Genomic DNA, 72,089 nt, shown 5'->3' with positions numbered 1-72,089 from the left:
TACCTGCATTGAACTTCTACCTCCACAGGTCTGGTCTGGTCCCCTCACCATTATGCTCATTCTGTGGCGAAGCGGAGACAATCGACCATTTCTTGTTGTCTTGCAGACGTTTTTCTATTATAAGAAAACGACTACTCGAAATCCCGCTTCGCTCTATTGGTCTAACTTTATCAGTGCCTGTGATCCTATCTTTTGGAGCCTCCATTGTTGGGTTCAGCCACAGAAATGTTTGCTTGGCAATCCAAAATTACCTCATTGAAACCAATCGATTTCCATGTTAGATTGATCGTTCTCCCTCCCAACCATAGCTTTCTTTTATTTCTTATCTATTATTAAGTATTATTGTTATTAATATTATTATTATTATTATCTTATACCCGGTTTTCATATGATTATTTCCTTTTTTCTCCAAACACAAAACGTTTATTTTTAAACTCACACGCCCAAATTGTTAACTCCCTTGTTATCATTATTATTTTTAGGCACCTAATTAAACCGCACGATTCTTGGCCAATCCCACACTGTGGGTATGTGCCACGGCCACTCAGGACAACAACAACAACAACAACAGCGTGTTGTTGGTGGTCAGCCATCTTAACTATTCTGACTCATCCTGTATATATATTGTAAATATAATTTTTCTATACTCGCAACATCCCCGTAACATATTGGTGAGAGGTGCGGGGTACCACGGCTGGAAACGGAGCTCCGCAGTGGACGTCGCATCACCGTCCGCACCATGAATGACGGTGAGCACGCGGTATCAACGTCATTGCCGCCTCCAATGTCACCGTCGCCAGCTACGTCGCTGTCACCTTCGGTTGTCGTTGTGCAACCCAAGGATCCTGGAACTTTCTGCGGGACCGATGGCGCCGATGTTGAAGAGTGGGTGGCCATGTACGAACGCGTGAGTGGAATCAACAGATGGGGCCCTACGCTTATACTAGCTAACCTGTTGTTCTACCTGAGAGGCACGGCAAATGTGTGGTACGAAAACCACGAAGAGGAGCTAACCAACTGGGACCAATGCAAAGAGAAATTGATAGAGTTGTTTGGCAAACCAGCCAGTCATAAAATCGCCGCAAAGCAGGAACTGGCCTCCCGTGCCCAATCCCCCACGAAGTCCTATGTCTCGTACATCCAGGACATGCTGACACTTTGTCGTAACGCTGATCGCGACATGACAGAAGCTGAGGTCGGGCACGTGCTTAAGGGCATTGCTGACGACGCGTTTAATCTGCTCACGTGCAAGAGCTGCTCTACAGTTGACGCAATAATTAAAGAGTGCCGAAAATTCAAGCAGGCCAAAAGCTGACGCGTCTTGCAACCATTCGCCAGGCTTCCCAATACTGCAACATCGACGTGTGAAGATCAACCCGCACAGCAGCATGCGTCGCCATCAGAGGACGTGGTGCGAATCGTTGGACATGAACTGGATGCGATGGCACCCGCAGCTTTCTGTTCGCATAGCCCTGATACTACCAAATTTTCAGTTCCCCTCGTACAAGCCATCGTTCGCCAGGAACTTGAAAACATTGGTTTACAGTCTGTGTGTGCTGTCGCCAATCCCAGAGCTAACGAACGCCCTTCTACTATTTTCGCTCCACCCCGACGCTTCTCTCCATGTTATCGCAACCCGACTGCGTGGAGAACTGCGGACGACCAGCCGATGTTTCACCTGTCGCCGCATTGGTCATGTCGCCCGATACTGTCGCAACTCATGGCCCTCAACACCTCGCATGCCGACCAACCTGAGCCATTTTGATGTAAATGCCCGCAATGTTTCGCCCACCGCCAAGTCTAACAGCGCCACCAACTCTGCTCAGAACACGTGGTACAGCCGCTCACCATCGCCGCGCGGACACCAGTCTCGTTCACCGCAAACACGTCGCACATCTTCCCATTCACCGCAGCCACGTCGCATTTCGTCCCCTGTGGCTTTTGGCCACAGCCTTTCGGAAAACTAGGAAATGCAGTCCTCGTAGGTGGTGCTGCATTGCCGACTACAGCAGCAAATCCTCTCTCTGTGCCCACAAGGAGAAGTGTAACTGACGTTAAAGTAGACGGCGTACCTGTCCAAGCACTCGTCGACACTGGAGCCCACGTATCTGTGATGAGTGCTAGCCTGCGTAGACGTTTAAAGAAGGTCCTAACCCCAGCAGCTGCCCGAGTGCTTCGTGTGGCCGACGGCGGCATACTGGTTGTTCTTGGAATGTGTACTGCGCGTTTAATTATATTCGGCCGCCCTACTTCTGTTCTCTTTGCTGTGATCGACAACTGCCCTCACGACGTTATCCTCGGATTATACTTTTTATCCGCCCATTCTGCTCTCATCGACTGCGCGACCGGCGTTCTTCAGTTAGAACTGCCTCAACTCACCGATGCTCCGAGAACTGCCCCACCGCGCTTGTGTTCGCTTCACGATGTTCGTCTGTCACCCGAGGCAGTTATTTACGTCACTTTTACCGCCCAGCCACAGGTTCCTGACGGTGAATATGTGCTTCGCCCCATCATCGACGTGCTTTTGAACCGGAACGTTGCTGTTCCGCATACGTTGGTCACGGTTACTAATAAAGACGTCGTTCTGCCGCTTCTGAATTTCAGCCTGTGCCCTCAAGTGCTTCCGGCCGGCATGTACTTGGCCAGCGTTTGACAGGTTGCTAATTTGACATTCAGAGTCGTAATTCCGAGAGTGGCTTATTAGCGCCAATTGCAGCTGACAGCTCTGGTGCCCTAACGGATGACTTCGCGAAAATGATTGCACCTGACCTCACCTCTGCACAGGCCACAGACATACGACACCTGCTTGAATCGTACAGTGACATCTTTGATTTTGGCGACAGGCCTTTAGGCCAAACATCTGTTGCTCCCCACCGTATAAACCCTGGAGATACGAATCCTATTCGTCGGCGTCTCTATCGTGTATCGCATGCTGAACGTCGAGTCATCCAATCAGAAGTGGACAAAATGCTCCGCAAAGGGGTCATCGAGCCATCAACCAGCCCTTGGGCTTCACCGGTCGTCCTTGTGAAAAAGAAAGATGGTACCCGTCGTTTTTGCATCGATTATTGCCACTTAAACAAGATCACGCGAAAAGACGTCTACCCACTACCACGCATCGATGACGCCTTGGACTGCTTGCACGGAGCTAAATACTTCTCGTCCATTGATCTTCGATCCGGCTACTGGCCGATTTCAGTTGATGAAATGGACCGCGAAAAGACGGCCTTCATCACGCCGGATGGCTTATATCAGTTCAAAATCGTGCCCTTTGGCCTATGCAATGCTCCTGCGACATTTGAACGTATGATGGACTCTCTTCTGCGGGGCTACAAAGGGACCACCTGTCTTTGTTCCTTGACGACGTTATTACTTTTTCTCCCACGTTCGGCAGCCACCTTACCCGACTCGCTGCAACTATGCGACTCTTGCGGTCTTCCGAAAAGCCGGCCTTCAACTGAACTCCACGAAGTGTCAATTCGGGCGCCGTCAGATCACCGTGTTGGGACACCTCGTTGACGTATTCGGTGTCCAACCAGATCCGGAAAAAGTTCGCGCCGCACGCAGTTCCCCTGTGCCACGTTCTACCTCTGACGTGCGCTGCTTCGTCGGCCTGTGTTCTTACTTTCGCCGTTTCGTCCAAAACTTCGCCGTCGTTGCTCGGCCTTTGATAGATCTGCTAAAGAACACGCCATTCTCATGGGGCCCGGAGCAGGCTCACGCGTTCGCCGCTCCCATCGGGTTTCCGACCACCCCTCCCATACTTGCCCACTTTAATCCGTCTGCACCGACCGAAGTCCACACTGACGCAAGCGGCTATGGCATCGGTGCTGTTCTCGCCCAGCACCAGAATGCATGGTACCGAGTGCGTGATAGCTTACGCCAGCCACCTGCTGTCGCCTGCCGAGAGAAATTACTCCATCACCGAGCCGAGCGGGAGGGCTTGGCTTTAGTTTGGGCTGTCGCCAAGTTCCGGCCATATTTGTACGACCGTACGTTTTCGGTCGTCACAGACCATCACGTACTCTGCTGGCTGTCTTCCCTACGGGACCTGACTGGACAGCTTGGTCGCTGGGCTTTGCGGCTCCAGGAATTTTCATTTAGTGTCCATTACAAGACTGGACGCCTCCACAAGGACGCTGACTGCCTCTCGCGTCACCCCGTGGATCCTCCCGATCCTGTTGCACATGATCCGGTGACCTGCGTGATGGCTTTGACTGACATGACCGACATGCGCGCCGAACAACAACGCGACGCATCCTTACAGTCCATCATCGCCGGAGTGCAATCTGGCATCACCGACGGCACGTGCTGCATGTTCGTGCTGCATGACGGCATCCTCTACCGCCGCAACATCAACCCTGACGGCCCTGAGCTGCTCCTTGTCCTTCCTCGTCATCTGCGACCCGTCGTTCTCGAACAACTTCACGATGCACCGACGGCAGGACACCTTGGAGTTTTGCGTACATACGACCGCATACGACGCCGGTTCTTCTGGCCGGGTCTCTATAGCCGCTCTGTGCGTCGTTACGTCGCAACTTGCGAAATGTGTCAGCGCCAGAAGAAACCTCCCCTGGCACCTCTCGGACGACTCCATCCCATTGAAGTTCCCTCTGAAGCGTTCTTTCGCGTAGGCCTTGACCTGCTTGGCCCGAGGATTAGAGGGAACAAGTGGATCGTCGTCGCTACTGATTACGCGACACGCTACGCGATGGCAAAGGCGTTGCCTACTAGTTGCGCAACTGACATCGCCGATTCTCTCCTCCACGACGTCATTCTCCACCATGGTGCACATCGACAGTTACTCACAGACCGCGGCCGCTCGTTCTTATCTCGAGTTGTCGACGACCTCCTCCGCTCTTGTGCCACTGAGAACTTGCTGTCCACCGCCTTCTTCCTATCTTTCCTATCACGCACAATGAACGGTCTTACGGAACGTCTCAACCGAACAATCACAGAGATGATGTCAATGTACGACTCCAACGATCACCGCGACTGGGACGCCACGCTGGCTTACGTGCCGTTCGCGTATAACTCGTCCCGACATGACACCGCAGGATATTCACCCTTTTATCTCTTGTATGGTTGCGACCCAACACTGCCGTTTGACACCATCCTCCCTTCTGTGCCACGTGTTGCAACTGAGTACGCTTGTGAAGTCATCGATCGCGCTCACATGGCACGTCAAGTCGCCCGATCTCGTCTATTAGCCTCGCAGCTTATACAAAAATTGCGTTCCAACCGCTGCCACCGCGATGTTAAGTTCGCACCAGGTGCTTGAGTGCTCCTCTGGTCACCATATCGTCGGGTTGGCCTCTCCCAGAAGCTTTTCTCTCGCTACACAGGGCCTTATGAAGTCCTTCGCCAAGTTACTGACGTAAATTATGAGATTTTGCCACTACACTTTGACGCATCCTCAAGTCGGACGCCTGTCGACGTCATGCACGTTTCGCGGCTGAAGCCATACTTCGCTCGCAATTCTTTGCCTGCCATGCGCCAAGACGGCGCTTCGCCACCCGGGGGTCCTTTTACGGAAGGATGAAAGAGAGAAGAAGATCGGAGACGCTGGCTGCTGCGTGTTGTTGATGGTCAGCCATCTTAACTATTCTGACTCATCCTGTATATATATTGTAAATATAGTTTTTTCTATACTCGCAACATTCCCGTAACAATATGATAAAAATTTGGAAGCGTCTTATATTTATTTCTCGTTTCCAAGGTAGCGAATAGCTTCCTTTGGCTCTTCTGGACGTTTTCATGGTAGGTTGTCGTGTTCCGAAAGGAAAACGTTCGTTCGCTTTCTCTCTCGCTCTCTCTCTTCGCTTTTTACAGCGGGGCTGTCTTAAGCTAGTTTCCAGCGTTGATGGTGGCCTCTATATAGTTAAAATAGCTTAAGCATAAGGAAAAATCGTGTCAACGTATGTGTGCCAGCTGCGCTTGAGGCCAGATGTGTCGAAACGGGTGATGGATGATGGTTTGATGCGTTGCGATCTACGCAAACAACGACAGCGCGGCCGTTGTGCCTACATGCCTTACTGACGACGGGCGAAAGCCTTGCCGTGGAATGTGCCGACGTGTGCGCCGTACAGATTGGGGACGGAATCGTTGTCGCCATCGTATACGTTCATCCCGGAACGTCAAAGAGGGACTTTGAAGACATTATGATGGACACATTTGGGTGGATCCTCCCGAGGACCCAAATCCAATCGTCATTGTGGGTGACTTTAACGTCAATGTGTCTCGTCCCGACGGAAAGTGGTTCTTGGCGTTTCTCTTGCAAAGGTTCGGCCTTCAATGTTACAACAAGGCCCATAGGCGCCGACTAAGGGGGAGGGGGTATGCTCCGAGGCCCTCCCCCCTTCCCCCACCCCAGACACACCTAAAGTTTACCAGTTTCGTCACCCACATCATCTACTTGCCTCGACCTTTTCACTTAAAATTTTATTGTGGCTAATAGCTTGCTGCATCATTGTTGGCACGGACGTGCACGGCTTTTAATTCATAGTTTCGCTTTAATTCTGCAAATCCTGACAATAGGAGGACAAGCGCATTAGAAGCACCAATGGCGGTTGCCTCATCCATATTTTCTCACTTCAAGATTGTTTTAAATTTCCACTGTAAACACCATGCACATACACAATATATTTAAATATATACACAGGACAAATTTTATATTCTTGAAAGCGAAGGAGGTAGCCAATTACGAATTATTTCTAAATGTATGGGTAGCCTATGCCTAGAGAATGGATATGTTGCGATATGTTCACCTCGCTTCTAATTGCTTTGCGTGCTTAAACCTATAGACTTCAGCGACCCCTTCAGCAGAGTCTTTTATCAACGCCGTGTGAAATGCACGTAAGTGATGTGTATCTCAGTATTGCTTCTCTTTCCAGTAAGCAATGCTAACGACTCATGAAAAAAAAACACTTCTAATAATTTACAACATTTATTGGGAATGGAAACATCGTCATTTGCATGCAGAGGTTATAAACATGTACAGGGTATCCCAGTTAACTATCACGCATCAAGGTTTAAAAGAAGAGCAATGCGTTACTCGAAGAAAACCTAGTGCATACTGTTTACAGTAACGGGAGTAGCTGCCAGTAATTTTTTTCGTTAGTGAAATGCAATTAGGTAATTGTATTAGGTAATTAGGCAACTCGAGACGTACTATCCTATATATCCTATCCTAAAGTGTTAATGAGGAATTTGTAGGCACATCCAAGGGACATCTAACTGCGGTATTGTTTTCCGACTGATAAATAAACCCCGCAAAATATGGAAAATACCACGTTACTTCGCTCTCACCGATGGATGGATGGATGTTATGAGCATCCTTTTTGGAACGCCCCGTTCCAAAGAGGCGAAGCTTAAACATTGAACGGCCAAAGGCGAAGCTTAAGCGTCCTCCAATTTTTTTTCGTTCTTCTTGCCACGGGCCGCAGCGTCCGATTTGCTGCTGGCCGTTGATGACTTTATGACTGTTTATTATTTCGTGTTATTACTGTAAATAATGTAAATAAACCTTCAGTTCTGAAAATCCTCCTCAACGTCGGTGAACTCCCGCACTCAATGGCAAGATCTAATAAGGGGCTTTTGTTATCAATGTGATCAGTCGGCCTTGAGAGACGGATAATAAGTGTGACGTAGAAATGAGAGGAAGGATTAGCCGCGAAACCGGCTGTTGGTGCTCCTTCCGTACCATTATCAAGGTGCTGCGCTGTCTCTTCGGATTTTCGACAGGAAAGCATGCAGTTGCTTTCAATCAGCTTGAGAGCACCGCTATATGATGTGGATGGGAGTGCAGTCACGTGGTATTTTTCATATTTCGTGGGGTTTCTTTACCAGTCAGAAAAAATTAGTACGCCGCTGAAAACACCGCAGTTAGATCTTATATTTGAGTGTGCCTACATATAAAAGCCGCATTGACATTTTCATAATTAGGATAGTACTTCTAGAGTTAGATAAGTAAAATTAACTCATTAAATCTCAGTAACGAAAATTACTGGCTGCTACTCCATTGTATCGGAAATATGCACTAGGTTTTCTTCGAGCAACGTAATTGCTCATTTTCTTTTTTTTAATTTTAGTGCATGATTATTTCGGACACTCTGTACAATTCACCGAAATGAGGCCAAGCCGCATTCACTCGAAACCAGAATCAATAGCAGTATAGCAGTCAAGCGCAGCAGCGCTCGGACTCACAGAAAAAGGGGGGGGAAAGGAAAAGAGAGAGTGAGAGGCTACAATTTCGCCAGAAAGGGGAAGCTGTATAAGTGAAAGCGAAGTATACGACAATTATACGAACGAACATTATACCACCGAGAGACGCCAGATTCTTCACTCTTTAAAAAAATTACACCCTTTGGGGCTTATCTTGTCCCACAACAATCATCTAGCTGTCTTGCCGGCATTTCCTTTCTTTAACGCCGCGATTCCGGTACTTCCAAGTCATGAACGGCATGCGCGTTATCAGCATATGACAGCATTCTCGACAGGAAAGTAGCAAGCGCAGCGTTTTCAAAGCCCGTTTTCGCCAACCAAAATGCGGTGGTAGCGCGTGGATATGGTGGGGCTTCAGGCTATCTCTCTCGCTCTTTCGTTCGCTCGCTCGTGCATTCGTTCCGGCCATTCGCTTGGCAATCATCGTGGATGGTTCCTGCACATTTTTTTTTATTATGAGACTTTCACGACTCTCCCCATATGCCAATGAACCATCGTCATTTAGTTCATTCTTCTTCTTCTGCCATCTCTGAAATGTCTGCAAGTGCAAGTCACAGTGCAAGTGCTTGCGCGTGCTTTGGCATTGGAGCGACGTAGCTAGGACAGTGAGCTGCAATCGGAAAGCTTTCATCGATCGATGAATCGCCAGTCGAACGACGCTAACCCGCGCACATCAACACCGAAGGTTGACGCCATCAGCAAGTCCCAAGTATGTAAACTGCAACGTCTCTTTGAGCGAAGGTTCGCAACGAGTGCAAACTCGAGTAGTAGCCATGAAACCACTTCGGCACCCAACGGGCCCAAGTTTGCCTTTTCTACCTCACAGGCGGGCATCGAGCCTTGCGATTGTGGGTACGACACCCTGAATTTATCGATGGAAATAATGAACATTAAAAGCGATGAAGACAAAGTACTGCATGACGGAGTGCATCTGCAGGTGATGGAAGACAGCCTGGAAGGGAGCGTCATGCCATCACTGCCTTCCCCAGGAGTGCAGCCACCTGCCCAAGACATTGTTTCACAACTCGACTCCAACTTGTCAAACGAAGAAGCAGTACTTCTTGAAACAGCCCCGGTCCCACTTTGCAACAGCAAGGACAATTCTTACCCCAGTGAGGCTGAAGCACAAGATGCTCCAAGCAGAAGCTGCAAGTGTACATCCCATGAAGGACTACAAGCCTGCATGCATTGAAGCGTTTCTCTCTAAATGTGCTTTTACATGCATATAATAAAGTTTAACTTTTCATTGGCTTCAAATAGTCAGAATGACCATCTTGCAATGGTATGTGCGTTGGCTGCCCTTGGTAGCTCTAGCTACCCCCCCTCCCCCACCTCCCTCTCACAAAACTCATTTATGGACTAAATTCATACCCCTGGCATGGAGTGATCTGGGGAACATACAACATTCAGTGTGCCTCATATTCTGCTTTTATTTTTTCATCCTTTGCACATTAATCCAGAAATTGAGTATTGTCATAGCTTCGTCTGTCTGGCGCATGTTCTCCAGAACAAAACTTTGAAGAGCCAGTTGTCTTCTGGGAAGCCAGCTGCCAACGGTTCAGGGCTCAAAATCACAGCGAGAAATGGAAACAATTAGCTTACGATGGTCAGCTGGCACTCCTACTTTATTGTGCTTGCTGTTGTCGTCGTCATTGGTGGATGTTGATGGAGAGGGCACAGCTTTACAGGGCACCCATCTTTGGCTGGCCTCTATGTTGCCCACAGGGCCATGGAGACCGAGCCTGACTTCAAGAAAATGTGCCCTTAACACTAGACTTCCAAGCTGTCATCCAGCTGGACTACACACTGTCAACTGCTCTGCCAGGCACAAAGTCATGACAGAAATGGACAAAAATATTGAGTTGGTGATGGCCCATATACATATCCTTTACAAGCAGTAGGTGAAATGAACCTGCACGAGTTTGAAGCTTGCAGGTACAAGCTGTTTTGAATAACTTATTTCTGGTTTTATGGCAGGCTGCAAAGATAATCTATGCTAAGTATTTTTTTTTTGCTTTATTCTTACACCGAAGCTGGTAACCTCTTGGTCGGCATTTTCCGTGTTTGTCCGTGAACAAAAATTCTTGTCTGCAATGGCTCATACCCCCCTAAGCAAGCAAAAATGCAAGGTTCATCTCCCCCTCGTAATGTAGAGGCTACAAGCGCTCAGCAAAGTGAAGCAAACAGTGCGTACATTCATTGAAATCACCCATGCAACACACAAAACAGCATACATTTCAATAGACAACAAGCTCAAAACAAGCATCTCAACAATCAATAAAGCATTGCATACTCCCTCAGCAGTTGTAGTGGTGGTTTTGCAAAAGCTTCGCTGGACATCCATCCACTTTCACAGGGTCAGGATGGCGAGTCAATTTTTTTATGAATATGCAAGCTTAAAAAAGTTCATATATTTAGAGTTTAAATCTGTCCTCGACTTATCAACCAGGTGGGAAAATATTAGAGAAAAAGCTGGTGCTACAAGCTCCCATACGTCTACTCTACTGCTCATTGGCATTGGAAAAATACCTCCTACATTAATCTCTCTCTCCACACACCTTGCGTCATTCTGGCGATATCATGACTGGAACATTATCATAAACCATTGCTCTTGCAATTTTCTTCCACTCATTCCTTTGATTTCTTTGCTTCCATGCTTCTCCATTCCATTCACCCTTTCCTTACTGTAATATAGTGTATAATGCCAAGGTGTGTAACTGCTTCAACTTGAAGGAGGATTCCTTGATAGAAGTATATACATACAATGGGTCCTAGCAAAAAGATACTAAAGTAGTACATCTGTTTACATTTGGAGGCAGTTTAGCACCACCTAAGCATTCCCTCAAGGGTGTCCATATATATATACACAAACACACACACTTATGACTCTTAAGGAGTTTGGATATGCCTCAGTACAAGGAAACAATGCAACATCTGCGTAAACGTAAGTGCTGATATCACACTGCTTTGGAATGAAGATAAAGGAAAACATTAAACAAAACAAGAAATAGTACAGTACTTTGAGGTACATCTCGAGCACATACGTACCTGTCAGAATTTACCCAAAGGAACCTCCCTTCAAAGCAATAAATCCCATAAAAATCCTGAAACCTGAACAATTCTGTGATTCCCATTATCACAGGCTTGAGAAATGTTTAAGGTTACTAAGGCCTCAAGCTGAGCATGAGCCTACCATTTTACAGATGCTCAACAAATGGCTTGTGGACACAAATTCAATAGTACAGGCATGCAGCACCCTTTCTATCACAATATTTAATGTTGGCCTGATCTTACATCACTGTCCTGAAAATACAATTAAGCAATGGCAAGTGTGGGTTGGACCACCACAGGTGTCATGTGTAATAGCTTCAATATTCATAACGATCTCCAAACAGTTCAGTCATTTTGAATGTAAAGATTGAACGATATTGTACGCAGGCATATTACTGCTTTCCTTCACCACATCCCATTGCCTGAAGTCATTGAGAAAATAGGGCCCATCATGTGGCCACTGGCAGTTCAACAATGTGAAGTGGAGCATAAACCATTACAGTTATGAATTCCTTTGCACAGGAACTGAACCAGAATTAAATCTCTCTTTAGACCTGCATCCAAACTTCGATACACTGACGTGGACTAACTGAAAAGCTACTTTGACATTATTTGGGACCAAACAGGATCCTCCGACATACAAGGATCCTAGACTACAAGGTTGCGCTGGGCGGTATTACACAATTACGTCATTGCGTGCATCCTGAAGTCGTCTGCGTGGTGCATCTCAAACCATGCTGCACACACTAACGAACTTTGGGAGCTTACTTTCTTGTTGCTGTATTTCTCTTTACTATATGTGCTTTTGTTTTTGCACTTTTCTGTTATTCACAACATCGGGACAGTGTTTTAAGAGGGGGACATCGATACATGTACTTGTTTATCCTCTTTCTGGGGACCACATTATACCCGCTAACAGATTAAAGTTATCTCAGCGCTAGAGCACCTGCACAATTTGGAATCTACTCGAGTGTTATCGATTCTATTAGTTGTCTATGTTCTTGCCAGACTGAGTAGTCAGATTGCAGGTGCACTGTGAATAGTGTTGTACTTTCTGGAAGGTATGTAAGCATCAGCAATTATGCAGGAACCTTTGACAAGTTAAGAACTGAGGTTAAACAGCGCAAAAGAGACGAGGACACAAGGAAACAAATACCACAGACATTTTGTTTCCTTGTGTCCTCGTCTCTTTCGCGCTGTTTAACCTCAGTTCCAAGTATGAACCAACTAGCCCTCATCAAGATCTTACTTTGACAAGTCATGTATATAAGCTGATGCACTTGACCCAAATATTTAGACAACTGATGAGTGTGCTTGCACTATCATCATGCTCCTTGTTTTACTGGGCACAGGTTCGCCAAATAAAGTTAGTTTAGTCACTTCTGTTGTGCCATTGTGGTCGTTAACTGTCACTACAGCCGACATCTGACATGCGACACCTGACATATCTTGCAGGTAACCAAAGAGTGGCTACTTTTTGTAACATAATCAACTGGACACTACGACGAAACATTGAAACTGAAAAATATGAGGTCCAGCATCAAGCATGAGTGGCCAAGAAAGACATTTTGTTTCCTTGTGTCCTCGTCTCTTTCGCGCTGTTTAACCTCAGTTCCAAGTATGAACCAACTAGCCTTCATCAAGATCTTACTTTGACAAGTCATGTATAAAAGCTGATGCACTTGACCCAAAGATTTAGACAACTGATGAGTGTGCTTGCACTATCATCATGCTCCTTGTTTTACTGGGCACAAGTTCGCCAAATAAAGTTAGTTTTGTCACTTCTGTTGTGCCATTGTGGTCGTTAACTGTCACTACCAGCCGACACCTGACATGCGACACCTGACATATCTTGCAGGTAACCAAAGAGTGGCTACTTTTTGTAACATAATCAACTGGACACTACGACGAAACATTGAAACCGAAAAATATGAGGTCCAGCATCAAGGATGAGTGGCCAAGAATAAACGGGATAGGTCCTGAATTCACACAAAGACTATTAAAACTGACCCATTCTCAAAGGCCGATCACACTGATCAGTCCCCATAATGCCATTCGGTGCATGATATGATTAAAATACTTTAAGATAATCTTTTTCTTGCAGTTTGTCCTTAGTTCAGATGATCTGTCTCACAAAGTCCCTCAAGGAAAATAAAGATTAACATTACCAAAAGGGCAACAACCAGAAAGATCAAACTCCAATGCCAATAGATTGATTTATTGAATTCAAATACGATACAGAAGATGGCAACAAACATATAGAGAGTTCCCACAATGAAGCACTGCACCTCTTGTTGTAATGGCTCTTAAAACATTAATAACAGCTTAATAAAGTGGTAATTTACATAATTATAGTTAGGAGCACAAGAAAGTTAATTGAGAAAAGCATGAGGAACAGTGAAATATAGAAATGGACCACAATACAAAATTTAAGACATAAATTACGAGATATGTATTTTTAGGAATCGTTTTAAACTTGTTAGGCATGTGGATTAGAAGTTTTGGTGTGAAATGGTGAGTCATTAAAATTTTATGGCTGAGAATAGCATTGTTTATTCTGCTTACCACACTTTGTACAAATAATTGGAATATTATTTTGGCTGGTAAATCTAGATGCATTAAAATTAATCATCTGTACAGTGTCTATGACTAAAATGTTGGGACTGTGAATTAGGCAGTCAGCCATACTGCCTAGATTAAGTATGTAGGGTTAGTAACCTGCAAAACTATCTTTCTGAAAATAAAGGAGGCAAGTGAATAGTATGAACAGTGAGCAAACAAACTGCCTGATGTTAGATGTGTTACAATGGCACCAGGAGGAAGTTCACAAGAATTCTGAGGGCACCACCTATGGAGCAGGAGAATTGTGAAGCTTTAAATTTTTTCAGGAAAGGCTGGTCTGTATGATGGCCAAATTTCAAGTAAATCAATCATCTGGAAAAGTAATAAGCATGTTTAGAAACTTTCAACTTCGTTTTTCTCTTTTTTCAATCTTGTGCCGTTTCCACTGCTTGCACACAAAATTCTTGCATTTCATTTAACTCAATCTCAGCCAAATTTTGCACAAGAGTATGTAGACTGAAAGTATCCAGGTCCTATTGTAATTTGCAGCAATCTTGGTCATGTGCATTTAAGGAAACTAATCATCAATGTTCTCGATAGCTATAGTCCAGATTAAAAATGTTTTATTTAAATAATAAAGCTAAAGAAAATACTTTTTGAGCTTACTTGCAACTACAGTCGAACCCACTTATAACAATATTCAAATGCCACGAAAATTCCATTGTTATAGCTGATAATTGTTAAAATCGGGTTGCATGAAAAAATCAAAATAGGGGGATCGCAGAGCTTATCTTAGCAAATTATAACGGCGGGGAGGCCAGTGCCCCTCCCCACTATATCCCCACCACCTTCCTCCATCCGGTTGCTGATTATGCTCACTTGTTAAACTGCTTCCTGGGCGCTCCGATCACGTGTGACAAGCCGCGGCTGTCAGTGTTAAGGAATGGCACTGCTATAACTGCAAAGAGGGGTCACAGGTGGTAAGCGATATGCGAGCACCGCCGAGGCAGCACTTTGGTGGGCCCAAAAGGGGCTTTTTAAAAATGCGAGGAAGTTGCCACGGCAGCCTGTCAGCTTTCAAAATCTAGAAGAAACGCTGAGGCGAGACCGCCACAAGCACCTCGCTATGTATGTACGACACACTGCATCGTACGAGAAAGCCCTATGTCTGTGAGCCTTGCTGACATCCTTCTCCAAGGTATCCAGGTGCTCCACGTAGTGCAGTGGAAGGTTCCTCGCAAAAACAAAGTCCCGGAGGGACTGAATCATCTGCCGGGCCTCCTGTGAGGATAACATTGAGGCAGCCTGCCCTACTGCGTCATCGCTGCCGTCGTCATTGCTATCCGATGCAAGCACGTTTGCGACCATCAGCTAGAAGTACTTAGTTTCCAAATCTATAGCAGTGCGCTTTCTTTTCACCGACCACCTCGTGCATTGCCGATTATCAGCGGGCGGGTCAGTCATCTTCCGTTTTGGCAGCGAGTCAAAAGAGGCTGAGAAACCACGTGGCCAGGAACGATTTCGACACAAAAGACAAACACGGAGCTGTTTGCAGAACTGCGCTGAATGAGGAGCCAGCGAGCAAGATGCGAGCAGCGCAGTTGGCACGGTCCATTCGTGTCTCGGAGAGTGGCGTGGCGTAGAGATATGGGCGTAGCCCATTCGTGTTCGGAGGGGTGGAAGGGCGACGGGAGAGAGGCGCGCAGAGAAGGCTGGAAAATGAGCACGTGGCGGCCGTTCGAGCAGTGGGCCATCGTGCAGCGGCTCGAATTTCTCATTTTCATTTTCTCTTTTCAAGGATTTCGCATTTCACTACCTTTCGGCTCGGACACCGAGCAGCCAGACTTCGTTATAACTGATAATGCGGCATCGGGCATTGTAGTAAACGGGTTATTCCCCATGCAAAACATACAAAAGTTGACGGTGCAGCAGCTTCTCATTGTTATAACCGATGCATTGTTAAAACCGGTATCGTTATAAGTGGGTTTGACTGTATTTGTTTTTATAAAACCATATAGGTTATCTTATAACATTTTCCTAGGCTTGGCACGAAGCCCAAAACCTTACACAAAAGGCACTACTTTTCCTACTTCCAGGTGCTACAGAAAAATAATGAGAGAGAATATTGAGTAAATATAATCATATCCAAAAACTCTATATTCTGCATCAATTCCATCCAATTAGCTTTATTATTAACGAAATTGGTTCTCTAAGGTGCATCTCCCCTTAAATACAAGAAGACATGAGCGACCACACTGAAAATCTGGATGAATATGCACCAACTATAGTGGCAAAATTTAATGGATTTCGCAGCGGTACAATCTAGCCATTGTATTAGAGAGTCTAATGTGTAGGAATGTTGACTGAAGCAGTCAAACATTGATTCTATAATTTGCTGTTGAAAGGCATATTTGTACAATCAAGTGAGCATAATGAAAATAGATGAGTATGGCCCTAACAGCTTGAGAAGGGACTATAGCCGTGCTGCACTATAATGTGAGAAATTGTAACAGCGGATGAGCAGCAAAATAATTCAGAGGGTAAATTTCAGTGACTAACAGGTAAAAAATTAGTGGCAAACACTGAAAATTATATCAGAAGACTTCCAAACAAGCAATGGTATTATGGTAATAAGGAAGGTATAATACAAAGAGAAAAACAAGATCCACTGTAAAGGGAAGAGAAAGCCTGTGCACAAAGCTGGCGGAATAAATAAATTAAATAGGCACTTAAAGCTAGATGCAATGAATCGAAAAAGCAGAGAAACACAAAACAGGCTCGACTGCTGCAGGAACAAATAGGTTAAAAGTAAGAGATATTGCTACGGAACAGCCGCCACAGTGTGGCTGCACTGAGGAGAAGGAAGACGACGTGGCCACCGCTTGATATAGCGTCGCCATCATTGCCACCGCTTGTCTACGTGTAAATATATTGTAGACTCGTACGTCAGCTACACGTAACAATATATCAGCAAAGAAATTGGAGGAGCAGATTCTTCTCCAGCCAAAAAAATTACTGCTAGTGAATGATGGGTGACGGATGTAATAAAAAAAGTAAGCCGACTGGGGTCAAAGCAATGACACACATTGAAGCAGCTACGAAGAAGTCATTGGTATAGATAGACAAGATTCTAAGCCTGTAGACATAATGCAATAAAAGCATTCAGAGAGGATGATGGATTTATACTGAAAAAATAAAAAAAGAAGGTCCCTAAGCATGCAGCAACTGGATAAGATGAAATTCCTATTAGAATAGAAAGAAGCAGGGTGACAAAAGCAAGTTTTGCCCATACATTAGACAACAACATAATCACTGAACAGATTTAAGGTAGATGACGTAGCAGAATGAACTTTATATACAATAGCAAAAAAAGATAAGCATTAGGTCATACAGGAACCTTACTAAAATGTCTGTAATTGTAGTAAAAAGGCAATACTAAAACAGCAAACAGAAAGCCAAGAAATATTTGCGCATGGTTAAAGAACGAGGAAGCTGGAATGTGGCAGCCAGATGTGGAAGCTTGTGATCTTTCTGATGCAAGACTGTCTGAGCTAGTGCTGCCAGGCTAGCCAGGGCGCATAGATGGCCGATGCTATCAGACCAGCCGGGATGAGCTTGCGGTGTTCCTGGGGCGAGCCAGATGAACGGGTCTGGCACAACTGGGCTGCTAAGGGCATGGCCAAGGTGCTGCTCCACCTGCTGACAGCGTGTGGGCTATTCCTACTGATGCACAGGCAGTCTGCTTGTGCGCTGCCCTACCTGCACAACTTCGGCATACAAGGAGCGCTTCATCGCTGTAAACACCAATGCAACCGGAGATTGCAACCGACAGGTACTGTGAGTGACAACCACCTCAGGGACGTCAAAGACTGACAGTACAGTCTGAAGCGCTTTGCTATAATTAACTCTTATGTGATATAGACTGTGTAAAGGGTGAAGAGAAGTTGTACTTGTAACATGTAGTCCTTGCAGTTAACTTGTGTCCTGTACAAATCTTTCTCCTGTCTGTACCTCTTATGTCTGTATCTGAGGGCACACAAACCACCAAAATTGGCGAGCCTGCCAGGATAGTTTAGTAACATCTTGAGCTGTCTTATATACGGGGCCAAGGCATGGACAAGAAAAATACTTTTCACGCTTGGCCGACAAGTAGGGCTTGAAAAGGTTGAGCTCAGAGAATGGGCAGACAGAAAGAGCAACCAAGCTTACAATGAACATGCTAGTGAATGTGAGGGCGCAAAAGAAAACATGGAGAACCACAGAGGCTTTTGTAGCAACAACAGAAACATAAGAAGCAAGAATTGAAGATCCAAGAGCTGAAGGTTTGGCTTCAGGAAAATGCAAGCAAGGCGAGTCTGTTGAAGCTAATGATCCAGGAGGATCTAAGATCTCAGAGCACTAGAGCCACATTGGATGTCTGTGGTCCTCACAAACTGATACTGCCCTTCAATGAACCACAAGATGATCTCGATGTGCATCTTCAGCATTTAGAACGAGTGGCAATGTGTCATGGGTGGCCCCACGAGAAGTGGGCACATTCAATGAGCCTATGGATTGCCAGTGAAGCCTTAACTGTGATCTGCCATCTAGATCTGACAGCTGCTTTGAATTATGATCAGCTCAGGATGGCATTGCTACTACGGTTTCATTATACCGATGAAGGCTATCGTGGGAAATTTTGCAGAGTCCAACAAAAAAGACAGCAAGGCCAGCCTACAGTATGCTGCAAGACTTTGCAGCTACTTTGACCATTGGCTGGAAATAGGCCAAGACAAAGAAAAGCTACTCTAGCTTGAGAGAACTGCTTGAGAGAAGCAGTTCATGAAAGGCTGTTCTTCGGCACTCAGAATCTTTCTCAAGGAAAAAACTGCAAGTCACTTGAGTTTGCTGTGCAAGACTGCTGATAGCTTTGTGGAAGCGCAGGCGCTTCAAACTTAAGTTAACAACGGCTTCACAAGGAAACAGCCTTGCAAATGTTCAAGTTGGAGACTACGAACTAAACAGATGGACACATAAATTGTTTTCTTTTAAACAAGATGGAACACCGGGCACCTGACTGCTGGTCACACAACCAAGGGAATTTTCGTAGATGTGGAATGGGTTACAGGAGTGGCGACTGCAGTGACAGCTGCCCTATCAGGAAATTGCACAAGGGCCAAGCATTGTGTGTGCTGTATAGAAACACAAAAGCTTGACTTCTCAGCATCGGCGGTGTTAGGAACGGCCTGCAGAGGTGCCAACATGCAAAGTTTTCTCAGCCAGCTGAAGCTGCGAGCGTGGCGAGCTTCCCCTAAGAGACCATGGAAGCTTTCACCACGTGCCACGGTGACTCGTTTCGTACGGACGACGATGTGCCGCATCAACACCCCCTCGGCGCTGCTATGACTAAACGCGATCAGCGGACCAACTATTGTTAGTGAAATCACCAATGCCTTCATGGTTCGACTGAAGTAGGGGGAACTCCTGGAAGGAGATGCTTTGCGGTGCCTTCTCAGGAGCCTTTGAAGACGCCAGACAATGGACAGCCAAGGCGGTTGCTGTACGATGTCAGCTCAGGGATTAAGAGGCGCCTGCTCGAGTCAAGCATCATTACCACGAGAACCCACTCTCCTCGACATGGTCAGTAAAACCTGTGTGGAAGTGTGTGCAACCTTCCCCCTAAAAAGCAGGTCGACTGCGATGACGTTGGACGCTACAAATCGGCGGTGAACTGCCGTTTTCCCCTCACCTAGGGATCTAGGGAGGACAGTGTGTTTATAAGCAGTTTGTTGCTAGAGTGTGCTCGTGTACTGTGTGCTTCGTGGTAGGAGCTTCGTGCTCCTTTTTTCAGTCATGCTAGACTGTTTAAATGTATCCCTTGTTCTAATGTAAATATGTAAATAAATCCTGTACGCCTAGTTCTCGATGAGAGCAAGTTCCTCCCTACAACCACGTCCCAAGCGTGGGTGAGTTGGACGACAGCATGGGCCACCTACCACATAGTTCATGCTACGTCTAATCCCTACAACCCCGACCACAAACCTTACAACTGGATGACAGCGGTGAGATCGTCCTACAAATCTGATAGTGGACATGTCACTTTGCAAGATGGCGAAACAATCCCAATAGTCAACATGACATCAAGTCAGCCAGTGGCGACAGTTGGGGTTGGGGATGTGCCCATTGTCAAAAGATTCCTTGAGAATAGATTGGTTAACATACTCAGAGACACTGGCTGCAACACGGTCATCTTGTGGTAAGCCCTGGTCCCAAAGGAGAAACTGACTGGGTCTGCAAATCCAGTGTGTTTGTAAGATTGCAATGTGCGATACCTGTCGCAAGCCGAAGTCTTTTGCAGAGCCCGTTTTTTTGTCGTTGAGGTCCACCTTGAATGTGTGACGGACCTGCTGTATGATGTAATTTTAGGAAATACCAAGGGTGCAGTATTACCTGATAAGCTATCTCTGAACGAGTCAGAAATTCAACCTAAATGTGATGCTTGCATTACGACTGAGCAAAGGCAGAGCACCAACTGTATCAAAGAGAGACCGGACAGTCATACCAAGAAAATATTCAGTGACATGGCCACGTCGCAAGTAAAACTAAGGAATGGATGGATCGAGTTGCCATGGGGCCACACCTTGGAAATAATCCCCAGCTCAGAAAATGCACTGGTTGTGGGAGCTAGTCAAACGAAGTCAGTGGGCGACGCACTGTTGCCTGTTATGTCATTCCTCGGCATAAATGTAGAGTGCAAGACACTCCAGAAGTATCAAACGAATTATGAAATGCTGAGACATTGTTTTGAGGCAGTCGGCAAGAGAATCTTGTCACGCAATCACAAGACAGAATTCTTTATTTGGGACGGGATCTAATTCTGCAAGCAGAAACTGCCTCGCAAGTAACTGGAGCAACTTGCGTTGCCAAGACTACTTCAAGAGACAGCACCAAAATCAGCATATGCGAGGCATTTCAGCTGGTCATCAGGGCGTCACAAAAAATGTAAAGAGAGTAACTGGATACTTTTACTTGTCCAGCATATTGTCAGACACAAAACGGTTCATGAAGGCTTGCACGTCGACAGAGAGATCCTCGTAATCTGGTGGGACAAGCTCCCTTGGGGACTATACCTATCATTGAGACTGTTCATGAGAGCTGGGATTGACATTGCTGGTCCAATGTCCCCAATCTCTGTTAAAGGCAAATTGCTATATACAGTCACTGACCAATAATTCGGACACAACGGAGACCGCCAAAACATCTGAATAATTGAGTCTGAAATACCAGATTCGCTAAAAAATAAGTGACTTCATTCCAAAAGTGGCCAAAAATGTGCCGTATTCTCGAATCATCACTTTAGGGGATACCTTCAATTTCTTGCGTGACTATAATACTGCACGACTATAGCACGAGGCACATCTATGTCTAGGAGTGCCAGCATTCTTGGCACAGTGCCATGAACGCCCTCTTATATCTGTGCGGAAACGCTGCTGTTTGTCGACGCGTCCGGTGTTAGTCAAGCGAAATATCACAAAATTAAAGAATTTTTCTGAAAGTGATCGTTCATGAATACGGCCCAAGTTTGTCAACATGTGTTGCTGCACATACATTTGCCCTTGGCCTAAGCATTTTGTGGCTGCAATTCTCTAGCCATGCTATTCCTTTTCATACTTCATGAGTGGTCAGAGTGACGCTCCACAAGTTATCAATGGGATCAGCTGGCCATGAACAGAGGATAAGAGTGGCATAGAATCTAGTGGAAGGTGTCACTACAATATCGCGGCCCATCTCTTGGCCATTGTCATGCTGTCGCGACAGATAGCTAAAAGTATAGTCAATGCATGCATTGAATTCTCATTGGCGAATACTAGATCGACTAGGCTTCACTAGTTACAGTTTCGTGAAGCACTAATGACATGACTGAAGACCATGCCAGGAACATCTCAAAACGGAAATACTGCTAATTCTCATGCTAATTCAGCTAGACTAAGTGGCACGATCATGAATCGTCTGAATTATCGCACGGTGTCCTGTAAGGTGTCCAAAACTTCAGTCGTCATTACATTTAAGTCTATGGGGCTAGTGGTGATGCGGCGGGACTGTCTTAATAATCAAGCATGTTAGAATTATTGTCTGAATAATCAGTCGTTAACTGTAGTGACAATGGTAGACTTTGTGACGTTATATCTGCATGCAGTTACACTATTCTCAATTGACTTGAAGCAAGTTGTGAAGGTCTTGCTGAAAATGTTTTTCCATATTGGCAGACCAAGAGAGATCCTTAATTATTGTGACTCCTGCTTTATGTTGAAATTAAATGCGTGACAGAAAAACAGTCGTAGGGCCAACGCGTAAGAAACATAGTTCTTGTAGCTAATTCGATTTAGTGGAGCAAGAGGGGAAGTGGACAGTCTTCGCAACACCATGTATCCATCTTTTTTACTAACTTTAGATGTGTGGTGAACAATTTTTTTTTTCATGGTCCTCAGTGATTTACACTTGCTCTTCACACATAATCGCGTTAACAGAAATGTGGCTTTCGAATAATATTAATGATTCTGAAATCTTTGAGGATGCCAATCACTTTGCAATCTATAGCAGGATCGTGCTGCGAGTCATGAGGCGGCATACTACTCACCATTTCTGAAGACATTCCTTTTTCGTGAACTTGTGTTATTACTGACCTAGAAATCGTCTGGGCTTCATTTAACATTCATCACCAGAAGGCAATTGTTAGCATATGCTACCGATCTCCCTTTTCCTCACTCACATTTGTTAGCAAATTGCATGATGTAATTAATAAAGTATCATCACGCTTTCTATCATCGCCCCTTTATTTATTAGGCAATTCTAACCTTCCAAACATTAGATGGAACATTCAACCTCCTCCATTACCGCCATTTTCATCACAGGCCAAAGAATCTTTAGATTTATGTTCCACTGTTTCTTTTTCGAAATTTGTGATGCAACCTACTAGGGATTCCGCTAGTGTCTCAAACACTCTCGACCTAGTACTTACTACTGAACGCAAACTCCTAACATTACCTTCCTTCCACTGTTAAGTGACAATTCTGCAATGCATTTTACCATTAGTGCAAACCATCATAAAAATATCAGGAAAATAAAACTGTGCCCAACTATAGGAGACCAAATTTTGAGGCTATCAATAGCGAGTTATGTACATTTCTTGACACATTTCCGACTAACCTTGCTGACCGTTCTGTTCAAACTATGTGGGATATGTTTACTCATAAAGTTACTCATAAAGTAAATGAACTAATGAACAAATACGTTTCCAGCTGTACCCAAACTTCTAACCCAGAAGCCTCCTGGTATAACGCTCACATTAAATGACTTTCCAACCGTAATAAGTGCGTCTACCGCACAGCTAAGTTGTCCTCAAGTGCTTCTCATTGAACGGCATACAAGGCTGCTTCTAATGAATACATTCAAGCGTTAAAATTAGCAAAACATACTTCTCTTACCGGTACTCTTCCATCTGCTATAAAAACTAGCATAAAAAAATTTTTGGAAGATACCGTATTTACTCGAATCTAACGCGCACCTTTTTTCCGGTAAAATGGGTTGAAAAATTGCATGCACGTTAAAATCGAGTACGACCCTAAATCCGCGTTACCATATCACCATCAGCATTCGAAAAATGGCCACCTCGTATGTGCTTCTAACCTAGCTGCCGTAGCTTCCTCCATGTGCATACCTCCATGTTGTACGTGTAACCAGGCGCTGGTGTAACCTAGTCAACCGCCTGTGTCTTCCTGTTTTCTGCATTTATTCCATCAGCATGGAAGCGCCAATTGCGAAGACACGCCGAATCCACCATGATGCCGCATTTAAAAGAAAAATTATCATGTGCACGGAGTTGCCAGATGCCGCCGAGCAAACAAGCAAATAACCACCCCCAAAACAAGCCCCCCCCCCTCTCCTCCCCTAAAAAAAGTGGCGCGACTTTTGCTAGGAAGCCCAAAGGAAGTGGAAGATAACAAATTTTCTCATTCTTGAAAATCATTTAATTGTAGCATAAAAAAAATCGCACAAATATGAAGGGAAGGTGAACAAATCACTTTAATTATTTTGAACAGCGACAATATACACAAGAATGAGCGAAAACACTCATGTACTTTTTAACTTTGTCCCCAGGGTAGTCTGCACCCGGTTCATTGCGCGTTTGCCAGTACATGAATGAAGTTACTTGCTGACTCCTCCAACGTATGTTTGATTTCACGGCTCAACTACGCACAGTCATAGTCGGATGTGTTCTACTCATCAGGAAAATCCTCAGGGTCCACTTCGGAACTATACATGTTTTTAGAGTTGAACAGCTGCAACATTTTAAATGTCGGTTGAAAGTCCCGGCAACGAACACCTTGAAACTTTAGACCATAACGTACGTGCAGGATGCCGCTCAACATAGGGTTCTTCATTCTGTTTCGGTGGCGCGACTTCACCAGGTTCATGTGCAGGAACACGCGCTCGACACCGGCATTGCTAAGGGGCATAACCAACAACGACGGAGCGAACTCTGCTATTTCCTTGAAACAAATTTCACCGCTTGCATCCTTGAAATCTAGCACTTCTAGCCAGAAAAAAATTACGTCCTTGTTGTTTACATTTTTCCAAGGAAGGAGGCACAGCCGTCTATACTGAGTGCCCAGGAGTCCTACATCTCCCTTGGAACAGTTTGAGGAGAGGCGCACCCTGAAGGGGCAGTTTTACATGGCTCAGTACATTCTTGGGCGAGAATGATTTCATGGAATTCCAAAGCTGAATGTTGGGAGGAAGCCTAAGCTGCACTTGCTTTGCAGCCTCAAAACTGAAATCCCGGCATCTCAATTTAACGTCTCTTTCTTGCTCAGCATTAAGTTTGGATGCTGCCACTTTGGTGTTGAATAGCACTCCAGAGTCCACAGCAGAAAGTGGGTCGCACTGTCCTCCAGGTTGACTTTCAAAAGTCTTTCTCCGGCAGCTGGGATGCAAATCAATGACCGGAAAAGGTTCTGAAGGCAATCAACCAGTTTCAGCGGATTTCCAGTTTTAAGTTGGAACAGCTTATTGATTCTTGAGAATTCTTGCAGCAACGGGTTCAGGAACACTAGGTACAGCTTGTTGACAGGATCCCGATACATTTCGGACTGAATCTCAGCGTCATAGCAATGGTACTTGTCCTTGCAGATGGTGAAGTGAAGCTTGAGTTTCTCCCACTGTTCCAGGATACGTTTACAGCAGCTGGAGATGGACAGCCACCGCATTCCCAACAGCTGAACCAACTTTAATGGTTCTGTGCCGTTGTTCATCAGTCTGTAAATTTTGCCATACTCCTGAAGCCGCAGTGAACTGTGCAAAAACCAACTGTATGAAGGGCCAACCAGGAATTCTAGGCTCCAGGGCAGCACTTCTACTGCCTTGCTTGCACATAGTTGAGTCGAGTGACACACGCACTTGACTAGCACGAGGTCCTAATTTTTTTCGGCGCAAGTGTGCGTACACAGAATTGTTCCTCCCAACCATAACATTGCAGCCGTCGATTCCAATTTTGATACCACCTTATGAAATCCGTACTAACACTGGTCAAGAATTATAGGAGTCCTTGTGCAATCTGTTGGGCGCTTGAACCCTCGAGCGTGAACAGTCCCAGGAGCGTGGACCCCAATTTTTTAGTGAGGTGCTGAAATAGCGAACCACAACAGTGACTTGCTTTTCATTTGCTACGTCAGTGCTTTCATCAATCAATAATGAGTACTGCAAGGCACCTATATCCTTCACTAGGTCCTCAAGCAGGCAACGGGCAAGAACTTTTTTTAGTGCAGCACATTTTGTTCAGTGCAGCTTTACCTCGCATGCCGTGGACGACTGTAACAGCTTGCCGAGATGATCCACAGAGTTGATAGTGGCATGACATGCCGAGTAACATGTCAGCTTGAGCTCCAATTCTGGTGTTGTCTTTTGAGGCGATGATTTCGTGAAGCCCATGGTTGTCAAATGTGCACTGGAAAGTGGCCGGGAGTTCTTCGTGTGTTTTTCTGTTGCCATGTGCTGAACGAGGTCGACATGATGAGCGCGGATTTCACACTTGCAATACTTGCATGCTGCTTTTTTATCGTCTCCGGTGATTGGGCGTAACCAGTCCTTGAGCCGCGTTTCCTTTTCCCATTCTTTACAATACCGTTTCCCACACTTCATCCACTTCGAAGCCATTTTGCACAAAGAACACCGGCAACACATTACGACATAGACGACCACGAGTGCTGGCAAGGTGTCAAAACATGGATGATTGGATAGGGACAGTTTCATGTACTTTGTGACAACTGCTACTATTTCGTATATTTAACAGCAAACGCATATGACGGGCATTAAAATAACAATATTTGCAGGAAAAGCGCGAGTAAGCCGAAGAAAACGCGACAAGCGACTGTAAAAATTTACAAGCGACTCGGTGAAAAATGAAGCCCACATTCGCTTATACAATGCCTCCTTTATAGTAAAGGAGGCATTGGCTTATATTAAGCAGAACTGGCAACCCTGGCGGAGATGGACGGAAATCGAGCCCCCCCCCCCCCCCCCATCACAGGTATTCAGAGTTCCCAAAACTTGCATGCGGGACTGGCGCAAACAGAAAGAGAATATTTTCGCCAGCAAAGCAACAACGAAGGGTTTCGGTGGACCGAAGCAGGGCCGCTTTGCCAAAATAGAAGAGCTGCTCGCAGAATACGTGCAAGAGCAGCGAGCGGCACAGCGGCCTGTGATGACCGATCGGCTCAAAGTATGGGCAATGCAGTTAGCCCTACAGAATGGGCTATGAAAAGAAAAGGCTTCTCTCTTCGAAGGCGGACACGGATATGCGAAAAATTGCCCGAAGAATATGAAGAGAAATTGCACAGTTTTCAGCAGTACATTTTGCAGTTGTGCCATAGAAACGGCTACCACTTCAGACAGATTGGAAATGCTAATCAGATGCCGCTCTACTTTGACATGCCTGCCACCACAACATGCCACAACTTTTGAAAAGAAGGGGGCGAAGCAAGTGCGCATTTTGTCTTCCGGCCACAAAAGACTAGAGTCACTGCAATGCTTTGTTGCACTGTGGATAGGCACAAGCTGCCCCCGTATCTTATCTTCAGACGGAAGACGCTCCCGAAAGGAATTGGGTTTCCGAGTGGCGTGATTGAGCATGCAAATGAAAATGACCACAGACTTGGTCGCTGACCGGATTGATAACACTTGGCGGAAGAGACCCGGCAGCAGTTTGGGTCTGAATGGGATGCTTGCGCTCGACGTGTTCAGGTGCCACCTTGACCAGCGCATCAAGGACAAGCTGGCTGCATGCAACACCGGCCTTGTCGTGATACCCTGCGGCATGGCATCGCAGCTCCAGCCGCTCGATGTTTGAACAAGCCAGTGAAAGATAGAATTCGGGTGCTCTACACCAAATGGCTTGTCAGTGGCTGCCACAAATTCACGCCGCCAATAAAATGAAGCATGCCTCACCGCAGGACTTTGCTGGATGGGTGAAAGATGCATGGTGCATGATCCTGTTTGCCATGGTCAACAAGGCTTTTAAAAAGTGTGGGATTTCGAATGCCATGGACGGCACTGAGGATGAAATGCTTTGGTCTGTTGATAGCGATAAGGAGTTGTCTGATAGCGATGACGAGTGATATCTATTGCCCCACACGACTCGTACCAGCACAGTGAAAATCTTGGTGGCAAGGTACGCCGCTTCCATTTGTGTTTTTATTCATCGCAACTTTAGTGTATTGTTTTCTCCAAGTGAGAGAAAATAGTATTTCTATATGGAAGCACGAGATACATGGTATTGTACTTTTTTTTTTTTTTTGTCACGAGAAACGGTTACGCGTTACAATCGAGGTTATCATTTTTAAAATTTTTTGGTCACGGAAAACGGGTGCACATTACAATCGAGGGTGCGTTAGAATCTAGCAAATACGGTAATTAGACCTATTTCTGATAACTTAATTTTATTAGACGACTACTGGGCAGCCTGTTCCTAAAAATGAATCTTCTTCTCGCCTTAATGAAGCCTTTATCAAAAATTTTTCGGGAACTCTTAACAAGCAACTTACTGAGTTACATAGCAATGATTATCCAGTCATGTTCCTAGTGATAGTTGATCCATCTGGTGTTGCTAAACTTACTGACAAACTCTACTAGAATTCTTCACCTGGCTTCGACTCAATTAACACTAAGTTCTTAAAAAACACTTCTGTGTACAGTTCTATTATCCTAACCAAACATTTTCAACAGTCACTCTACACAGGTGCGTTACCTCATCAGCGGAAAGTTGGGAAGCTGGTTCCACTCCACAAATCTGGTGACAATAACTTGGCAACTATTGCCCCATCTCACCAATTTGCATCACGTGCTGCAAACTGCTAGAACACATTGTATTCAAAAGCCTCGTCAACTTTCTTGGAGACATTTTTTTCACCTGCACAACATGGCTTTAGGAAATCATACTCATGCGAGACTTAACTCGTACCTTTCACTGAACAGTTGCATCGAACTTTTGATCACTCATCATGTGCTGACTGCATTTTTTAGACTTCTCAAAAGCATTCGATAAAGTCTGTCACGAGCTTCTGATGCACAAACTAACCCATTTGAATACTGATGCTAATATTTTAAAATGACTCAAATGTTTTGTTAATTGCTCACACTATGTTACTGCTAATGGCTATAATTCACTGATGTGCTCTGTTGCCTCCGGTGTGCCCCAAGGATCGGTTCTCGGTCCCTTGTTGTTCTTCATCTATATTAACAACCTTCCTTCAAAGGTTACTTTTAACATTAATCTCTTCGCTGACGATTGTGTTATTTTTAGAGAAATTACTAGAGATTGTGATACTAAACGTCTTCAATTCGACCTGGATATAATATCTAACTGGTGCAGTATATGGCTAATGGAATTAAATGTTAAGTACTATAAAGCTATGCATGTATGTATCTAGGACACCTAACTCCTCTCAGGTATACTGTTTAAATAAGCTTCCTTTAGAACAGGTAAGCTCTAAGTACTTGTGAATTCATATTACATTCAACCTTACCTGGGCAACCCACATTAATAATGTAGTGAACAATGCTTATCGCACTCTTGGTGACTTAAGGCAAAACTTTTTTAAGGTTCTAGACTCTGAAATTATTGCTTTATAAAACATTAATATGCCCGAAATTAGAATATGATACAGCACTCTGGGACCCTAATAACAAACTTAACACATTAGAATTAGTTCAGAATAACACTGCTCGTTTTATTCTGTTGAATTATAACAGAACTGCCAGCGTAACCACGAAAACTAGCCTTTCTCTTGCATCTCGACATTAAATTTTCCCGTTTATCATTATTTGACAAAACCTTTCACCATACAACACTGCATGATATATTCATTCATACTCCACACTACGTATCCCATTGCATCGATCATTCTTACAAGGTTCAAGTTCCTTCTTGCAGCACAATTACATTTTCCCAGTCATTCATACCTCGGACGTCACTAGAGTGGAACCGCCTTCCCGCAAACATTGTATCCATCAGCAATAATTCCTTGTTTTGTGATGCCTTAGACAACATTACTTACTAAAATAGTTTCACGTACTTGTATATCTTGTATTTTTTGTAATAGCTTCTTTTTTTCCCTACTTATTGTATTCCTATCAAATTATTTATCAAATAATCAAATTGTACTTTTTATGCTGTATTGTTTTTCTCATGTAACTGCTGATATTAGCTGTAACCCACTCCCCTCTGTAAAGCCTCGACAGGCCTTGAGGATATAATAAATGAAATGTCTGCAGTCATGAAGGACTTTAGTCAACTGCTTCCTTTGAAGTAGCTGCCTATTATGCCCGATCATCCCAGGACTAATGGTGTGGTTAGTCATGGGTTTTTGGAGCGCATGGTAGCGCGCATGTGTCAAAAGCACCCAAAAAACTGGGACCACTTCCTTGGACTGCGAGGGGTTCTTCGATTTTTAGAGTTCTCACAGCCCACCAGCAGCCTGCCAGCAGCCAGCTAGTTCCGGTCCTGATAGGAAGTCACATGCCCTGGGATACCAAGACAACCCAAAGCCACCCGAGGTTTGCAAAATCAAATGCCGGGACAGGTGGCTGCAGGATAAACATAAACATGGTTAACATGTTTATGGCATTAGGCAGGCATTAGCAGGCATTAGTCTACGAAAGGTGCAATAAATGCCCTTGTGATTTTTTTGCACTACTGTGTTGTCGTTCCTTTGTCCCAAGAGCATGGGTGAGAACCCCACAGATACCAAGACGCCAAATTGCGCTTAAGTGATCGTATCTATGAAAGCGATCACTCAAGGATGCCTGCTCACAGCGATCACGTTTAGCCCACTGGCGACATTGATAAGTTTGCATTTTCTCATCATTCGACAAGACACGGAAAAGCACGATATCGGGTCCATTGTATATACATAAAATTTCATGCCAACCTGGTTGGGCTTCTATTTCAGAAAGTTTGTTTCGATTGGCTGATGGTGTTTCTCTTCAGCCCTATGCTGAAGGAGCTGGGGCAGTGGCTGGCTCATGAAAACGTATGCCGCCGGTGACTAGCGAAAAGTTTCTCACGGAAAACAGTATTGGTTGATCATGAGAGCAATAAGCTAATGTACGTGTGGCCATTACTCAACCAGTGCATTCTTTTAACATCAACGGCCTGGTTAGAATACATCAGTTATAAGCTGCCACCCAAACATACAATGGAGAGATGGAGCAAACACTGGCTAGATGCAATGCCTTGACTAACAGCAGAAAAAGGAGATATCACTGCATATATGCTACAGGTGTGAAAAGGGATACCACACAAAAAAGATGAACCAAAAAGGCACTGCAATGTGTGGGAATGAGTGTCGATAACTTGCGCGGAACACAATGCAGATAGCATGCATGCATGAGAGCGTGGCATGCTGTTAAAGGCTGGGAAGAAGCCTGCTGGGAACCGAGGGGCCACAGTCGTGTGCCAGAAGAAGAGGACCAGCGCAGCAGGCTCCTAAAACTGAAATGCTCATGCTGTGCTTGCGAATTAAGCATGCCCAACCCATCTTTATTTTCCTCGTCTTTCACAGCCAGCAACAAGGTGCAGGCTGAGAGGACAGCCATCTCCAAGCTCCTCGGAGGTGGACAGGTGCTGGAGGCACGTGTGACTGTGGCGCGGTCTAAAATACTCTGCTCAAGTTGCTGGTACGGGGCACTGCCCAAAGGTGCAGCGATGACTTCTGTCACCTCTTGAGCAACCTCAGGAGACAGGTTGCAAAGTAAGTGGCGAAACCGAGCAGTCTCCGAGGTGATGTGGTCCAGATCGAAGGTGGCTTCGACTTGGGTGAACCAAACCTGTGGGTTCTTGAGCCAGAAACTGGGCAGGTGGAGCTGGAGAGCTGCGACATCCCATGGGCACAAGTTAACGTCAGGCGGAAGGTCGCCTAAGGACAGTAGGTTGCTGGAGTCGGTCATCTCTTAGCCAGGAGTCACCACTGTTGGGAACCGAGGGGTTGCAGCGGAGTGCGAGAACAAGAGGACCAGCATAGAAGGCTTATAGAACAGACCTGTTCGTGCCATGCTTGCACATTGAGCACGCGCCGCCCATCTTTATTTTTCTCGTCTTTTGCAGCTGGCTGAGAGCACCAACCTTAGCATTCCCGCGTTGTGGCGTTGGTGGGTGCTAAAAGCCTCCACAGGACACACAAACACACACACACAAAAAGCTTCAAATAGTTTGTCACCTCTACTAATGCACCGCTTCGCAAGGCAGAATGGTGTGTTTAGAACCTTAGAAGATAATGCTAGAAGTAATGAAATCTGAAGGTTACCGTAGCCAGTTGGCTGAGCGAGGTATAAGTCTTCAAGCACCTGCATTGTAATCTGTCAAGTCCCCGCACAGATGTTGGTGAGCGCTCATCCCCTCTTTTTGTCGTGTGCTAGCCAGAGAACTTCCAGAAAGCAGCTCGACCAAAATCGTCCTGGCTGGTTCTGGCAGCCCGCGGGTAGCCAGAACTGTCCAGCTTTAGTAAAACGAACGCACTATGGAAGTGTGTTGCACGGTGGGTGGAGCAACCCAAGAAAAATGAAGGCACTCTGGCTGGTTCTGGCAGCTCGTGGGTAGCCAGAAGTGGAAAACTTAAGCGGCCCACTTTCGCCTACAGAGAGCTCCCACAGTGAAGCACTGGGTTCTCCCCATTCAAATTGCTGTATGAGGACCACTGGCTGTTCTTAAGGAGCTTTGGAAATATGCAAACCTCAATGAGAAGACAAAGACAATGTATACATACATAATGGAGTTTGACACAATAGTTCTGCGGAAACCCACAAGGGGGAGAGAAGTAATTAACGTAAGGGAAAATGAGACATCCACCCAAACATAGCTAAGTGCTGCAAAGGAAACCTATACGGTTTCCTCAAAAGAAAAGCTTCGCAGTTGAAGAAAACTTCGTCCTGGTCCGGGACTTCAACCCGGGACCATCGCCATTTCAGGCAGCCGCTCTACCATCTGAGCTAACCAGGCGGCTAGCAGATGGCAGGCAAAGTCGAATTTGTTAACAACTCAGAAGCAAAGGCAAGAGTTCGACGTAATAGTTCTGTGGAAAGCCGCAAGGTGGATAGAAGTAATTAATATAAGGGAAAATGAGACACCCACCTAAACGTAGCTAAGTGCACTTAGCTACGTATGGGCGGATGTCTCATTTTCCCTTATATTAAATACATAATGGAGCTTCAGCAACATCTGGAGAACACATCTGCCCTTGCATGCAAGGAACTATAAAAGGCGAAAAGGCTGCAGAAAATGATGATACTATGACAAGAAAGCAAGAAAATAACAACTTTCTCGAGGTGACCAGGTGACCAGGAGCCGACACCAACAAACTTGTTCCCTCCTGAATGGGGCTCTTCCCAGTTACCAAGAAATGCAGCAAGTTGGACGACCTTGTCGACCTGGGCAATAAGTTAAAGGTCTTTCGTATAGGCATGTTGAAAGAATATGAGGAGTGCAAACCTACAGATCGATGTCTGGTAGCAGGTGCTACCGATTCTCTGTTGAGCGATATAGCGCTAAACCAGGTTTCTTGTGGTGATGCGTATCACACTAGGTCTGACACATGACTGGACGGACATTAGCATATAACCCCAGGGTTCAGCACTGATGAACGATGCCTTTCTGTGAAACTTGGGAGCAGTTTCAAGGATTTTTTTTTCTTGGAGCAAGCTGTGAAGACTGGGTTTATGAAGCCGTGCACCACTGGCTTCTATTGGTGTCTGGGGATTTAGACCCCGTGCCCTAGATGCTTGTACCAGTCAAGTGCAACTAGGGCACCATGAAGGTGTTGCAATACGGCACAACTAAAGCTCGTGCTGTGACCTGGTAAGGCATATCTTCCACATGGATGCGATGATGACCAGCGTAACACCACGTTGCCAAAGTTGTGGTCAAGTGAACGACCATGCACAAGGGCGTGAATGTCGAGTTCAGATCCCAAGAGGCATTTCCTGTCTCTGCTGCTGCATAGAGAATGCTGTGCTGAAAATTTACTTGCCAACTACATGAGCCGAGGGGCTTTCACTGAGCATTTATTAGTTCATCATTGTACACACACCTGCCTGTCATCATGTCCTGTACCTGAAAGTGACCACTGACTGTGTCAGTCTGAATGTGTGTTTGAACTTGTGTGTCCATGCGCAGGAACTGCTTTGTCATATGTGTACAACATTCTGAAATTGGGGCGAGTGTAATAAGAAGCTACTACTGGAACAGTAAACGAAACAAAGAAAGCCAAGAAGTCTATGAGCGTGGAAAAAGAATGAGGAAGTTAGAATGTGACAGCTGGATGTGGAAGCTCAGGATCTTCAACGCATGTTGGTCTGAGCTAGCGCTGCCAAGCTAGCCAGGGCATATACGTGGCTGTAAGGTGTTAAGTGTGTAAATGCTGTGAGCGAAATTCGTCAGCCCTGCGAAGATGACAACAACGATGGTGGCACAAGGCGGGAAATCAAAACATGAAGCATTCAGCCAATGAGCGACCTATACAGCAGTGCTGAAAGGGAAAAGAAAAGAATCCAGGGGGTCAGAGATGAGCAAGCCAGTGGAAAGGAAGGTGTCTGCCAGAGCTTCCGAAGCAGGAGTGAAGCTGTCGGGCATCAGGCCTATGCTTTGTGCTTCCTATGGGACCAGGGCGACCTTCCAGAGGCGTGGGCACTACATTCTTCAAGCTGTAGAAAAGGAAGGCGCTGTACCAGCTTTGAGGTTTTTACTGTGCCAAGGGTACCCCTCATCTTCCTAACGTCGTAACCATACCTCCTCCTGTATTGATGGATTCTTAGTGTTCGCCTGGGGGCGACAGGGCCCGCTTGTACAAACGCGAGCCTCTAAGTCCAGACTTACATCCGAATCTTGTCTTATTGTAACCTAAAATAAGACTGGACAGGACTTGGTTTTGACAATGACTAGTCTCACCACCGCTACTCCATTCCAGACGCCACCTACGTCGCCACCTCGTCCTGTCCGTCTCACTGCTATAGTGTAGACCATCAAACTGTAGGCCATCTTGGTCTTTTCTTTGTACACTATTTTTTTGTGTGTTTGATTAGCTGTAGAGTTTTGTTTTCTCATTGAGCTGTAGTTTCTTAAATTAATGGCTTGTTGTGTGATAACAAACGACTTCATCACTTCATGCACTGAGGCCGTGCCCCAGCAGCCATTAATTCATTGAAAGAACCTCATCACAGTGGCCAACCTGGGAAACCAAACGGACAGGACCGTTGCCATCACATTAGCTGGAATGAGACTGTGGTGTTCCTGGGGAGAGCCAGCGGACCAAGCCGGTGCTACCAGACCAGCCGAGACAAGAATGCAGTGTTTCTGGGTAGAGCCAGGTTTACGGGACTGGCACAACCAGACAGCACAGGCAGTTTGTGGTCCGCTCGTGCACTGCCCTACCTGTATAGCTTGGGCATACAAGGAGCACTTCATTGCTGTAAGTACCAACACAACCGTACATTGCAACTGACAGACACTGTAAGGGAACACTATCTCAGCGACGTCAGAGACTGCTGGTACAGTCAGAAGCACTTTGCTACAATTAACTCTCATGTGTTATAGAATGCATCAAGCGAAGTAGTAAAACGTCTCATCCTTGCAGTTCAGTCGTGTTGTGTATAAATGTTTGTCCAGGCTGTACCACTGCGGCCTGGATTTGAGGACACACAAACGACCACAGTAATATATAGAATTTCACTACAGGCAGTAAAACTTATAGCATCTTCAGACATGGATGGTATGTAATATTCTCGCAGCCTAGTAGGAGACGGGAAAGCCAGCGTAGAGTACGTATGAAAGCACTTTATCAGAGCAGTCAACGCGACGTTGTTGTCTCCGTTTTTCCACTCGCGCGCTACTTCGGCATCGTTCTCATCGCCTGGCACATACCCGCGGCGACCATATAGGATGTGGCAATATTACCTTATTATAACGAAGCAGCATTTGACACAAAAATACTTTCAATATACCCGATAATCATTACAATATACCCAAACCCCGCAATTATTCAGGAGACAATGCCTGCACTTGTATTTTTTTCAGAGGGGGATTTTGTCCCTAATAGAAAACTTAAAGCTTTCATCCTCTGTTGGCACTGACAACCTCAACACTAAGATACTGCAGAACACCAAAGATACATGCTCATCTCTGTTGTGCTTGTTACTCACTCAGACACTCCTCACAGGCCAACTGCCCAAAGATTGGAAACAAGGGAAGGTCATTCCAGTCTACAAATCAGGTAACAAGAACTCACCTATAAATTACCATCCCATTTCTCTAACTAGTATTCCCTGCAAAATCATGGAACAAGTCATCTATACTCACATCATGGCATTTCTCGACTCGAATAACTTTTTCAATCCTGCCCAGCACGAGTTTCGCCACGGTTATTCCTGCGAGACTCAGCTTGCCAGATTCTTACACGACCTGCACCCTAACCTCGATTCTAATCTTCAGTCTGACGTAATATTTTTAGATTTTGCTAAAGCCTTTGATAAAGTACCCCGTAAACGCCTTCTGATAAAGCTTTCCCGCCTAAATTTTCACCCTAATATACTGAAGTGGATTGAAGAATTCTTGACTAATCGTTCACAATTCGTCACCATTAATAATAGGAATTCTAATTCAGTCTCTGTAACACCAAACGTCCCGCAGAGATCCGTGCTCGGCCCGCTACTTTTCCTAATATGCATAAATGATGTACCATTAAACGTAACATCTAGCATACGCATGTTCGCGGACGATTGTGTGATATATTGTGCTATTATTTCCACCACTGACCAATCTTCTCTTCAAAGTGATCTTAATGCTGTCCAGGACTGGTGTAACAAGTGGCTAATGGAACTTAACCCACGTAAGTGTAAATATTTGTCCATTCACTGTCGCCGTGATTCTCTCGTATTTCCTTACATAATCTCTGAAGTTCCGGTACTATAGTTCATTCACACAAGTATTTAGGAGTAACACTTTCGAGCGATCTTTCCTGGAATTCTCATGTTACTAACCTAATATCATCCACAAACAGGACGTTAGGATTTTTAGAACGCCACCTACATCATGCTCAACATGTAACAAATCACAACATTAGCCTACAAATCATTTGTCAGGTCAAAACGAATTTGCATCACCTATTTGGAATCCTCATGAAGCTACCTAATTAACGATTTTGAATCTGTACAAAATCACGCCGCTCATTTCATCCACTCATCATATTCATTTGATATCAGCGTTTCCTTGTCGCATTGCCAGCCTAGCTTTATTTGACAAATTCTTTCATAGCCCTATGTGCATCGCACCTTATATCCTTCCCCCCACACGCGTATCTCACCGCATCAGCCATGAGCTACAGGTTGCCCGCCCACGCCCACGCTCACGCACTGTCACATTTTCAAATTCTTTTCTTTCCTCGCACAGCTGCAGACTGGAACAGCCTTCCTAATGACATCGCTGTCATTATGTGCCCATCGAAGTTCGTCAAAAATGTAAAAACTTCCTGTTATTGTGACTATGTGTTTTTATTCTTGCCACCCCTTATGTAACACCCCATTTATTGGGGCCTTTAAGGTAATAAAATAAAATGAAATTAAATGGAATAAGCATATATTTGTGACATCCCTATATCACAGAGAAACAGTTTAGGTCTACTTTGTTATATGCGATAATTGGTTATACCCCTGTTTACTATATCAAGGTTTGACTGCATCTAGAGAACTACAGACTGACTAAAGAAAGGGATGGTTATTAGTTGATAACCAATTTGTGCTAACTCAATGTATAGAAAGCAAAGGCTAAAACTAGGTCATCATGCATGGCTTTCTTGGAGATAGGCATCACTTGTAACAAGAAAAATACAGAAATTTCATTAACACTCTTATAGAGAGAGGGGTTTCGATGAAAACATATTAGAGCGCTACCAAAGAAAATAATCTACAGGACAAATAATGTTGAGATATATTATGGGAAGGCATAAAAAGGCAACAGAAGATATTAACAGAGGCCTGTGATGAAGGACACTTTCGTCACAGGATTGTCACTGCTTCTTTTTATCCGTATAAGGAGAGTGGAAAAGGGGGTTGAGAGCAGTGAAATAGGGTTTTGTCTCTCAAGTACTATCTAGAACAATTGAGGTATTGACAAAGCAGCGGCTACCAGGCTTAATATATGCAGATGAATGTCTTGGGAGGAAAAGAAAATGGGATTTCGCTATAAAAAAAAAAGCCTTATGGTTCTCAGCAGCAACATGGATCAGCGAGTCTGAACATAGCTAGGATCGCAAACTACCTACAGTAAAGCAGCACAAATATCTTAGAGTGCAAATAAATGAGAGCACAAATGTATCTTATAGCCCATGAAGAGGCATCTAATGTAAAAGGCAAGAGAAAGTCCTATAATGAGGCACATACAAAACATTATAGGTGTATAACAAACATGTAGTAGTGAGGAGCCTGTGGAAGGGTGTAATGGGTACCACAGCCTATGTTTGGAAATACGGTGCTATATTTAAAGACAGAAATACAATCACAACTGAAAATAAACTAAACAGCAGTAGATGGATTAGCATTAGGCATTCAAGAAAATACTGCAAATGAAGTGGTACAAGGTGACACAGGATGGGTAACATTTAAGGTAACACAGGATCAGTAACGAGGTAACAGGATGGTAACAGGATAGGTGATGAAACCACATTAGTAAAATACCTTTTGATAAGAAACTGAGGCACATGGATAACATCAAATGGACAACAAGGGTGTTCTCTGTTTTTCTGGCTGTTCTCTGGTTGACATTCAATGCCAACCATGCCATCATATTCCACTGGCTGCCGATGCCAATGCTGCGCAAAAACCATCATGGCACTCCTCTTAACAGCTTCTCTGCAAAAAAGCATTAAAAGTGGACATTAAGAAAGTGAGTAGTATTGGTCAGAGAATATGGAAAAGAACAAGACAATTAAAAACTAAAAAATGGCAAAGAAAGAGATGAATGAGGAAGTGTTTTATTGTAATTAAAAGGGCATCAGACTTTTTTTCTGAGGCTAGGACAAGCTGTCACTGCGTAGCATGCAAAAATACTGTGCAGACAACTAAGCATGTTTCCTTAGCATGTCACGGCATTCATCCAGAAGTATACCTACAAATGTGGTCAGTATTCATGAAACCCTAGATTACAATGAGCTAGAATTTTAGTGGTGTGACCAGGCGGTTGCTAGGAAACAAGCCTTTCCACGTAAAAAGTAGCAGTGCAGCCCAGCTTCGCTGGTGGCTTCCTGCCAATGCTTGAGAAGAAACAACGAGCTTGCGTGAAGATGATGATGATGAATATGGTGTTTTGTGGCGCAAGGGCCAAGTATGACCAAAGAGCGCCAAGCCCAGGTGAATGTGTTCAATGTGAAGCTATAAATTACGAACAAGGATGTGACAGGGCTGTAAAGGGGCCTAAAAGACGGTAGAAAACATGTAATAAAATTATGCCAATGACTATGAAGTGTGCCAAGGACGCGAAAGATACATTCCAAAAGAATTGTAATTCGCTAAAATTAGTCACAGGCTAAAAATTCCTAAAAGCACTACTGCCGTAACAGAGCCCTTGAAGCGCAAGGACCTGAAGGCGCGTGCTATACAAGGACTAATATCACAGCACCATCCTCTGCAGAGAGGAATGCTATGAAACATTTGGGCTATTAACATGCAAGACCACATCTTTCATGAAATCCAGGACAGCAAAAATGGGTTCTTTACCTATAAACATAGCAGGATGGAGAGGGAGACAATAACGGTATGCTAGAGGAAAATGTTTCCTTCTTTCTCTTTTGGCTTCTTGACACTCCACGAGGATGTGGAGGACGGTGAGCCTTTCACCACATCTACCACAGGTAGGAGATTCGTTGCCAGTAAGCAGAAAATTGTGAGTACCATATGTGTGTCCTATTCTGAGTCTGCAGAATAGGACGTCAGTTCTTCGAGATTTTGTAACGGAGGGCCAGAAACCTAATTTTGGCTTAATCAGGTGAAGCTTATTATTTGTTTTGCTGTCCCACAAGTGTTGCCAGTGGCTTCGCAGATTAGTTCGCAAGAGAGGCTTGAGATCTGTGGTAGGAATAGCAGTGATAGAATTAGCTTGCGGTGTAATTGATGTGGCCATTTCGTCTGCCAGTACATTACCCTTGATGCATCTATGGCCAGGAACCCAGCATATTATTACATGTCAGCGAGATGAATAAATATTGCACAAGTAAGAGTACAGCTGAATAAAAACAGGATTTTTGTGCTTTCTCAAGGACATCAGTGCTTTTACGACACTTAATGAGTCCATGAATATTATCGCTTTGTCCAGTTTTAATTTCTTTATGTGTTTTACCGCAGACAGTACTGCAAACGCTGCTGCGGTAAAGATACTTGTATGGGGGTTCAATACACCTGATTCAGAAAAAGAGGAGCCAACAGCCGCGTAAGACACGCCAACACGCGATTTTGATGCATCGGTGTAGAATTCAGAACAGGAGTACTTTGATTGCAGTTCATGGAAATGCATCCGAAGTTCGAGCTCTGGTGCATATTTTGTAAGTCTTGCAAAATATATATCGCATTGAATGACCTGCCACTCCCACGGAGGTAGCTGCTTCGCTGGAGGCATTAAGCGATGTTCGAAGAGTGGGACATTCATTTCCAGGCTAAGCTCCTTCACACGCATTGAAAAAGGCCGTCTCAAAGAGGGTCGATTATGGTAAAGTGCCGTGCACGTCAAATCGGTAATAGTTTTAGAACATGGATGTTCAAGATTAGAGTGCACTTTAAGAAAATATGTGAAGCTGATGTATGATCTCTGCATATGGAGTGACCACTCATTCGATTCTACCTATAAGCTTTGAATCGGGCTAGTTCTGAATGCGCCTGTCGCCAGACGGATACCGAGGTGGTGGACGGGATCCAGCATCTTTAGTGCGCTCGGGGCGGCAGAGCTGTATACTGTGGCACCATAGTCTAGCCGTGATTTAATGAGGCTCTTATAGATATTCATTAGACATTTCCTGTCGCTACCCCATGTTGTATGAGATAGCATTTTCAGCAAGTTCATTGTTTTTAGACATTTAGTTTTGAGATATTTTATGTGCGAGATGAAAGTAAGCTTAGAGTCAAGTATTACACCTAGAAATTTGTGCTCTTTCTTGACAGGTATTTGTTGTCCACACAGTTCCATGCACGGGTCTGGAACCAGGCCCCTCTTTCTTGTAAAGTAAACACATGAAATTTTGTGGGGGTTGACTTTAAACCCATTTTCGTCTGCCCACTTAGATATCTTGTTCAAACCTTGCTGTACTTGTCTTTCGCACACTGCAAGGTTACAGGATTTAAAACCTATTTGTATGTCATCTACATACACAGAATAAAATGTAGCTGCCCAATGGGCATTGAAACTCCCTCGGACGTCCGGATAAGATCCTGACGTCCAAGTCCTAGAGCAGTCGTCCTGGGGACATCCAGTGGATATCTTTATCGGACTAATTTCAACATCCAGTTCTTATTCTCCTGCGGACATCCTTAGGTCATTCGTGTTGGACATTTCGCGAATGTCCCGAGTAGGACTTCGTTCGGACTTGAGTGACGAACTGCTCTGTTGCTGAGCATTTCTGCACTTGCAAATATCGACGTAGAACCGGCCTTGAGTTCATTCAAGCTAACTACAGCTAGCTTTGTTCAGTAGAGGCATCAACGTTTGCCTGCGAAATATCAATGAGTCCTCAAACATGCAGCATAAAATAAACCAAATTCGATCGAATTCTACTGCCCATGGGATTTTTTTCTTCTGGTGGATAGCATACAGGTAACCATGGAGGCAGGTTAGTGGACTGGTTCTAAAGCACAGCGTGATTGTAAAAGCTACCAAGCTTGTGTGACCGTCTCATTATTATTACTTGCAGAGCCACAGAAACATTTCTGTACTTAGAGTGCTTACGCGTTATCAAACATATCCTTTTTGGACCATCACGCTCGTCAGATATCCATGTGACCAGAGACCGACTGTCCCATTGTATAGTTGGCGTCCATTTACAACGCTTTTCAAATAATAATAATAATTAACAGCAGCCTCTCATTTGGAAACTTCAGAAATATTTCGATCATCTCTAAAAACGCAGAAAATTCGTCGCAAGCATACCCATTATGCTACCAGCGCAATCTTTTCTGAAGCTTAGCATACCCTGCATTTTTTTTTCGCGGGAGACTATTTCTATGTATCGTTTGGGGTATCCTTCTGGCAGTATTTTTGAAAGTGTGGATCGGCAGAATTTCACTGGTGGCATTAACCCTGTTTTTGTTTACACTGCTGTTGTGACAGTTAACAACACAATAATAATTTCCAGTCATCCGAGGAGGCGCCGTTGGAAACAAGAGACGTTTCGCGCGCAGCGCGAGCTAAGCGCGGGCGCGACCTTGAAGGGAAGCGGCGAAAACGTACACCTGTGGGAGGTGCAATTGTTCCGCCAGGAGAGAAACGAGCGCCGTGCGAGCGCTGGCGTCTAGGATGAAACTTGGCATGCGAAAAAGGCGCGAAGGCGAGCGTTTCGTGCGTTTATTGTGAGTGCATAGGCGCCATTTTCAGTTGTCACTACGGCTGCGCAAGGTGCTCAAGGCTGTTGTTTCTTTCTCCTGGGCTCCTGGCCGGGTTGGCCCCGCAGAAAAGGTAAGTCTACAGGCCACTTATATGCGCAATAGTTCGCGTGAGCGGCTTTCTTTTAGTTGCATATATGCAAGGAGGTGCTGCTGTACGCGATTGCTTGCGGTCGCATACGTCGGTGGGAGCTGCTACTCATTACTCATTACTTAGCGCGCACTACTCTGTAGTGCGCGCAAAGTATGCAGAGAGCTCGCAAGAGATTTGATGAAGAGACAGCGGCACGGGAGACGAAGAAATCTTTTCAACTTCTCCATTCTCCATGCGCCGGGCAGTAGTGTTCTCCGACCAGTCCATCTGTTGTTTCGCAGTCCTTGTGCAAACGGTAATTAAACGTTGGAAACCGTACCTTGTCTTAACGTGAACGAAATCGTTCAGAAACCCGAGTCGTCATAATATGACACACTTTCAGAAGACTCCATATTCTGTGACCGCGATTACTGCGGGCGATTGAGATTCGGTGCGGATGACTTTCCACTTCGTGAGTCAGGCAACAATGTATGCATATTTAATTTCTATAATCGCACATGATAAAATTGAAAATTTTTATATTAGCTGGCGAGATTGTAAATGTGGTATTTAATACAAGTAATACTTTGGGATCTCCTAAACATGACTACTGGCTTGTAAATGCCTAAACATACAGCACAGCTGTATAATTGAGCCTTTACCCCACCGCCAAGGTGTCTAATTACTAAAGAAATCCTAAAGTTAGCAGCTTTGAGACCTAGGCTAATTTGGAGCAAATTTTTAGAATGTGCGCACTGTATTGCAATGTCAGGTGATTGTAAGTTTACACTATTCACATTAAACGAACTATTCTCATAGAATAGTGTTTGCAGTCTTTTGCTTCGTAAATTGATAACTCGTTCCATGGAAGAAATATTTTTATGTTTGTTTTGGCGTGGCTGTGGCAGTCAGGTAATTTTTGAGCTCACAGTCAGGTTTGTTAATTTATTGTGTATCTTTCCTAGTACAAAATAGGAGGTGTTTTGCCACATTATAGTGGTAACAACATTGAGATTTTATTACTGGTCACAGTTTTTGAACTTGTTCGAGCATGTGTTTTTTCTTCAGATGCGTTATGCCACTGTTCAATTCACCAAAACTGAAGAAGTGGAAGTTGTTCCTACAAGTTGGATCTCCGACGACAAGTGTTGGTGGCCAGCTCACGCAAAGCCTAAAAAGCTTACTTCAATTGTGAAAAAATCACACCCGGTGTAATCAACGTGGAAACAGTTTGACATTTCTGTAAAAGGGTTATTAGTGGGAGCCATGTTTTGGTATGGTGATATTTTAGAACAAAATGAGAGTCAAAACTTGACCACTGCATTGTCATTTCTTGTTCAGCCACATACGATCATGCACGTAAAAAGCGGAATAAAAGTCAGTTCATATCGGACCTGAGCAGTGACCCTGACATGGTTCAAAAAAGACGCTGCCGAGCACAATTTATATACACAGACTCAGATTAAAGTGATTCGCAACCTTCTCCAAGCTCTGTGAAGCAGCTGCGAATCCCAGAGGTTCCCGAAGATTTTCCGCAGAGTGAGGTAAATGTGTTCACTACAGCTTTGTAACGCAAAAAATATAGCTGCTGTGAATAAAATATAATGATTACTTTATTCGTATGATGGTGCCCCTTTAAAGCTTTCTTGTAGTTTATGATTGCTTGCTCTGTCTAAAATCTGTGAATGTGTCCCATGTTTTGTCCATCTGTGTAAGAGAGCTCTGTGGGGACAACAGTGCCATTCAGGTTCTATGAGCCTGAATTCATTTGCTGTTTCCAAGGTATTGCTATAATTTGAAAAAAGGCACGGTCCAAATAATTTAGGTCTCAGCTGTGTGACATTTTAGGTGAGGATTTCCAGTACCTTTATGTTCCTTAGTCATTACTGAATGTAGTGAAATGTTATAGCGTACTGATTGCCAACTTTTTTTTCGGGGATTGGACGAGCCTCACCTCCCGATTCATTCACGCTAATGAAACAGTCAATGCCTGTGCTCTCTTCGTACGTGTCTCGTATTCCATGTGGCATTCTGCGCTTTTTTTTTTTCATGTTCCGTACGTGATGTTAAGGTGAAGAATAAGTGTATTGTAGTGAAAGAAGTGAACCATTCTTTTGAAGTACACTGAGGGCTACACCTGGTCCTGCCTACCTTGATGTTTCTAAATATGTATTACCGATAGTGGTGCTTAGTAGACGTTCTTATATTATGTGATCTCATTTCACTCTTGTAGCACTTGGGGGCTGGAAATTTTAATGTACTGCTGTAAAAGCTGTCACCTGGAGCCTTTGTCTTAGTTTGTGGTAATAAGTTGTTGACATTTATTATAATGCAGGACTGTCACATGCATTCTGTCTCTGAATCTTATAGGTTTGCAGTGTCTTGTCTCGTGACCAATTCTGTGTTTGAATACTTGTAACACTTGCATTACTAGCGGCTCTCTGTATTAAATCGAGCTTTTGTAATCAAAATGAATAAAAAATATCTGTGAAAGTGATTGTCTCTCCATTTTATGTAAACTTAGCTTGCTTTGGAATCTGCGTTCCATGGGTGCAAGTTGTATTTTCATTAGTGCATGTCAGTACTGCATCATCTTTGCAGCACAGATTCTACAGAAGGCCAATGTTTACGCTAACTGCGCTATTCAGCCCATTTAAATAAAAATGAACATCTTGCAGACATCCCTTAATGGTCCACGGTTCGTCGTACGGATGTCTGACGGACGTTTAGCAATGAAAACATAAACAAATTCTTGCGTCCGTGGAACATCCGTATATCCGTTCTAGACATACGCAGGACACCCCTCGGACTGCCAATTAGTATGCGCCTGGTAGTCCTGTGGATGTCCGCCGTACGCCCTTAGGCGATCTGCGGACGTCCTATGGATGACCAAGATATCCAGAATCGGTAGTCCAGTGGACGTCCAGAGGAGTTCAAATGCCCATTGGGTGGTGGTAATGAAGCGCAGAGTGTGTTCATCTTAACTATAAAGAGTGTGCAGCTGAGCACACCTCCCTGGGGTACACCAGTCTCCTGTATAAATGGACGTGAAAGTTTCACATGGAAGGTACGATTGGACATTGCCAATGGTTTAGCACATTGCCATGGATGCCCATTCCCGACAAGTCTCGCAAGATCCCGTACCGCCACGTTGTGTCGTACGCTTTCTCCATATCGAGGAATATCGATAAGAAAAACTGTTTGTGCACAAACGCGTCGCGAATATTCCCCTCAATAAGCACAAGATGGTCGGTTGTTAACCGACCCTCTCTGAAACCACTCTGATAGGGATCAAGTATTTTGTTCATGTCAAGGATATGTATGGTTCGCCGTTTAATCATTTTCTCAAACAGTTTACAAAGGCAACTCATGAGAGCTATCGGGCAGTAGCTTGCCGCTGACGGAGGATCTTTACCTTGCTTCAAAACGGGGACCATGATTGCTTCTTTTCATGCAGGTGGAAGATATCCAGCAGCCCAAATAGTGTTAAAAAGTGCAAGTAGTGACAGTTGTGTGTCAGAGTGTACGTTCTTAATCATGTCGTACATTATTCTATCGGGTCCCGGTGCAGAGCTGTTGCATAAGATCAAGGCAGCTCGCAGCTCGGCAATGCAGAAAGCACAGTTGTATGGTGCATTTTGTGGGGATTTCCGCTCAAATGCCGTACGTTCTTCTATTCATCTGTACTTGATGAAGAATTTTGAGTAGTGGATTGAGCTTGACACATGCTAAAAGTGCTCCCCTAGGGTGTCTGCCTGTTCTTCTAAGGTATTCCCTTGTTCATTCACCAGAGGTAACGGATTTATTTGCTGTCCTTTGAGCTTCCTTACGCCATTCCGAACTTTCGCCTCCTGTGTGTACGAAGTTATACCTGAAAGGAACCTCGCCCAGCTTTCTCTCTTCACCTGATGTCGTATTCGGCTTCCCTGCAATTTTATGTGCTTAAATTCAATGAGATTTTGAGAAATGAGAAATATGCGACAGCACCCCCATCTATACTAAAATTGTTTATAAAATCAGGTGATAAATGAGTTGATTCTTTAAAATGCTCCCAGCCAGCTGATGCTAATTTCCAAATGGGAAGACGGGGAGAGTTGTCATGCTGCGTTAAGTTTATTGTTATAGGGAAGTGGTCACTTCCAAAGAGTTTATTGATCACATTCCATTCCAGATGAGGCAGAAGAGAAGCAGAGCCTATGGCTAGGTCTATGGATGAATAAGAATTGTGTTGGATGATATAGTATGTTGGCTCCTTCTTATTAAACAGGCAGGCACTAGAGGTCAGAATAAAATTTTCAATAAGTCGGCCTCTTATGTCACAGTGCGTGTCTCCCCACAACGTGTTGTGGGCGTTAAAATCGCCCACATGTATGTAGGGTTCCGGGAGCTGATTTATGAGATTATAGAAATCTGCTTTTTGGAGGTGATAGTTTGGGGATATATATATGGTAAAGACAGTTACCAACTTAATGAAAAGAATCCCTCTAACTGACACTGCCTCGAGGGGCGTCTGTAAGGCTACCTGGCGACAAGCTATGGACTTGTCTGCAAGGATTGCTACACTGCCGGACAAGGTGTTAGCCTCATCACGGTCCTTGCGGAAAATGGTGTACTGTCAGAGGAAGTTTGTGTGTTTTGATTTTAGGTGTGTTTCCTGTAAACACAGCACTTTTGGATTGTGCTTGTGGATGAGTTCTTGCACATCATCAAGGTTTTTAAGGAGACCTCTGACGTTCCATTGAATTATCTGTGTATCCATATTGGAAGTAACTTGGTGCTGTGTGTAAGGCAACAGAAGTGATGCCTTAGATTACAGAGCTCTTTCATGCCCTGTAACGGCCCTTTCTGAAGCATTCGAGGGAGCCTCGGCACTCCTTAGGCGTTTGGTGTACCTTGAGGATAGGTGTAGTGTCTATTGCCTCTTGTGAGGCGCCGGACACGCGCTCTTGCGAGCGAGAAGCTTTCCGAGAGAGTTCTGCCCCGGAAGGCAAGACCCCTGCGCCCACCAGCTTGGAGGTCGATGGGGCTCCCTGAGGGATTTGGCTGCGCCGGCTGTTGCCAGCGCTGGAAGGAGCCGGGGAGGTTGGGGTAGCCTCGGCTGCGTCCACCTTCGGGGTTGATGGTCCCTTCTGCTGGGTTGACGGAGCAGCGCTAGCTGCAACTGCCGACTCACAGCTTGTGGGTCGGACAGCCACCGGAAGCCTTTGTGTCGCTGCCCCCTGACGCGTCACATCGGCAAAGGTTTTCTTGGGCAGGTATGAAACTCGCTTGCGTGCCTCCTTGAATGATATGTTCTCTTTTACTTTGATTGTTACAATTTCTTTTTCTTTTTTCCAGGATGGGCACGACCGCGAGTACGCGGCGTGCTCTCCATCACAGTTTACACAATGGAGAGTGTTCTCGCAAGCTTCAGAGGTATGTTCATGGGCACTGCATTTCGCACAGGTTTGGCGGCCTCGGCAGCTCTGCGGACTGTGGCCGAAACGTTGGCACTTGAAACATCTGAGGGGGTTGGGCACATATGGCCTAACACGGAGCTTGATGTACCCTGCCTCGATTGAGTCGGGCAGGACACTCGAACCGAAAGTGATTAAGTGTTTGGTTTGGATTTCTTTGCCATCTCGCCTCATCTTAATTCTTTTGACATTTATAACATTCTGTTCACTGAAGCCCTCCAAGAGTTCAGCCTCAGTGAGCTCCAGCAAATCATTGTCCGAGACAACGCCGCGGGGTTACTACTACTTGGGTCTCCCCAAATGATACTAGTTTAGGCAGTTTCTCAAATTGCTTCTGATAGCGAAGCCCCAAGAGGAGGTCACCGCTAGCCATCCTCGACGCATTATAACCTGGACCAAAAACTTCGGTAAGAGACTTCGATACAAGGAACGGTGAGATTGTTCGCACTGGTTTAGCTGGTTTTTCAGAATGGATCACGTGGAAATGAGGGAAATTGTGGACTTGGCGTCCGAAAAACTGAAAGACCTCTTCGGTGCACCCTCATTTCTGAGGGCAATCAGGGAGTTTAGGAAAAGCATTTTCCATAGGGACACGTCCATTCCTCTATGCAGACGACAACGAAGATAGGGACATTAACGGACTTCATTTAGTGGGTCAGTGGGATCCGGCGAGAACAAAGAAGACGTGTCTCTGGCTGTTTTGTATTTGAACAAGTTGTCCTGCGGTTCTGGAACGTCTCCCTGTCTACTGTCCACGTTGTACTGCGACACTGGCGGAGGTGCAGGGTACTGACCGCGCCTGATGCTCGGGAGTCCTTCTGGGAAACGTTCCTCTAGCCCGGACGCGTTATCATCAGTTACGACACCCGTGCATGGCTTTAGTCGTCGACTGCTAGGCCTTTCCCCGGAGTTATCCCCTCTTCAACCACCCCTCTCCAGGAGCAACACACATCTCGCAATGGCCAAAACCAGCCCACCGCAAGCACCCCAAAGCAGCAGGTTTTCCAGTCCACAGCAAGTAACCGTTCTGCATCCTCTGGTTCCCGATCGCTATCATGGAGCAGTCTTTGAAGACATTGAAGACTGGCTGGACAAATATGAATGTGTCGCACAGATTAATCAGTGGACTGAGCAGCAAAAGCTCTCCCACGTCTATTTCGCCCTTGACGACAGAGGCCGTACTTGGTACAAAAACCGCGAAGCTAGCCTAACGACATGGAATGACTTTCGTCAGAAAATCACGGATACTTTTGCGAGTGCCGACCGACGCGACCATGCCCAGCAGATGATGGAGCTACGAGTACAGCAACCGATTGAGTCGGTCACAATGTTCGCCGAGGACATGGCCCGCCTCTTTCGTAAAGCCAACCCAAACATGACTGAAGAAAGAAAGTTGTGCTACCTCATGCGAGGTGTAAAAGAGCAGCTGTTCGCGGGACTTGTGCGGAATCCACCAGTCACCATCGCTGACTTTATCAAAGAGGCTACGGCTATTGAGCGGGCCCTTCATCAGAGATGCAGACAGTACAATCGACTCTCCACCAGCACCACAATCAATGCCGCCGCAGTGAATGGCGAGTATCAGAACCCCTTGCGGGAACTGATCAGAGAACTCGTCAGAGAAGAAATTCAAAAGATTCTGACACCGACAGTGGATAGACCCGTAGCGTCAATCGCCGGAGTGGTGCGTGATGAAATCAGGCAGGCGTTACCGGCAGCCGATCTTCAAGATCACTAGCGTCCCATGACTTATGCAGCCGCTGTCCGATGTCCACCACCCGTTAAACCACACCGCCATACCACCAGCCTCCGACAGTCGCTCCTTGGTCGCCGCCGCAAGAGGAGGCTTCGAGGCGCACACCCGTTACGCAGCTACAGTCGTATCACCAACCGCCGTTCACAGCGCCTTGGTCAACGCCGCAAAACGATACTACGGGACGGCCGCAATTTCGGAGAACCGATGCATGGCGAACCGTCGATAGGTGCCCACTCTGTTTTCACTGCGGAGGCGCCGGCCACATTTCGCGTAATTGCTGGCATCGAAACGCATCATTTAGACCTTTTCGTCCGTGGTCCTATGGTCGACGTGCAAATGACGACTCCATGCTACGCCGCGACGAAAGTGCTTTTCAGGGACCTTCAATAGCGCACCCGAATGACGAATCTGTGCTGCATGTTCAGTCCGATTTCGGCCGCCGGTCGCGCTCTCCAACCCCTCCACGTCAGATGCCTTCCCCTACTGGATGTACTTTTGCTGACCTCCGAGGACGAAGGTCGCCCAGCCCACGCCAGGGAAACTGAAGGCGGCGATTTCTGGGGGTAAGGTTGCAGGCCCACCGCAAGACACTAAAAAGCCCCCGACACTCTCGCCGCAGAATGACGTGAAGCCGATAAACCCTGACACCGAAGAAATTGTGAGCACCGACATTGATGTTTTCGTGGATGGACAGCCAGTGCCAGCGTTAGTCGACACTGGTGCCGACTTCTCTATCATGAGTCAGGAACTGGTCCTCCGCCTGGAGAAAGTAAAGGCGTCATGGACGGGACCCCACATAAGGACGGCAGGTGGGCAATTACTGATGTCTATTGGAAGATGTACTGCTAGAATTAGCATCCAAGATTCTTCTTTCGTGGCCACTTTCATCGTTCTTCCTGTGTGCCGTAAAGATTTGATTATTGAAATGGATTTCCTGAAAGAATATGGTGCCGTAATTAACATTCCGGACCGCATGGTGACGTTTTATATGAGCCCTGGTTTAGTCCATTGCTTATCGCCGCAACGCAACTCCTTTCGTTTAGCAGAAGACGACGTCGTCATCCCACCTCGATCATGCACCCTTGTTTCGGTAGCATGTGACGCACCGTTTCATTGCGAGGGAGTTGTCGAACAAATAACCCACGTTGTTGCTTACTCACGGTATCTCGGTGGCACGAGGAATCGTAAATGTCAGTGACGCGCGCACTAACCTGTTACTAATTAATTTTAGCACAGAGCACCGGTGCCTTCCAAAGGGCACGGCTGTGGCTTATTTTGATGGTGTTGCGGATATTCGCGGCCGCTGTTCGTTACTCGAAGAAGCACCTACGCAAAACCCAGCTTCTGCACTTGACGTCAGCACTGCCTTGTCGCAGCACAAACGAGAGCGGCTTCTCACGCTGTTGTCGAAGTTCAATGACTGCTTTGCGTCGACGTCCAGCGTCGGACGGATGCCTCTAACGAAGCATCGGATAATTACAGAGGATACGGCAAGACCAATTCACCAAAATCCTTATCGTGTGGCTCCCAGAGAATGTGAAGCCATACAACAACAAGTGACAAAAATGCTGGAAGACGACGTGATTCAACCATCAACGAGTCCCTGGGCTTCTCGTGTAGTTCTAGTTAAGAAAAAAGACGGCAGCTTGCGTTTCTGCGTGGACTACCGAAAACTAAATCAAGTGACAAAGAAAGACGTGTACCTGCTTCCCCGTATAGATGATTCACTCGACAGGCTTCGTCACGCGTGTTACTTCTCTTCAATGGACTTAAAAAGCGGATATTGGCAAATCGAGGTAGATGCAAGAGACCGTGAAAAAACTGCAGATCCAAGAGACCGTGAAAAAACTGCTTTTGTGACACCAGACGGCCTATACGAATTTCGGCCGTGATGCCAACCACCCACCATGGAGCCCAACAAGGGGACGTGACAGAAGTTCCTGCTAGAGAAACCCTGCCAACGGCAGCTGTACATCGCTGCTATAACCAAATACAGCATAACCAAGGCTGGCTAGCCACACAAGGTTAACCCTTGCTACCGGGAAACTAGGAAGTGAGGAGAAGTGAAGACAGGAAAGACGAAAAAGGCAAGAGACAAAGACGAAGACTGGAGAGGAGGTCAGGAAAAGGCGGCTACCGATTCCCCCCAGGTGGGTCAATCTGGGGGTGCCATCTACGTGAAGCAGAGGCCAAAGAGGTGTGTTGCCTCCGCCGGGGGGCCTTAAAGGTCCGTACACCGGGCATTGGCTCAACCCCCAGGATCCCCCTTTCCCCGGACACGGCTAAGCCACGCACGGCTACACGCGGGAGGCTCCAACCCTTGTGTGCTTGGGTACGTGGTGTCGCAACACACCAAACGCCTGCTTACGCAGACGCCCCTGCGGGGGAGCTTGCGTGAAGAGATTGGCTTAGTGTAGTGGAATCGCATTACCATCCCAGCTGCAGGCTTTGTGTGCGTGAACCATATTGCAGTACACTCTAGCAATAACTAATCCACACCAAGCTTACTTACCACGCAGGACAGTGCAGACTTACACATGTGTATAAAGCTCTCAGGTGGCTAGAGTGATAATAATGAAGGTAATGCTATTCTATAATACTGCAATAATGATTGTGGCATGCTAGATGAACTGAGTTGTGCTGCTAATAAAACAAAGGATGCACACTGCCTTTTGGTTCATGTGTTTAGTTTGCAAGAATCCTTCACAAAGACATTTGCCCTAAATGGGCTTCAGCAGCACTGCATGATGAAATATTTTGAATTACAATCCCAACACTGCAGACGTCTGGTGGTGGAAACTGTGTAATGTTACACTGATAGTTTGGCATGAATTTGGTGTTCAGTGCTCACTGTTCACAAAACTCTTCAGACTGACGTGCTGAATAGCACTTTACACTGCTTTCAATGGAATCATTTTGCATTACCACATTTTGGGAATATACAAAATGGCTCAATGACATTCATGACCATGCCAAGGACGTTATCTGATCATACACCCTCGTTATCCTTGAACTATGGCCAGCTTGAAGCAAATATACAACTACTGTACATTCTTTGTGCAACCTTTAATATCTAGCTTTTAGCATTTTATAACAGTCATGAAACCAGGGTAAATGCATGAACACACATTTTGTTTATATACAGCTGGAACAAAAGTTTAACAAAGTTGGAAAAGACTGACACATGCATATTCACTGCATAGGCATTGAACACTCATGCCAATGAGAGCAACCTGAGGGTCATCACAATGACCTCTGGGCAGTGCGAGAGGAATACTGCCAGCTCAAGACTGTATAAACACCCACAACAGTCTATAGAGATCGGCATTCTTGATGTTTAGTGGAAATGTCTATAAAGCCAGTGCTCCAAGAAAAGCTTCAGTTTAATGCAAGTGTTAAAGAGATTGCAAGTATTATAAGCTAGGTTCTGCATGTTTTTCAAAAGCTTAGTGTGAGATAAGCACACATAAATTTTGTCTTTTGAAAACCTAGCTGTGTTACCAGAGTGCTAAACTGTAATAGGTATCTTTTAACTAAGTCTGGAAAAACATTGGCTTCTCATTCTTTGCTTGATTCCCAGGCCAGTTATATGCACATTGTATGGGGTGGAACTGCTCAAACCAACTTGACAAACATTGTTTTAATGCATAAGGGATGATGCACATCAAACACTCCGTACATGCATAATACTGATAATCTTTCTGCAATACAATATATCCACAACCTATACACAGCCAAACTCTTATACAAGGTATTTTGGCCTGAAGCACTAAAACATACATTTATGGAAATCACTAGATTTAAGAAAACGTATACCTATTCACAGTACTCAAAATCCTAAGTTATGGAATGTTCGTCATTCTAGAACAAGTTTTACCAATAATAGCAATATTTTACCCAGACTTCTCCAATCCTGTAACAAAGCTTCAATTAATGTCCAAAACCTTTGTCAAGTTTAGTTCACAGATTTTGTAGGATCCCTTGCTAAAATTTCATTATGTAGTTTATTTCCAATTGTGTTGAGCCACTATTTCAATCAAGTGTATGCTTCTTGCGATATTCCAACACTGATTTGCATGCTTGACTCATTGCTGCTGTGTAAACTGTGTGCATTGGGCAACTCAAGCTGCATTTGTGCAGCTTCCACCTCGACTCCTCCATACATATTGCCCTGTACACACTACTGCAGGTGGCGATATTGCATAGAATAGAAAATGAACGCAAAAAGACAAAGTTACGTTTCGCTCGTAACGCAAAGCAGTGACATGATAACTGGCAAAATATAACGCGCTGTAAGCCTTAAGACTTTCATGCAGTGTTTGTTGGTGTGAAAATCTGCAGGTTCGACTGAGCAATCTCTTTCAAGTAGTGAGAGTCGTATTCATTTATAAATGCCGCACCTCCTTCTGGTGAATTGGGAAGACTTGGCTTTTCATCCTCCTCTTTCCTATCCGTAATTCAGCCATTGGTCTCTACTAAAACAAACCTTTAGCTTCTTCAGGGGCAGAACAGCGATTTGACCTTTTGGCACAACGATAAGCACTTTTCATGTAATGTAGAACACCATATGGTCTCAATATTAACTTGGTCAATAAATATTGCGGAGCCAGGTTCATGCATATCAAATTCAATGCTGCATTCTGGATAAAAGTTAGCAAACTAGGTTCATGAATGGTTCAAGTTAGCAAACTAGGTTCATGAAAGCCATTCCTTTGACGGAATGGCTTTCCCTATGTGTACATTATGGTATAAAGCTGCTCATACCATTTTGACTTGCAACAGACGTCTGTGTGTTCGTCATACTTCAATCGAGCAAGAAAAAACAAACAGGTCATGCAACAAGGTTGTTTAAGGATGACCTCACGTGTGTCTAAATCGAAATTACAGCAGAAGGGCAGCGGATCGGGCGAGTTGGTGTTGCATGGTAACAATAAAATTCAAACAGCACTAAACGACAGGACCAGAATGAGGAGGAGACAAACACGGCGCTGAACTTACAACTGATTTATTTGAAGTAAGAAGTCAACATTTATATGTACAAAACTGGGCACGCATGCGCCCGGTCATACATCGATGATCAGATACAAACTCCGGACAGCCAACATTCGCACGGGTTGTACCTGCCTTGCAATCTACCCTTTATGCAGCAATGCCATTTCTTTCGCTGACAAGATTAAAGATGTTTTGCTAACGCAACTATTAGATTTTCTGATATGAAATGCTTCAGCGACTTCTCTGGTAGTCTTGTCACTATGAAAAAATAACAATTTTGTATCGTCAAAGAAAGGTACGCATTTACAAATACTGCAATGCTTTGCCAGGTTAGTGTCTTTTTTGTCTAATGAATTGGCATGCTCCATTAGTCTAATATTGATGCAACGGCCTGTCTGGCCTATGTAAGTTTGGCCACAAGATAAAGGAATTTGGTAGACAGCGCCCTTCTTGCAACTGATGTACTTATTGACATGATTTACCTTGCATGCAGCATTCCGTTTAACGCCTTCCTGCTTCCTCTGAACTGCTGCCCCTAATTTACCCAGCTTCATCGGAGCAGAAAAAACAACCCTCACACCATACTTGGCCCCTACTCTCTTAAAACGATGTGACAACGCGTGCTCATAAGGCATGACAACAACTTTTTTCCCCGCGACATTTTCTTTGGGCTGTTCCGAACATTTCAGCGTTTTTATAATCTTATTAGCACCAGCCACAATTACAGAATCTGGAAAACCGGCCTCTCTGCATCTCTGGGCTTGGACCATCAGGCTACTGGACATTTGATGAGTACACAATTTTTTGACAGCCATACCAATACATCCTGTTACAATTCCGAATTTAACAAGCTTAGAGTGACAAGACGCGTAGTTTACAAGAGGTTTTTCACTCCTGGGAGTGTATCGCCAGCATACATAGTTAGACAAAAAGGTCAAACTCGGATCCAAGAACTGCAGGACGTTGCTCTGTGGGATGTCATGTGTGAAGCTCAGTCCAGACCCATGCTTAGAAAAAACATCGAGTAAGTCAGGCACACATTCAGCACCCTTAGACTTAACTATAATTAGGAAGTCATCCACGTATTGAAAAATTCGAATAAACCTTCCATTTAAGTCATTCTCTACTTTCCTGTCAACATAACTTAGAAAAATGTTACAAGTATTGGGGCAATTTTGGCACCAATACACACCCCCGACTTTTGCTTGAATAATTTATCTTCCCACATTACATAGGTATTCTCTTAATAAAAGGATAAAAGTTCCATGAAAGACCCACTCGAAATGCCACAATTATTTTGGAATGCGCACTCATCGTTTTGGTCTGAGATGCAATTCTGAACACATTGCAGAATTTGATTATGGGGAAGAGAATAGAATAAATCGACCACGTCTATGCAAAACCAAAGCACAAAGCCGGGTTCTCCTGCAAGAGAAACTTTACAACTGCCTCCGAGTTAGGCACAACAAACGGGTCAGTCACAGAAAGTGCTGACAAATGCTTATTGAGGTAAGATGATACCACCAATTGCCAAGTTTGGCGTTCAGAGACTATTGCTCGAAAAGGAATGCTGGGCTTATGCGTTTTTGCCGAGAAGAAAATTTCAAGCAAAGAGCGCTCTGATTCCTTAACTTTATTTGCCAAACTTAGAAGCCCCATGCCTTTCAATAATGAAACGGCTTCCTTCTTATTCTTTACCGGTTCCTTACTAGTCACTTTAAAATGTTTGCCTATTGCCTCAAGCGCCTTGTTTGAAGACTGTTCCTCAGAAAGTACAACAAAGTAACCTTCTTTGTCAGATTGTACGACGCGCAAGCGGCTATCAACCAAGTAATCCACCAGCAATCGAAATCTATCGCTGCACACTTTAGGGCTGCTACTACTAGCCACAGTGTCAGCACACTCTGATACACACCTAGTTCTGTCCTCGGGCTGAGCCTTAGATGACACATTATGGGCGAAGGCCAACTTTTCAACGGTTCTCAGACCCGGGTCGAGGCAAAACTTAGGTCCAAGGCACAAGGTCTTTTCATGCTTTGAATCCAAAACGACGTCTCCAAGGACCAGCAGCTTTCCTTCTGCAGGAATACTTGTTGTGCCTTTCGGAAGGGATGTTCGGACCGTCTTCCAAAGGAATTCCGTGAGATGGTCAATGGTCACACACCACTCGCGAAACACACGCTGACCTCGGCATCTAGTCCGAAGCAAGTCCTTGAAAAGCCTCGCCTGGCGCCACCACTCACTCTTGAGAATTTTGCACATTCTTCTGTTGTGTCCCGTAGACGAACGTAGCCAGCCACAAAGCGCTTGTAAATCCTAAGGGCAGGTATCATACCAGCAGTGCCACGACGCGGTGCGAGCTCGGCAGATACACACGGCGATGATGGGCGAGAGTGCAGCCGGGCTTGACAGATCAATATTTTGACACATAAAAGAAGCCCATGTACAAGAAATGAACTGCAGAAGGGCAGTGGATTGGGCGAGTGTACATATAAATGTTGACTTCTTACTTCAAATAAATCAGTTGTAAGTTCAGCGCCGTGTTTGTCTCCTCCTCATTCTGGTCCTGTCGTTTAGCGCTGTTTGAATTTTATTGTTACCATGACTACAATGTCCAAGACTACCAGAGAAGTCGCTGAAGCATTTCATATCATCAGAAAATCTAATAGTTGCGTTAGAAAAACATCTTTAATCTTGTCCGCAAACGAAATGGCATTGCTGCATAAAAGATTGCAAGGCAAGTACAACGCGTGCGAATGTTGGCTGTCCGGAGTTTGTATCTGATCATCGATGTATGACCGGGCGCATGCGTGCCCAGTTTTGTATGTATAAATGTTGACTTCTTACTTCAAATAAATCAGTTGTAAGTTCAGCGCCGTGTTTGTCTCCTCCTCATTCTGGTCCTGTCGTTTAGCGCTGTTTGAATTTTATTGTTACCATCGAAATTACAGTGAAGATGTCCAGAGGTTTCTTATAACGTGCAAAATTTCTCCTGTGTAATTGTGCATTGGTTCATGTGAAAGCTATTTAAATTACAACCACAGGATCTGTTCTTTCAATAGTACAGGACTGCAAGGAAACGAGTCATCTGTTGAGTATGTGTTTAACCCTTTCAGAGTCGGGTGTTTTTAAAGGGGACGAACCCTCAGTGTTGGGTTTCTTTTTTTTCTTGTATATTATAAAACAAACACAACAGTTTGTTTTCGCTGTTCAGAGGGGAAAAGTGACATGGATAATGGCAAATGCACTCCTAGTAGGGTCCTTACTAGACAGTGGAGAACGCACAGGTACGTGACCCGGTGGGATAGAAACGTGGAAATGTACCGGTACATCAGTGACACTCAAAGGGTTAACAAAGTATTTCTAAAGTAGCACTGTCAACATCCACGCTAAACAATGTCCAACCGGAGATTATCAGAGGCTTAGTTTTTTTTTATTCGCCAGCCTCCTTGAGTGAGCTCCAAGCCGCACTAGTACGATGAATACCAAACTGCAGCACAAATAACAAGACTGCACAGCAGAATTACAATGGAACCTCCACTGGAGAGAAATGCAACAAAAGAGTAGCCACCATAAAAAGAGCAAAAACGGAAAACTGAGGACCAATGGCTATGGCCGCTGCAATGACCTCCAGAATAATGACAGTGCACTTGAAGTTTTGGTTTCATTTTTACTAGCATGGCAGCATGAACATATGCTTTCTTTGTGCAGGCTTAGCACAAGTTTATGCTAAAATGCCAATTTGGAGCAGGATGGCGCAGAGGACTTCTTTTGGTGTGATTTGGTGCGATTGGCACAGCTGTTTTACCACTGCTTTTAACTGCTGTATTCGTTTGGCTTTTCCAAAATTTATATTTTGGTTCCCCCATTACCGGGCCTCCATGCTATACTTAAAAGAAAAAAAAAAGACAACATCAGTGCCATCCAGTAAACATGAGAAGCCAAGCACTTGAAGACTAATGAATATGAAAGAAGCACACTCAATCATTGTCATTACATGTAGAATAAGAAAACTTATTAAGGATACCTTTGCAGGAGGCGACATGATAGAACATGAAGTGCAGCCAACTCTATTCAGTACACAGATGTTAAGCGGGTATTAGCCAACCATGACAGCTGCTAGTGCAACTGTGCTCAGGATCTGTATTCTCCACGGTTGTAGCATAGGCAGAGTGGCTGAGAGGTAGAATACCACCCAGCTCAGATTAGAATCAGGCCATATTTGGGTACAGAAGACGATCTATCTATACTGGCAGATGAAGTCCTGCATGTCTCATCTTACAGTTATTCGGTGAGAACTGTGGCGACTACTGAAATAGCCAGAGCATATGATGACATACAATATGAGACCATTGTACGAAACATGAAAACACTGAGCTTCCAGCTTTAGAGAATACAGACCAAATAAACGAAGTACTTTGGGCAATAATCTGAATAAAACCTCCTGCGCTCACCAAGCATATAGGTGTGTAGCAGTGAATGCGAGCGTTTTGTCTGCAGGGGAGGTATTCTGCAGGAGTCCACCTAGTGGACTGTCCACTTCAGCCGCTGCTGATTGGCTGGGGCCGCTCGTCTCCTCCTCGCTCATACAGCTGCATCCAACCAGCAGCGGCCGAAATGGACAGTCCACTAGGTGGACTCTTGCAGAATACCCCCCCTGCTTTTCAAGAGCGGTTGATTGCTGCGCCGCCGTAACTGGCGACTCCGCTGAAGCCACGTGGAGAGTACCGCCCGCTGCACTGCCCCTTCTAGTACACTACTTTGGGGTAAAGTTGAGAAGTCATGAACCTGAAGACTATAAACGGTGGCTCATGGACAACATATTTTATGAGTTACTTTTGCAGTACTACCATGAAATGAGCTTCCATGCTTATTTGTAATTTCACTCCAGCACTATGCCACATGGCAGTTTAGGCAAGTAAAAAAAAATCAAATTATTGTGCCAAAGTGACAATTTTTCTTTTTATTTGTAATTTTCTCACAAAGGATTTTAGGGTTCCAGCAATGGACATCGGCAGACATCAAACTGACCGGGGTCGTGAGCCCATAATGCCTAGTGCTGTAATATATTATGGTGATCTAATGCACATGTTGGAAACTATGCGAAGCAAAGCTTTAGTCAAGCAGTTTGTATTAAGTACTATACAACTAACAGCGATGGCATTTGTGTACTTTCATCCTATGCAGTGTGCAACCTCATGCAACTAAAACAGTCACAACTTTAATCTCATGCAATTTTTACATTGATGCACTACATCGCACAAAAGCTCTGCTGAAATGGAAACACCAAATTGGGCGGATGCACAGTGTGAGACATCTACAGAGCGATTTCTCAAGGATGAAGGCAAAGTATGACACTTGTAGAGAGAAAAATAATGACAGGTGTATGCACAGAGAAGTACAACACCTATCTAGCTGCATTAAAGATTCTGTGCCTCTTGTGTCACAGTGGCACATAGTTATTCTGGAGGATTGGACAAGAGTCGACACATACTGTACGTAGTGGCATGTACTGACCAGCTAAATAAAATTTACATTGAATATAATGCATTATATTCCATTATGAGGTCAGTGTGCTTTAGAGATATCTATGAGCTGGTATTATATGTTCCAATATTTATTTAGAAATATTTTTTATTATGCAGAACAGAGGTGCTCTTACTGACACTAATATGTCAGCCGGCATACAGGGGTTATACAAGCTCATTTGCTGGTACTTACATTTGTCACACATATAACTTTCGTATATAAACATATAAATATACATATCCACAAATATGTCTGGCAAGGTATCAGCCAATCTAGCAGCAGACAGCAGCCATGCCAAACATGGAAAGGTAGGCAAAGAAAGATTTGTTTAAAAAGAAAGTGTGGCAATCAGTACAATCCAGCAAACAGCTGCCCATTCTTTTGTTATACTGCAACAAAATTGAACACTAAAAGATAACCAAGGCAATCATTGTGGTGGACCTCTGGGTCTGCTTGCTACAGCGTTGTCTTCAAAGGCGAAAGACAGTGTGCAGTGGAACAGCACAGAACAAATTTAATGAACCGACAAGCCGCCACTGTGATAACATGAGCCAGCAGCTCGTGAGGAGCAAATGACAGAATGAGGAGGAGGCCAGTGCGAGAAATAGGTTCCAGCAGTCAGTCTGACAACACCACTTTTATTAAAGGGGCCTTGAACCACCCCTCGGGCTTGGTAAAATAACGTAGTCTGCAGGGTAGCATACGCTGCCGTGAACACCTCAGCCAAGTTTTGCTGTCGTATGTGATGCATGGAGCTCGCAAGCGGAATGCGAAGTCACCTTTCTCGCAAACACTCTCTTTTCGACAGATGGCCCTGTCCTCACTCTCTTCTAGACATACTATTTTGTCATTGGATGCACTATTTCTTCATTCCATTAGACGGCTGCTATTGGCCGATAGCTGACATCAAGTTGTGGTCGGCATCGGTCGGTGCATCGATAATGCAGCCGCCACGAAATGAAAGCGTTCGTCCGAAGGAAGTTGCACGCCAGCTCTCCTTGATGACCTTCACTGAGCCGCCGCGTATACAACAGCCTGCCTCGAATTTTATGCCTCCACTCCATTGCTCTATGTCGCAGTAAATCGCTGAGGTATTACCAGAGCAGCAGCATCATTTTCCTGCGGCTGCTTCACTAAGCTATGCTTAAGTCGTCGTGTTGCTCCAATAGGTCCCAGTGGCTGCACCACTCAGTAAGCCGAAGTTGTCGTGCGGACCCAACCACTCTAAGTATGCCTCTCCGTTATGCTGACGTCGTGGCTAGGCCCCAACTGAAGCACCCCCTGCTGTCATATCAGCAGCCACACTGTACTAAACGTCCTGTGACATGGAGTGAACCGGTGGCATACTCCTGACAACCGGCCTATGTGCTTTGCGTGCGACTATGCCGATTATGCTGCACATTTTTGGGATCGTGTGCAGCCGCCTAGCACAGCACCACCCGTGACCAGCCAGCCCAATCGTCCATATAATGACCACTCGTCGGCTATGTCGCTGACTTTGCACCTGACGCCAACTACCCGCCATTCGCCATCTCCTTGCCATCGCTCTCTGTCACCGATGCGACCTCGCCCCATCACTTGGGATAAGGAAAACTAATCGTTGCAGCCCAAGAGGCAAGGCCTGCGACACCGACGAAATGTGGAAGTCCTCCACGCAGTCTCTCGAATGCAATCAAAGTGTTTGTTGACAGTGCTCGTGCACCTGTACGCGTGGACACAGGAGCCGCCATATGTGTTACGGATGCTAAGTTTTGCCGTATACTTCGGAAAGTCGTGACACCTCTTTCTGGGCTGTCCCTCCGCAGAGCTAGTCCTCAGAATACAGTCAAATCCGACTATATCGAACTCGTTTACATCTAATTATTCTACATATCGAACAATTCCTGGACACGGTATAGTTACTATGAGTATAGCTAGCGGCAGTAACGGAACGGTACAGAGAGTCGAAACCGTTGCTTTGTGCCCTCGGAGAATCCGAAGGATACAATCCATGCTGGCGGCAAAGCCGTGCTACATGTCCTGGTAGACCGCATGAATAACAGATAGGCCAATTGTCACGGGTGCGCCATGGATTGAGAAGAGCGGGCGGAGACTGATGGAAATATTGGCGAGCTGGGCACACAGGCAGCTGTGGCGGCCAGTAGCTGCTTGGGGGGGGGTAGGTGCATATGTTGCAGCTGCTTGCGGATGTGAGGGCGCTGGTAAGTGTGGATTGAATACCTGCAGACGGAGGCCTTGGATTCGCAACAACGGCAGTGTTAAGTGGCACAGGCGTAGGAGGCGGTTGATAAGCAAGTGGTACTGCATTAGCGACTTGTTCTTGTATCACCTGACGGAGATCGGGAGACAAGCGCGACTCTGAGGCTGGACTGACTGGCAGAAGAGAGAGTTGGCATGCCACTTCTTCTCGTACAAATTGCTTGATTTTGTCGAAAATTGCTGAACTGCAAGGAGTAGAAGTGACACCATCACTCAGAGCTGAAAGTGCGACGTCAGGAGCGAGAGCTCGGCACATAGAAAGCCGTTGTTTGCGCAGCTCCTCATAGCTCTGGCAAAGTGTTATGAGGTTGTTGACCGTCTGAGGATTCTTCGCCAAGAGCATTTGGAAGGCGTCATCTTCTATGCCTCTCAAGATGTTCTTGACCTTGTCCACTTCGGTCATATCTGGATTGATACGCCGGCAAATGTCAGCTACATCTTCAATGTAGCTCGTGAAAGTTTCGCCCTTTTGTTGGGCACGACAGCGAAGCTGTTGTTCAGCCCAGAGTTTGCACACAGCAGGGCGACTGAAGACTTCTTGAAGTGCCGTTCGGAATGCTGTCCAGGTGGAAAAGTCAGTCTCATGGCTGCGGAACCAAAGATGGGCGACCCCGGAAAGGTATAATGGTACGTAACCAAGCTTGTCGGCTTCAGACCATTTGTTGTGGGCACTCACTCGGTTGTACGATGACAGCCAGTCCTCTACGTCATGATTGTCAGTGCCATTGAATATGGGAGGGTCCCGTTGGCGTGGCGCACTAGGACAGATGACCGGAGGCGGTGCCATTAGTGGCGCGGTAGGACTAGTCTCCTCAGGCATGGGAGATGTGACAGGGTCATCCGGCGTCAAAGTTCCAGGTTTGCAAAAGGTCCAGCACCTCCACCAAATGTCGCGAAGCACTTTGAGCAGTAAGTGTTTGCGACTAGAATGATGGAGCAGCGAGAAGTAGTGTAGCTGATCGAGCACCGAAACAAGGTTTTTCTCTCGTCGTCATTCTCTCTCACAGCCGCAGCCCCACTGCTCCTTATTTTACAGTAAAATAGCAAAAATTATGCTTACATCAAACAAAAATAGCAGCGACCTGCGATATATAGAACGTCAAGCGGCGGAAATTGCCCCCGGAAGTTGGATTTCCTTCACGGTGGCGGGAAAACCCGGCAGTGTGGCTCTAGGTTCGATGGCCCCAACAAATAAGGGATTATGCAAGGGATGGTAGAATAAAATTATTTTGGACTCCCAACGGCAGCTTTCTCAGCAATTCAGGCTTGCAAGGCACATCACGCAGGTGTCTCGCACCGCAAAGTACGGTAACCCCATCTGCTTAGTGAGGCCGGTCTAGCGTCATCTGCTACAGAACGTGGTGGCGACATCTGAAAAACAATCCTAGCTGCCCAAGTAGAGGATACATAATGAAGAAATTGTAGCTATGTGGGCGCAATTCTGAGAGGAAATTTGGCAACAGCTGTTCTTTTGTTGGATTTGTCAGTGTGCAGCTGACAGTGCTTGCTTTCAGAAGTGTGTGTTTGTGTGTGTGTCGGGGGGGGGAGGGGGTAAATGTCCTACTTTTCCCATTCAGACTGTGCGTGTGGGGGTAGGGGCATTCCTCCCCCCGAACCGGTAGATATGCCTATGACAAGCATGGTGTCATGCACGCACAGGTAAATATAAACACACCTCACTCGATAACCACGAGCACTTGCTGCTGTCACAACGCTGGCAGCGAGAATCGAACACTTCGCACTGCCTCTGTTTTACCACGAAAACGCCTCTCACGGCCAAATAAATGAAAGCAGTCTTGAAAGTACTGGAAACCTCAATTGCACTATTGAGGTTCCTAGCATGACAGACCAAGTGGCCCGAATCAATGCCTTAATCAAGTCGCGAAAGACTACTGCAGACATGTAGAGGTGGGGACATTTACCAGCTGGAACCGAGCAGAACCTGTGTGTATACATACCGGATATGAGTGCACTGAAGAACTTATGTGGCCAAGACTCTGCGTGCTGCTGGTGGAGAGTCCAAACCTCCGTTATCAGGGCTTGAAGTAGCTTTATGTAGACTCATGTGATCTTGGTCGAGACTCCAGGCGCCGTAATCCCGCATTTGAAAAGTGTGTGTGTGGGGGGGGGGGGGCAAATGACCTTCTTTGTCTTTCTCACTTCCGAGAGTAGGGGAAGTGCCCCCCCCCCCCCCCCCTGCTAGGCCGAGGAGGAAGACGCTAGGAGGCAAGTAAAGCCCCTTAAACTTCGTAAAGTAGCGACACTCTCCTCCTCGTTTCTCCTCTCTTTCACGCGCCCTCCTCGACCGTGGTGCCGCCTACACTGCTCGAGCGTAGCAACGGCGCCTGCATGCTCTCCTCGCCACTCCGTAGACGCTTCTCGAGCAAAAATGGCGCTGAAGCAAGGCGCGAGGGCCCACGTGATGCTATTAGGCCAATAGCGACGCGTCGGAGGCCTCGGCCAGAGCGCGCGAGGAGGCGGCATTCTTCAAAGCGTGGCACTACTTTACGAAGTTTAAGGGGTTTTAGAGGCAAGACCTTCGGGCCGACACCTAGGCGGGAGCCCTGTCCACAAACACGCCGGATATCCAATAAAGTTTTTCCGCCTGTCTGTCTGTGTTTGAATCTGAAACAGGTTATGAACACGACAATCCCAAACGTTAACCGACGTTCGTGCCGTTAAAATCGAGCAACATGGTTTTCAGCAAAGTAGAAATCCTTCAGCCATATAATGTAAGCACTTACCGAAATAAGGCGGTGTTGTTGCTGCCGTTCGTGCCAACACGATCCGAAGTTCGCTATTCGTGCACGAATGCGCGAACAAACCGCCGCCGCTAATTTTTTCTCGTGCTCACATATTTTTATTTTAAAACAAGTTTAATTACACAGCTATGTTTTTTTAATTGCATAAAATTTATTTGTGACTTTGGGAGCTGCAAGTCGCAGTATCCCATCAATGTGGCGCCAGATTTAAACCGGCAGGCGTGCTCGCGTCAAAACGTGCATAGGAAATCTACGAAGAATCGGCTTCCGCACGCTCCACTTGGGGAGCACAGATATATGCTGATTGCGCTACGAGGACTTTGATGTACCCAACACAACTCTACGTTCTGTTTGGTTTAGTTCGTTCTTATCAAGCATATTTGCAGCTACACAGCAGTAACTTTCTGTGTGCCGTGCGCTCGTTAAGGTATGAAAGGACACTGATCGGCTTACGACTCGTGGGCGATTACACTCATGTTGTAAACGATCGAAAGAAGGTAGAAGGTATTCTAATAAGAATTTGTACTCATCGAAAGGTTATTTACCGGCCCGTGAAAGTAGTTTTGGTACAATGTTTGGAAGCACTATTCATCTAACAATTAAGATCTATTGCCGGGATATGTTGTAAAGATTCTGTATCCTATAGCACGCCTGGCCCTCCACACGGCCCCACAGAGGCCCGACCTTAAGAATGGCACAGTCAAGCGTGAAATGGCCACTGGTGAATACAGAGGGGGACTTCCCCTTTCCAAGACCTGATGACAACATGATCATGATACAGAGGGGGCGAAGCGCGAACGTTGTCATCAACGTTCGCGCTTACAAAATAGGCTGTGCAGCCTCCCCCCCCCCCACACGCACGCACGCACGCACGCTTGAGACGGGTATGCCGACTATGCATAAGTGTCGATGTAGTTGTCGAATATCCGGCTAACGTGCGTCGCACACGTGGCTGATTTAGAAAAGATTTTATGTGGAGGAGTTGAAGTCTTTCCCGACGATGGTGCCATATACAGGGTGTCCCACATAACTTGAGTCAATAATTTAAAAATAAGATGCGCGTCGGAAGCGAATTGAACCGAACGCATACTATTATTCGCAATAGCCTATAGTAACTCACCACTGCGCAGTAACGATACCACTGCGCAAACGCTCCGTCACGTGGCTTTTTTTCATATTTCGCGGGCTTTCTTTGCAACCCGGAAAAAAGTACTACGTGAGACGTATCGTAAAGGAAGCAACTCAATCGGTGCACATGGTTTGTGAAAGTGCTCTATAAATCTGCCTTTCATACTTGGGGTCCTCAGCCAGTAATTGAAAGTTGGGTAATTAAACTTAATTAATTAGTGAGTTACGGGGAAAACAAAAAAATTGTCTGAGTTACTATAGGCTATTGCGAATAATAGTATGCGTTCGGTTCAGTTCGCTTCCTACGCGTATTTTATTTTTAGATTATTGACTCAAGTTATGTGGGACACCCTGTATATGGCACCATCGTCGGGGAAGACTTCAACTCCTCCACATAAAATCTTCTCTAAATCAGCCACGTGTGCGACGCACGTTAGCCGGATAATCGACAACTGCATGGACACTTATGCATAGTCGGCATACCCGTCAACATTAAAGCACGGCAACCCCAAAGATACAACTGAAACAACAATGGAAACCCTTGCTTCACTTGACCAACCGCATATATTGCTCTCCAACAAGGGTGAGTCAGCACCAACGTTGCCAAACTCCTCACCCAAGCAGTGATGCTATCCCGCATTAGATACCGGGCCAATCACTACGACCTCTCAATTAAAGGACGACATCGAACAACTCGATGTACTCCCCACTAAGGCACTCCTAGTCGTCCGGGGACTCCATCGACATAACAACATTATCGAGCTTCACCGTTACGCCCAGCTTCTTACAACTAGTGACTGTCTTAAGAGGAAGCTTTAGCTCGGGCCCAACTCCGACGCAGCCTATTCAAATACATGCAAAACGCAAAAACGTTTTTATGAGATAACCCCTGGACCGATTTTAATGAAATTTGTTGCATTTGAAAGAGAAAGTTGAATTCTAGTGACTGTTGGAAGCGGAATCTCTATTTAGGGCTTCAATTTTCTTAAAACGATTTTCAAATATTTGACCGTTTGAAAAATATAGAAGCACAATTTTTAAAAATTGATAGCTCTGTATTAAAAACAGATATCGCGGTTCTGTGAACAGCATCCATTAGAACATTGAAAGCGGACAAATTCGATATGTCATTTTACATCTTACGTGAATTTGTTACGTTGTTTACAAGGGTTCTGCAAAAGCTGTATTTCAATGTTACTAATTTTTTTCAGATTCATGTGTAATATATCAATTTTGTCCGCTTTGGATGTACTATTAGATGCATTTCACAGAATTGTATTATCATTTTTCCTTTAGGAGTTACGGAGCTGTAAACTTGGCAGTTTTGTTTTTCGGAAATTTTGAATTTTCGCCAGTTTTTAATAAAAGATTGACGCCCTAACTAAAAAATTCAAAACCAACAGTCACTAGACTTTAAGTTTTTATTTTAAATGCAACAAACCTCGTCAAAATTGGTGCAGTGGTTGCCGAGAAAAACGAATTCTCTTTTTACATGTATTTAGACAGGAGCGCCCGAGCTAAAGCTTCCTCTTAACTGCTGATGCCACACCAAGTCAAAACACTGCTAAAATTCCCTCACAATGACCAACGCTTACTGCGCCATGTAGACCCGCCTGCCCAGTGGCGTACCAACTATACCTCGAGTGGGGGGCGGGGGGGGGGGGCAAACCGCAAATGATCTGCCCCCTCCGCCTCCCTTCTCTCTCTCTATTATATATATATATATATATATATATATATATATATATATATATATATTGCAAATGACTATTACAATAAGCGAAATAGCCTGGAAATGCTTCAGTGAGTTATATTTACATTTAACAGGCATAGACCTATTTATCCATCACACGTGGTGAACCACGGCGCCCGAAAAATTACTTGAATTTAATTTGCATTTATTTCTTGCAACTGCATAAAATGGCAAGATTATGTGGAAAACAAAAGGAGATCAGTGGCTGACAGAGGTCCCTGATCCTGCCCAGAAGCAGCAGTACAGCGCACATATATAATGCACGTTTGCTGCAAACAATTTTATTAATTAAACATAATTGTACTTGGTGCTTACGCCTACAGCGTAAATTCATCGCTAGTTAATAGGGTAACAGTATGTGTCGAGGTTATACGCAACGAAGTGCAATCAACATAGATTAGTTGCAATATTCGCAAGAAAATCATTGACTCGCCATCCCGGCAGTGCGAAAGTGGATGTCCGGCGAAGCTGTTGAAAACCATCACTACAACTGCTGAGGGGGGGGGGGCTTATGTAATGCTGTATTGCTTTAGAGTAATGGTAGTAATGGTAATTTTGGCCCCCCGCCGCCGTTGGTCGTACTGCAGTTTTTCCCCTGCCGCTCCTCGTATTGACGCTGCTCCTCGGGGGTCTTAACTATTTGTTACCTACCCATAACAATGCTGCAACAACAATGAAACCAGTTGCTAGGCTGGTTCTTTTACATACGAAAGGCGGTGCTGAGGTCGCTCCCCACGTCGCAAGCTGCCGTCGCCGCGGCCGCTTGCGCAACAGTGACCTTTACCGTGAAACGTATCTACGGAGCGCTACGTACTTCGCGTTGTTATCAGAAGCGCCTTATCATCAATTAGGTGGTTCGGATGCTTGTTCATTATTGAAACGAATGCCGTTCTTTATGTTGTATGCGTGATTCCAAAGAATGTATACACTTTTCGCTTAACTTTGCCGAGTGCTTGAAGCCTGCTTTACCTCCTCCGCGGGTCGGCCCGGTAATGCACTACCTCGAGGATTGGCCCACGTGTTTGCTCACGGATGATGACACGAAAACTGCCGACCAACTAGAGGTTAAAAGCTTCGCTGTAAAAAAGACCGCAGATGTGTGCGACCTTGGAGAATTACCAACCGATTTCCAGCGAAGCTGTTTCTTTAGAACAGTTGCAATAAGTTTCAGTTTCTTGTAATTATGTCACACACTTTAAAAGGTTGCCCGTGTATATATATATATATATATATATATATATATATATATATATATATATACATATATGACTTCTGTTTGAAAACTTGCCCGCATATAATAATTTGGAGCGTGCTTCTTGATGGGAATGTTAAAATAAACAGTAATTCATTAACACACACGTTATTTCACTATAACGTTTACGAAAGCATCCTCCCTCCCTGCCCCCCCCCCTTTGATACCTGTTGAGTTCACAGTTCTTCCAGGGCAACGGGATAAATTATTTGTTAGCAAAACACATTCATAAATCTCCGGATCGTTTGCAAGCGTAATTTACTGCAAATCTCATAATAAGTCCCCTGTCTTTGAAGTTTACCTATATATTGGCCATAGTGTGCCCTTTATTTTCGCGAAATATACATAAACAAGATTTCTTGTTCAGTTCACCGAGGACATTGCCGAAACCAAGTTGGAAAGTGTAATGGCGCCTGAAAATATAGGGAAAGAAATATGACGGCTGAGTAATTATTAGCAGCACTTCTAAGCGGACCAGGAACACAAAAGTTTTGTCGTGCATTGCAGTTACATGCCCCCCTCCCCTTTCCACAAAATATAAACCTGTTGTAAACTGTATAAAGCTATGTCGGGACACTGAGAAGCATATAGCTGATAGTGGCCATATCACACGCTCTAGCGCTTGAATAAAAAAATTTTTTTTTTTTACGAAAGCTGTGTTTGATCCAACCGCATTTAACTTCGCACGGAGTTTCCATAGTGTATCACCAAATTTCGCGAAATTTGGTCTAGGCTGCTTTTATAGCCAGGGCAGCGGGATCAATTCTTCCCTGCTCGTTAGACACGCTCAAACACTCTAGAGTGCTTGCATACATAATTTATTTAAAGCCCCAATTACTCATCTATGTTGAACTTCACCTATATATACACATCACCCATTAACTTGTATGTACAGTCACCAAGCGTAACGAAGCTGCCTCATTTAGTTCATTCAGTGAGGAAACCAGGCAAAACTAATACATCACGTGCGCCTGAAAAAGTAAGAAAAAAATAGATGAGGGTTCAATATTTATTGGTTATATGGAGCGCTTTTTAAAAAGCCAGAAACGTTAAAACTATATATACGGGACATATTACAGTTAAAATGCTGCCTATTCCTTCAAAGTATAAAACATCTGAAACGCAGAGTTTTCTTGGGACATTGGAAACCTAGCTAATAGTAGCAGCGCGATAATTTTCAACACTTGCTTAGAATTTCTGTCACGCTGTACTTGATCAACACGCATTTACTGCCGCACATAAACTTGGCGCATTGTTCCCCTTATGTTCGCGAAATTTGAACTCCGTTGTAGTAGCAATCATGCCCGCGCAGCCTGTCTAAGTGTCACACCGCTCGTAAAACCTATCAATAACGTTATTGACCACTTGTGTACGTATTCTACTGGAAAAGGCGCATTTAACCCACCAATTTGGAACATTGCCTACACGATGGCCATACCATGCCCCTAATTTTCCGTGGATAGAAACAAGGTGCCTTCTTTAGCTCACCGCTCACACAGGAGAAACAAACTACGAATCTCGTAATATGCACGAAAATACATGGAAAACGAGGGTTTGGTAATTATCTGCAACACTTGCATTTAAAGTAGGAAAGTGAAAGTTTCGCAACGCATTGCGCTTAAGAATTTTCCCATTTTCAAGGAATTTCACGTCCGTATCCCGTGCTGTTGTTTTAGGAGTCTGGGAAACATTTAGGGTTAGCAGCAGTATGACACCCAATTACGCTTCCATGAGTAACTTTCTACAAAGGCTGTAACGAACGTACAAAGAACAAACATATATCGCCCGTCACTCGGAATATTCTTTCTTATTTCGAATAAATATAAGCACCGTACCGCGAATATTTCACCGAGGACAGCGGAGGAAAACAACTAAATGCCGTGTATAACACATAAAAATTGGGAAACAGCGACTATTACGTAACAACTGTCTGCAGAGCATATAAGCATCTTACACAGTGCAAACTTTCGGTACACGTCAGCAAAAAATTAGCCCTCACTTTTTCAAAATACGAAATATCTGCTGCTTTTGCTCCTGCCGGGAAACAAGTAATAGGGTAGTGTTGCAAATGGGTCGCAAGCCCCAAGGGTAGCGTTGGCCTGGCGGCCTGGGGCACAGCTGGAAGCATCCGAAGGTCCTGGCAAAGGATGAGTCGATTGCTAACAGAACAATTTGTTTATTATAGCATCGCAAAAGAGCGGCCCGTCAGGTCGACCGAAGTGGAGAGACGGGAGAGCACGTTACTCGACGGAAGAATTCGAAGCCTCTCTCTTGGCGTCCGGGGGCAGCTATTTTTATACTCTCGGAGTCGAGGGCAAGAAGGAACGGCTCGGGATGAGGCGCACGTGACGGCGGCGCACGCACACGTTGAGACGAGAAGTGACGCATCCGCCGGGCCGGCGCCGTCAGACCTCCTCTCATTACAGTTGGGGAGCTCCTCTCCCCGGCTGCCGCGCTTTGACAAGCGTGGGCACCAACATGCACACACGAAGACACGTGGCATTGAAACATGCCTGGACGCGCTTGGCGGGAAGCGTTGCGGCAGCGCTGAACGGGCCAAAATGTCCGCCGCTTTGAACGAAGCCCCGGCGTCCGTTGCATCGGCGCCGGCTATACCGCGCGTCGTAGGCGAAACGTAACAGACCGCCCCGCCGGGAGAAGGAGATCCCGATGGTCAGGGGACTGCATCCGCTGTCCGGAGGGATGTCGCTCGATGATGCTCATAACCGAAGTCGGTCGTCCCTCGGCGTTTCTTGAGCGCAGCGCACAGAGAAGGCCTCGTTCTCACGTTCAGGTTCACACAGGACACTACAAAGTGACTTCGGGACAGTTGCCATTTTTGTTATCGTTCCCAGCAAGCGTTAGAACTACGCCGAAACTCAACCGCTCAGTCAGCAAGCACGACCCAACCCTCACTAAGCCATGCCAGGCTCTTTCCCCTTTTTTTACTACTGCCTAGTTCCTTACAGTAGTCTAGCAGCACTCAGAACGCGTCCACAAATTGGAAAATTGCACTAGAAAGCACGTCATGACTTTAAAACATTAAACAAAAGGAATATGTTAAAAATCCTGCCTCAGGAAGAAAAACATCAGTAACAAATAACTTTGAGGCTGATTCCTACGTTAGGGGCCTCG

At 45.3% G+C, this 72,089-nt stretch overlaps 1 long non-coding RNA gene across 1 annotated transcript; it reads right to left on the bottom strand.

The window, feature by feature from the left end:
• Positions 1–13,471: 13,471 nt before the first annotated feature.
• LOC142588503 (uncharacterized) lies at positions 13,472–64,895 on the bottom strand. Its single transcript, XR_012829723.1, has 3 exons — positions 64,804–64,895; positions 38,089–38,262; positions 13,472–14,208 (listed from the first exon to the last, which is right to left on the bottom strand). It is a non-coding gene; the product is annotated as an uncharacterized LOC142588503 (long non-coding RNA).
• Positions 64,896–72,089: the final 7,194 nt, after the last annotated feature.

Source organism: Dermacentor variabilis, chromosome 1, assembly GCF_050947875.1.
Source record: "Dermacentor variabilis isolate Ectoservices chromosome 1, ASM5094787v1, whole genome shotgun sequence".
NCBI classification, from domain to species: domain Eukaryota; kingdom Metazoa; phylum Arthropoda; class Arachnida; order Ixodida; family Ixodidae; genus Dermacentor; species Dermacentor variabilis.
The sequence above is the reverse complement of the archived record's forward strand: the minus strand, read 5'-3'. Positions and strand labels throughout refer to the sequence as shown.